Source organism: Triticum urartu, chromosome 3, assembly GCF_003073215.2.
Source record: "Triticum urartu cultivar G1812 chromosome 3, Tu2.1, whole genome shotgun sequence".
Lineage (NCBI taxonomy): Eukaryota > Viridiplantae > Streptophyta > Magnoliopsida > Poales > Poaceae > Triticum > Triticum urartu.
This window is the reverse complement of record NC_053024.1, coordinates 619,243,262-619,315,350: the sequence shown is the minus strand read 5'-3', so window position 1 is coordinate 619,315,350 and position 72,089 is coordinate 619,243,262. Positions and strand designations below refer to the sequence as shown.

General features: G+C 48.1%; 1 protein-coding gene across 1 annotated transcript; it reads left to right on the top strand.

The window, feature by feature from the left end:
• Nucleotides 1-18,999: 18,999 nt before the first annotated feature.
• On the top strand, nt 19,000-62,821 carry LOC125547031. Its single transcript, XM_048711074.1, has 3 exons — nt 19,000-19,221; nt 20,675-20,678; nt 62,475-62,821. The coding sequence occupies exons 1-3, from the start codon at nt 19,000-19,002 to the stop codon at nt 62,819-62,821; spliced, it is 573 nt and encodes a 190-aa protein (XP_048567031.1).
• The last annotated feature ends 9,268 nt before the right edge of the window (nt 62,822-72,089 follow it).

The following is a 72,089-nucleotide window of genomic DNA, read 5'->3' as shown; positions in this document are numbered from 1 at the left end:
TTCAGCTGTAAAGGGTGCAGGAAAACCTAGATACTAAAAATAACAATGGGGACATTAATGCTGATAATGAGGATGATATCTTAGTAACCAATGGGTTAGGCAAATATGTTCCTGTTAACCTGACTTGGCTTGACCAAGATGAAATTGCATATGAACAAATATCCTCTGGTAAACAGAAGAAAAAGAGAGCCAAGAAGAAATCTACTGTAAAGCTCCCTAGTCCTGTGACTAGGAGCCAGAAAAAGCAGTATCTCTAGAGGGTTTATGTTGTAGCCCTGCATTGCCTCCTAGCAGGGCTACTAGATCCCAGTTTCATAAGAAATGTTCCAAATGAGAGGCCTCATTTGGAACTGTAGAGGGGTAGGCAAGAAAGGAATGGCCACCTGCCTCTCAGACATGATTAGTGACCATTCCCTTGACTTCATTGGTCTGCAAGAAACTATGAAGAAAAACTTTACTCCTAAATGCATTAGCAGAATTGATCCCTTTGGCTTATTCCATTGGGAGTGGATACCATCTATAGGGAAATCTGGTGGCATATTCAGGGGTGTGAGACAGGATACGATGGATGTCATCTCCTGCACCAAAGGGAAATATGTTCTGCAGTTAACCTTGCATGACAAGAAGAAGAAAACCGACCAGGGCTTGCTGGTGGTATATGGAGCATCCCATGAAGAGTCTAAGGAGGAATTTTTGATAGAGCTCGCTGCTAGCTGTAGTAGCATGAATATTCCCTACATTTTAGGGGGTGACTTCAATATCTTGCGACATGGAGATGAGAAAAATAAGAAGATGCAAAATAATAGAGCAACTGATGTCTTTAATTCCATTATCAATGCTTTTGCCCTTAGAGAGATTTACACTAGTGGGGGGAAATACACCTGGACCAATAATCAAGCCCATCCTACCCTAGAAAAATTAGATCGCATCCTAATGTCTGAAGGGTGGGAGGACATTTTTCCTATGGTGTCTGTCAGAAAGTTGGTACATGAAATCTCAGACCACAACCCCTTGCTTCTCTCTGGAGGGGAAGAGGGGCGCGAAGCTCCTAAACCTCATGAGATTTGTTTCAATTTACCCTGGATTAAGGATCAATACTTTATTCCTATGATCAGTAGGAGCTGGTCGAGGAAGGTTCACTCCTCTGACCCTATTGACATCCTAAATATCAAACTAAAAAGATTCAAGAATTATTTCAAAGGGTGGGGGTGAATAAATATGGTCATGACAAGAGAAGGAAAGAAGAGCTCAGATTAGAGGTAGCTATGTTGGAGGAACTAGAAGAGAGTGGCCCCCTGTCCCCTAAGTTGTATAGTATCAAAATTGATGTAAGTGTGGAGCTGCATGAACTCCTGGTAAATGAGGAGATTTTTTGGTTACAACAATCCCATGAAAGATGGCTGCTGAAAGGTGATCTTAATACAGACTACTATCATAAGATTGCAAACGGGCGCAAGAGGAAGAGAACACAATTCGTTCCCTTAAGGTTGGTGATGTGGAGATTGAAGGTACTGATAACCTGATTACACATGCAACAGATTTCTACAAAAACTTGTTTGGCCCCGCGCCCAGCAAACCTGATACATGGTCTACTTCTGAAAAACTTGATGAAAATGACAATGCTGATCTGTGCCGGGCTTTTACGGAGGCAGAAGTCAAAGAAGCGCTGTTTGCTATGGAACATAATAGAGCCCCAGGTCCGGACAACATTCCTATAGATTTTTATCAGGTGTGTTGGGATATTGTGAAAGATGATATTATGTCACTCTTTGAACATTTTCATAAAGGGGATCTAGATGTTCAGCGGCTTAATTACGGTGTGATTACCCTTCTCTTTAAGACCGCGGGGGCAAACAAGATCCAACAATTCCGACCCATTTGCCTTTTGAGATGTCCTTACAAGCTAATCACAAAGGTGCTTGATAGGTGTAGCGACCTGACCCGAATGGATCAAGTATCTGTGCTTAAGTGTCATCCCTAGATCGGTATATTGACACACACAGTACTCGAGGATTTATAACAGAGGTAAATCACATGTATAAGTAATGTAAGATACTATTACCTCAATCCAAAATAGCGGAAGTAACAAGGTTGTGGATTCCCATCAACACCAACGGCAAAGTTGAGTGTAGAAATCGTAACCCTAACGTATCACTTACTCGTCGTAAGATAAACCTGCAACATGAGACGTTGCAGCCACAAAGGGTCAGTACATTGAATGTACTGGCAAATTCACACCATAGAGAATGATGAACAAAGGCTATCACTACATGCATATTTGGCTAGTGGGAAAGCTCTATGGTTATAGTTTTTGCGAAAAGCCAATTTTTCCCTACTGCAAAGAAATAAATTTTATTTAACTATCATGGTGGTTGTTGAACATTGAGAATGGTTGACAGCATTCTTAATCCCAATTAAGTAACATCATTAAAACCCAACAATATTAATTAAAGTAACATGATGAGATCAACAGGATAATCCAAGAACTAGATACTCAAGATGTCCATAACCCGGGACACAGCTAATCATGATTAGTTTATACACTCTGCAGAGGTTTGGGCACTTTTCCCCACAAGACTCGATCGCCTCCGTTTGGTTTCTCGCACTACATGGTGTTTGAGAAGATGGATGACCGAGACATAGTCTTTCAGAAGCGTTTGCACCTTACGATGGGTAGACCGTACCACCTACAACCCCTACATCTGCTAGTCTACCACTGTAAGAATTCACACGACTTAATCAACTATGCTAGAGCCCATAATAGCTTGTGGCTGCACAAGGAAGTTTCTAGCATGAATAATCGTATGATCCCTTTGAGCCTGGGTGGCGGACCGTAGGATGATCTCACGGTATATCCCCGGGATCTCCTAGGACAACACTGGTATTTCCCCTGGTGTCCGGGCAAGTCCACTGGTATATCCCCAGGGTGCCCCTAGCAATCCACCCAGATGTGTATTAAAGTTGCCACCTTAAGTTGAACCATTAATTAACAATCTCACATCTGTCATGAAATACTCTCAAACCCAATCCACGTCTACGAGCATAGCATGGAAACGTAAGCATAACGTAATAGTAACTCCCAAGGTTTGAATGCAGGGCAATAGGTTCCTACCTCATCAACTACTTCCCAATACCCACATGTTATCAATCCTACTCATGCAATGTTTGGGGGTGAAGCTAATGCATAAAAACTGGGTATGAAAGGGGATATGATCAAAGTGCAAACTTGCTTGCAATGTTGATGAAGATGATTCGCACTCAAAACTCTTGATAGTTCTACTCATCACACTTCAGTCAATCTATCGTAAGCAAGCAGTAGTAACCACACATAAGCAATGACTCAAAAGATCAGAAAGAACAGAGAAGACAATTCGGAGAACACCAAAACCAAGCAAATAACTCTTGTAACATAAAACGATTTCTAATAGTACCAAAATTATATGAATTTGGCCTTATCAGAAGGTTTAGGTCAAGAGCTTCGATTTGCAACAAGAATCAACTGAAACGGAGCTACGAAACTCAAGTTATGATCAAACAAAGTTTGAATTCAAATCTGATCTAATTCAAATTTTAAAATTTTCAAAAACATGTTTAAGTTGTTTATCCGGATAGAGGGGATCATAACGAAGACGTGGGCATTGGTTTCGTTGGATTTGGACTAACAAGCAAAAAGATGTGGTCATTTGAAGTACACGGACTAATCTATAAATAAACTATTCACAAATGGGTCCCTAGCCGAAAAATAAAAAGAAAAAGAAAAAAAACTAAATAACAAACGTTTGCTACCGAACGCTAATGAACGGACCTGTTCACTGCAGAAGCTAACATAGCGAACGTTTACTAATTAAAGAAAACGTTTCGTGGAAAAAACAAAGCAATCTGGATCGTTGGATCCAGATCCGACGACGAGGGAGGCAGCGGTTACCGCGGCGATCGCCAGAGTTCGGGAAGACGGTGGCGGCGGCTTCGGATGGGGACGGGGCGGTGGCTCCGGGGCTCGGTGGCAACGGCGGAGTAGCGGGGAAGGGGCAGCGCACCGAGGCGAGTCCAACAACGGCGTCGACGTCGGTCGAGGGCGGCGGTGGAGCACGGGACGAGGCGACGGATCTCCGGCGAAACTCGCAACTCCGGCGGCGGAGTGCGGCCGCTAGGGAGAAGGAGAGAAAAGGGGGTTAGGGTCCCGGGGCTCCGGATTTATAGGGGGGGAGGGGCAGCGAGAAGCTTGGAGGAGGGGGCAGGAGGAGGCCGGGCGAAGCACGGCGGCGGCGATGCGTGCTCGCTCGGGACTGTGTCCCGAGCTGGAAGACAGGCGAGGCGCGGCGTCGGGCCGGCTGGGCCGGCCCGGTCCGGTCGGTCCAGAAGTCTTTTTTTTAAACATTTTTTTGACGCAAAAAAACAAAAATAAAGACAACATAAATATTAATATTATATAGGCATATAATATATCAAAATTTTCAGAAAAAGATTTTCTACAAGTTGAACATTTTTATAATGCCAAATAAAATCCACACAAATTTAGATAATTCAAAGAGTGCTACTGGTCTAATAAAATCCAATAAAAATCATTTTAAAAAAATCAAAATGATTTCAAATTTATTTCTCTCCAATTTTCTGTTGTAGGGAATCATGTTACCCTAATTTCCATATATTTTATTTTTGGAGAAAAATAATTTGAATAAAACTCAAATAACTCCAAATTGAAAATAAATTCAAAAGAACTTTGAATTTAATTCTTTGAAACTCCCAACTCATATTTCATATAATTTGAAGAAGTCATTTCATCTTCTCTCATGAAAATCATTGAGCTGCATGAAGTTTATGAATTGAAATATTTCCAAATGAAATTCAATTATTTTCAAATACCCTTTCATTTAATTTAAATGGAAGAAGTCATATCATCTTCGCTCAAGGGTTTTGTATTTGAAAAGAATTTGAATTCATGGAGATCAGAAAGCAAATATGAAAGTTTGGGAAAGTCCTTTTATTCCCTCTCATTTAACTTTCAAAAAGTTTCGAATTCACTCACTTTCAGTCAATCAATCAAACAATCAATCAAATCTATCTATTTAATATAACATTCCAAAATTTAGAATTTTGGGATGTTACAATAGGCGAGCTAAAAAATATGCTGATAAGCTTATCTGCAGAACCCATAATGCCTTTGTGAAGGGGAGGAACATCATGGACGGTGTGGTGTCTCTGCATGAGATTCTTAATTACACCCATGTGAAAAAGAGGGTGGGGGTAGTTCTGAAACTTGACTTTGAAAAGGCTTACAATAAAGTGAATTGGGACTTTCTTCTAGAATGCCACAAGTTACGAGGCTTTAATGATACCTGGTGTGGGTGGATTAAAAATATTCTGCATAATGGGACTGTGAGCATCAAGTTAAACAATCAGGTGGGCCCATACTTTCAAAGTGCGAAAGGGGTCCGCCAAGGCGATCCCCATTCTCCATTCCTTTTCAATTTAGTTGTGGATTGCCTGGCAAAAATGATCAATGATGCCCAAAAGTGTGGAATGATAGTAGGCTTGGCTACTGATCTGATACCTAATGGGGTAGCTTTGCTCTAGTATGCTGACGATACTATTATCTTCCTTGAACATGACTATGACAAAGCAGTTAACTTGAAAATGTTGTTGTACATCGTTGAGCTTATGTCAAGGCTTAAGGTGAATTTCCAAAAGAGTGAGATTCTTATTGGGGGGATGAAAATGTGGCGAGCATGTATACGGACTTCTTTAACTATGATGTAGGCAGCTTCCCTATTAAATATCTAGGGATGCGTGTCAGCTACACCACCCTCAGGAACTCAGATTGGGAATTCATTGTGAGCAAGTATCTGAAAAGATTTGAAGCCTGGATTGGTAATGCAGCCTCAATGGGAGGGAGAGTGACTTTGTTGGATTCGGTGGTCACCCAAATTTCTTTATACCATATGTCCATCTGGCTTATGAATAAAACCTTCATTGAGCGCCTTGACAAACACAGAAGAAAGTTTTTTTGGCAAGGGTGCAATACGAAGAGGAGGTATCATCTTGTCAGATGGAATAGAATCTGCAGATCCAAAGACCGAGGTGGTTTGGGGGTTAAAGACCTTCGCAAACAGAACATCAGTTTAATGGTCAAGTGGTGGTGGAAACTCGAGACCCAAACTGGTATGTGGCAAGACATTGTTCGTGCGCGCTACCTGACAAACAAAACTGTGGTTGTGGTTAAACCCAGGTTCTCTGATTCCGCCTGTTGGAAGGCTTTGTTGAAAGTCAAAGATCTTTATATGGCTGGTGGGAAAATTCATCTGGAATCTGGAGATCTTGTCAGAATCTGGAAAGACTCCATCAATGGGCTGAGTCCTTTCCAGACTTAGTATCCCTTGCTGTTTGACATATGTAATGAGCAGGATTGCATTGTTGATAAATTCAAATACATTGACATCCACACCTTCTTCAGAAGGAGGCTCACTACTGTGCTATCTAGTTAGTGGGGGGAAATGAGCAAAACTATCAATAGCATTCACCTAAGCCAGGAGGGAGATCGGGTTTATTGGGGACGCAACAGTGGTGGGAAATTCTCTACTAAATCCGTGTATAAGTGGTTAGAGAGTCCTCTTAGTGGATGCCACTACAAGTGGGTTTGGAAAGCTAAAATCCCACTCAAAATAAAGATCTTGTGGCAGTTATCCCAGGATGCAGTGCTTACTAGACAGGTCGTGAGAACAAGGAAGTGGCCTGGGAATCCCACCTGCTCTTTCTGTAATGAGTTGGAAACCTCCCAACATCTGTTCTTCACCTGTCCTGTGGCCATGGTGATCTAGAGATGTGTTGGGGTGGTACTAGGTACGAAGATGTGTCCGAATAGCTACTGGCAGTATTTTGCATGGTGTCATGCGTTTTTTCCTGCTGGACAAAGTATTATACTGTTGGCTTGGCTGCTGCCTGCTGGGCCATTTGGCTTGCCAGGAATCGTGCTACTTTTGAAAAGAAGCATATCAAAACTCCCTTTGAGATAGTTTTCTCCATGTGTTCTATTTTGCTATATTGGGCAGGTCTACAGCAGGAGGAAGGCCCCAAGGAGCTGCGAAGCGGTGCTGAGATGATCAGGTCGTGCACGATGCGTTTGATGGGGATGTGCAATGCTGCGAGGGTGCCGATCGGAGGAGACTGAGGCTACCCAAGCATACTCTGATGGTGCTGGGGAGTTTCTACGATGGTGGCATGTTCCAGTGTGTGGGATGGGATTGTGTTGTCTTATTCTGTAATGCTTTTGGTGTACGTTGTGAATTAGGTGTTGTCAGGTTTTCGCCCCATCGCGTTCGTTTCGATTGCGGGCGCATGCAATGGGTTTCCTGGCAGTGCCCGGACTCGCTCTACCTCTTTCCCCTTCTCCTGACATGTTTCTAGAACTCTGTATTTTCGTTCATTTGCAATGGAAAGGGGTATAGCCCAGTTCAAAAAAAAGATATGCAAGAGGCAAAGAAATCTATGAAAGAAAAAAGGTATTAAAGTTGAAGATGTTAAGAATTTACCGCCTATTGAAGAAATACATGGTCTTGATAACCCGACACATGTAGTAGAGGTAAACTCTCTCCATAGATTTGATGAAGGTGATATTCCTCATAATAAGTCTGCTAGTTAGTGCTTGGATGAGTTTGATAATTTTATTGTTAAACAAGAAAACTTCAATGCTTATGTTAGTTGACAATTGAAACATAATGCTTACATGCTTGACCACTTGGGTGATTATATGAGTAGAACTGTTAATGATCTTAAGCTTATTAGTAAACATGCTTCCATGGTTACAAATCAAGTAGAACAAGTACTTAAGGCACATGATGATTTTCTTAATGAGTTGAATAGTAAGAACAATGATAATGCTGTTAGGGTTATGACTAGAGGTGGTAAGATGACCCATGAACCTCTGTATCCTGAGGGTCATCCTAAGAGAGTGGAGCAAGATTCTCAGAGAGTTAATACTGATGCACCTAGTCCTTCTAATAAAAAGAGAAGGAAAACTGATAGGACTTTGCATGCTTCTAGTGAACCTGTTATAGATACAACTGAGAATCCTAATGATATTTCTATTTCTAATGCTGAGACACAATCTGGTGGTGAACAAGAATCTAGTGATAATGTTAATAATGGTGTTCATGTTGATGCTCAACCTAGTAATGATAATCATGTAGAGATTGAACCTGCTGTTGATCTTGATAACCCACAATCAAAGAATCAACGTTATGATAGGATAGACTTTGTTGCTAGAAAACATGGTAAAGAAAGAGAACCATGGGTTTAGAAACCCATGCCCTTTCCTCCTAAGCCATCCAAGAAAAAGGATGATGAGGATTTTGAGTGCTTTGCTGAAATGATTAGACCTATCTTTTTGCGTATGCGTTTGACTGATATGCTTAAAATGCCTCCTTATGCTAAGTATATGAAATATATTGTTACTAATAAAAGAAAGATACCGAAGGCTGAAATTTCCACCATGGTTGCTAATTATACTTTTAAGGGTGGAATACCAAAGAAACTAGGAGATCCAGGAGTACCAACTATACCATGCTCCATTAAAAGAAACTATGTTAAAACTGCTTTATGTGATCTTGGAGCCGGTGTTAGTGTTATGCTTTTCTCATTATATCATAGACTTGATTTGAATAAGTTGACACCTACTAAGATCTCTTTGCAAATGGCTGATAAATCAACTGTTATACCCATCGGTATTTGTGAGGATGTGCCTGTTGTGGTTGCAAACATTACTATCTTAACTAACTTCATTATTCTTGATATTCCAGAGGACGACGGTATGTTGATCATCCTTGGTAGACCCTTTTTGAATACTGTAGGGGCTGTTATTGATTGCAACAAAGGCAATGTCACTTTTCATGTTAATGGTAATGAGCATATGGTACACTTTCCGAACAAACAACCTCAAGTTCATAGTATCAATTCTATAAAAAAAATCAACTATTACTATTGGAGGTTTTAATTTCCTCTTCCTACTATCAAAAAGAAATATGATATTCTTATTATTGGGGACATGCATATCCCCATTGAGGTAACCTAGTGTTATTCGAAAGTTCTTCGGTTTCATGTCATTCGAAAGAAGTTTGTTAACAAGACTTGATCAACCTTGTTAATGGATTCCTTTTGATGAGCATGAGATGGATGAATTTAGAAGAAACAACTCTCTGTACCTACCTTTTTACTTTCTTTTATTTAGATTAAATAAAGCAAAAATAGTATTTTCTGTCTATTTTCTGAATTATCCGTGCAATAAAAAATTTCTCGAAAATAAAAGTTCTCCAAATGCTCTGAAAATTTAGTATGATTTTTTATAGAATATTTGAGAATTTCTGGCACTGAACATGCACCAGGGGGGTGCACTAGTGGTCCACAAGGGTGGAGGGCGCGCCCTACCCCCTGGGCGCACCCCCTATCTTGTGGGTCCCACGTGGGTCCCCTCCACTTATTCCAGCACCCATCCACTTCATCTTCCTCCAGAAAAAATCATCACGTAGCTCAAACCCGTGTTCTTGCTCATTTTGCTACCATTTTTTATCTCCTTGCTCAAAGCTCCATTTGCAAAACTACTTTGGGGGATTGTTCTTTGGTATGTGACTCTTCCAATGGTCCAATTAGTTTTTGTTATAATGCTTCATTTATTGCAATTTTTGCTGCTATGGTGACCCTGTTCTTGAGCTAGCATGTCAAATTTTTATGGTCCAAAGTAGTTTTGATGCATGATTTAGCCTCTAGACACTTGTAGGAGTAGTTGCTGTCAATATTGTTGAGTTTGGTTCACTTTTATTTTGAGTCACTAAAAATTTCAGAAATTTTCAGAGGAGGAAAATGTCGGATTTCGGGTTCCGGCAGACCCTTGAGGTTTGAACACTGGGGTGCGCGCGGAGATTTCGCCTCCTACCTACCTGCACTCCTCCGCCTTGTTAGGATCTAAACTAAGGAAAGAACAGCACAAGAGGCGCAAGGTTTATACTGGTTCGGGCCACCGTTGTGGTGTAATACCCTACTCCAGTGTGTGGTGTGGTGGATTGCCTCTTGGGCTGATGATGATGAACAATACAAGGAAGAACAGCCTCGCGAGGGTCTGTTCTTGGCTGGGGCGGTGAACTGCTGGGAGGAGTTCGGCCGCCTTTCTCTCTCTCTCTCTCTCTCTCTCTCTCTCTCTCTCTCTCTTTCTGATCGAAACCCCTCTCTTCCCCTCTCTTTCCTTCCAACCTCTCAGCACCCTTTGCTCTATGGGTGGCTGGTCCTATTTATAGAGGCCCTGGTCCTCTTCCCAAATATCGAGCGGGAAGGGAGCCAACAATGGCGGGCTAATGTGAAGGGGGACAGCTAGTATCAGCTATCCTGACAAAAGTAGTCTTCGCCTGCGCAAAGCTCTGGTGATGACGTCGTCTTGGGCTCCACAGTGACCTCCATCTCGTAGTCCTCCTGGTCTTGGTCTCGTTGCACCGAAACGGCAACCTTTGCCTGATGCCTCGGTACTCCGCGGCTGCGCTTGCCCCCTTTGCACCAAAGAGGAAGGGAGGACACTGTGCGGGCTGGCACCCGCCTGGCGCCCCCGGTCGTCATGGCTTGCATCACGGGCACCTCGTGAGGTACCCCGCCTTGATCTCTCCGCCTCCTTGTGAGCCAGCCTAATGAGGCCGCGCCTGAGGAAGCTCCGCGTCATCCGCCCCGCGAGGCTTGGCCTCTCGCGAGGGTCTTGGGTTTGTGTTGGTGAATATGGGCCGCACTGGGCCCCCCTTTGAGCCACGCCGCAGGCCACAGGCCGCAGGCAGGCAGGTCTGGGGACCCCCGTTCCCAGAACGCCGACAGTAGCCCCCGGGCCCAAGGCGCGCCCGGACTTGGCCGTGCAGGGAGGCGGAAGGGCAAGAGAGAAGCACCGCGGGCCCTAACAGCCTGCGGCCTTGGGCGCCGCGTGGCGGTTGATTGGACGTGGGCGCCTCCACTTCCCCATGGTGCCTCCGCAACTGCATGGATTGGACAAGTCCCTGCATGCAAAGTGGGTCATGATTACCTGCAATCGTGGAGGTAGGCGGTTGGCCTTCGCCGGCCAAAAGTACGGAACAGCGCGCGCCCTTCCAGTCCATCCCTCCTTGCTTCTCCTTCTTCCTGATCCTTGCTCTGTCTTGCCGCGATGGCTCCGATCCGCCGGTTCTCGACGGCAGAGAAGGGAAAGGCTCCCCAAGGGGAACCAGACCCACTCCCGCCGAAGAAACGGCTCGCCCCCCCGTGGCCCGGACGAGGGGGCCCTTCAGGTGGTATCGAGGCCTTGGTGCGAGCGGGTGCCGCCGGGATTCCCGCTTCCATTTTATGCCCACGTCGAGGGCCCCGAAGGAGCTGATGCTGACCGCCATGGGCGGCGCCGCCGTCGGCGCCGACGGGTCACGAAGGTGTGGGTCGTCCCCCCTGGGGTCCACACCGAGGGCTCCTCCCAAGAGTTCGTGCTCCATGTCGCCATTCCTATTCAGTCTTGGATCCGCCTTCCTCCCGTCTTCGCCTCCATCATCCCGCAGGGGGAGCCCCTGGAGCTCTGGCTGCAGCACCCTCGCGACCGAGGCAGAGGTCGCGGTCGTTTCCCCGGGCGAGGTCTTCATGACTCGGGGCTGGAGAGAGATCGCCCGGGTTTGCAGGGTAAGGGGCGTCTTCGCGGTCCACTTGGATTACGACGGTGCTTCGGTGATGCTCTTCAAGCTCTTCGATGCGAGCGGGCGCCGACTGGAGTGCTGCCCCGGGGAAGGTGGCCAGGACCATGCCGCGACGAGGACTGGGCCCGCCAACCGCTCCCTTGGCGGCTCCTCAGGCGGTGGAGGCGTCGGAGGCTCCAGAGACTCCGGCGAGCTCTTCGCGACTCCGGAGACGAGCGACGACAGCTACGAGCCCCCGAGCCGGCGCCGCTCTTGGAGCAGGGCGGGCTCGTCAGGCCGCCACCGACTCTGATCTGGATGGGGTTGGCGTCGGTGCTTGACGGCCCACTGTTGATGATGGCGTCTTTTGCAGGGTCGCGCGTAGTTTGTGTCCCTTTAGGATCTGTTCCCTGCGAGGAATCAAAAACGCGCCCCATGGGGGCTTGTAAGGTGCCTGTGATCCTGTTTGTTAATATAACCCTTGTCGTAGAATTGCGCGAGTTGTTCATTCCGTCTTAGCTCAGTCCTCCCTTTCGAGCCTCACGAGGGCTTGGTGCTCTGCGCCGACAGGTCCCAGTCCCAAGGCGGCTTCAGCTGTCGCTGGTATGCCAGGTCATGATGCCGTGGTCAAGGCCAGGAGGTGAGTGACCCGGAGTCCGGTAAGAGCCCCTGAGTCGCGATGCTCAGGAGGTCCCCTTTGGCGCCCAAGCATCCGTCGTTCGGTGAGAAAGGAGAGCGGCGTCGCTAACACGGGATAGCATTAGGTGCAGGGATGGTGCCACGGCAGCTGGTGCTTCCGGGTGATGACTTATCTCGAGGATCAGGGGCCGCTCTCTGGTGTGTCGCCGGGTCCTTGCATCAGCACGCGCGAGGTTGCTCGGCGAGGTCCTCGTGTGTCTCTCCCCTCTTGCCTTTGCTCCCCTTTCTGCTCTACGTCCTCGGGTCCCGGCCCTCGAGTGAGTCTCAACCGTCGCTGGTATGCCAGGTCGCGATGCCGTGGTCAAGGCCAGAGGGTGAGGGCTGGAGAGCCAGTAGGAGCCCTGAGTCGCGATGCTCAGGCACCCCCCCTTTAACGTGCAAGCGGTTCGCGCGGACGAGAGCGAAGGAGACACCGCAAGGGCCTCGCCTAACGCAGCTCCTTCAGGAGGTCCTGCAGGTCCATCATAGAAAAAACAAGGGGTTGCCATGACAATTGACAGTCAGTCGTTGGTTGCTTCCAAGGGGTAGTGAGGCACTGAAGGCTTGACGAGGTGATGCTATGTGGGGCTGCCGCGGCCAGAGCTCAACCATCCAGGTTTGTCGGCGTTGCAGGGACGGACCCATGCGCAAGTGTCGTGCCGTTTGGGAGCAGCTCCGTTAGTTGGCGTCAGCTGAGCAGGCAACTAGGTAAAACACATTAGCCGCGAGGGAGTGGATTCGTTCAAATAGATGCTGGGAATGCGGACATCACTGGGTCAGGCCCGAGCGACTTGGGGGGTCATGCAGCCCGAGGGGCGCCCCCAACAAGGTGAGCTAACAACATGGAATAAAAAGGGGATACACGCCGCAGGGATGGACCCACGCGGCCTGGGAATAATGCAGCCCTGGGGGGGCGCTCCCAGCTGGAAATAAAACTCGAAAGATGTCACCTGATGATGTTGAGGACGAAGGAGCGTTGATGTAGCAAGCTCGGTGGGCTGCGGGAGCCGATCCTCATGAGCCCCCAGGCCCAGGGGCCTCGGGAGGCTCCGGAGGCGCTGACGGCTCCTCACGGGCCATCTCCATCCCTGCCAGGGCTGCAGAACGCCTGGCCTCTCGTGCCTCCGTGATGCCCCTCATGAGGCGCCGGTACGTGTCAGCCGCGTTCGGCAAGCCGTAAGGCATGCAAACGTAGCTGTGGGGTGGGCCTCCGCAGCGCCCCACTCGCGAGGGCCAGAAGCGCTCCAGAGAGGCGACTCGGATGAGCCCTGGTATGTCGATGCAGACGCGCAGCCCACCATCCTCGCCTGGATGGGGAGCCACTGCTGGTAGGCAGCGGCCGCCTTTCAGGACTCTTGACTCCTGTAGCTCCTGAATGGCCTTGCTGACGAACTCCTGAGGGTCTGGGTCTCCTTGCCTTGCTCCTTCTTGAGGGAAACGTGCTTCGAAACACGCCTCCATGTGGTGCCCAAGCGCCTCCCTCGTGACCCTGGCTAGGTCGGTGGCCCTCCAGGGGAGAGCCCCCGAGCCCTGCCTGAGGAGGGCGCCGGGCGCGCTTTCCTATGCGATGGAAGGAGGTTCCCCCTGGGCAAGCGTGGGCCCAGAGGGGCCTGCCTCCTGAGTGGTCGGGACGGACAATGTCTTCTTCTTCTTAGGGGCGGTCTCGGGAGGCCTCCTGCTTCCACGATCCGGGTCTTCCAGTGACCCGGCCTGAAAGGCTCGTTCCAGGGAACACACCACGTCCTTCTCTTCACATGGCACCGTGATGACTCCGCCGCTTCCTGGCATCTTGTGGACGTTGTAGCCGTGGTGAGTTGCGGCCATGAACTTGGCCAGCGCTGGGTACCCAAGGATGGCGTTGTACGGCAGGCGAATATGAGCGACGTCGAAGTCGATGAGCTTGGTGCGGTAGTTGTCGCGTGCCCCGAAGGTGACAGAGAGGCGGACCTGCCCAATCGGGACCGTGGAGCCGTCGGTGACACCGGAGAAAGGCTTGGTTGGCTGAAGCTGGCTGTAGGGCACTTGGAGGTCGTTGAATGTTTCCATGGATAGGACGTTGAGCCCTGCACCGCCATCGATGAGGGTTTTGGTGACCACCACGTTGCTGATGATTGGGGAACAAAGCATCGGGAGAACTCCGACTGTAGCCGTACACTTGAGCTGATCTGCTGAGCTGAACATGATGGCACACGCCGACCACCTGAGAGGGTGCGTGGCTTCGAGCCTGGGGAGGACTGCGTTCACTTCGCGGGCGAACTGCTTGAAGATGCGCTGAGAGGCTGGGGCTTGTGCCCCGCCCAGGATGCAGGCGATCGCACGCGGCTCCTGGAAGCCCCCAGCCCCCTTGTCCTGGTGGCGGTCCTCGTTTCTCCTTGGTTGCGGCGGCAGCGGTGGGAGGCCTGCGTTGCCTTGCGGGCGATCCTCGCGAGGCTGATCCCTCCAGTCTCCCTCGCGAGGCTGATCCCTCCAGCCTCCCTCGCGAGGTGGGTCTTGCCAGCGATCCTCGCGAGGTTGATTTCGCCACCCTTGGCGCGGGCCACGGTCTTCCCAGCGTCCTGCGTTCCTTCCTCCAACTCGGCCGTAGCCCCGGTCACTACGGTCAGGGCGACGGACGATCCTTCCTTCTCGCACGGCTCGGAGCTCTTGACATTCGTTGGTGTTGTGGGTGTGGAGGTCGTGGTACACACAGTACCGGCTGCCCTTGGAAGGTTCGGGCTGATCTCTGCCCCGCTTGGTGTCTAGTTCTACCACGAGCACGGCAGCCCCCTTGCGCTTCACATCCTTGGCCTTGGGCTTCTTCTCTTCTGGGTCTGCGGCACGCAGCTCGAGGAGGGAGAGACGCCCTTCCTCGGCCCTGGCGCACTTGGTTGCCAGGTTGAACAGTTCCAAGGAAGTGCATAGGTCTTCATGCATCGCCAGCTCCTCCTTCATCTTGACGTCGTGCACGCCGTCGGAGAAGGCCGAGATGATGGCCTCCTCAGTCACCTTGGGAATCTTGAGGCGCGCGTTGTTGAAGCGCTGGATGTACTTCTGCAAGGTCTCCCCGGGCTGTTGCTTGATGCGGCGCATGTCGCTCACGGCGGGTGGCCGGTCGCGAGTGCCTTGGAAGTTGGCGATGAAGCGGGTGCGCATCTCGTCCCAGGAGGAGATTGTGCCTGTAGCCAGGTTCAGGAGCCAGGTGCGGGCCCCGTCCTTGAGTGTCATGGGGAACCAGTTCGCCATGACCTTCTCGTCTCCGTTGGCAGCTTCGATGCCCAGCTCGTAGAGCTAGAGGAAATCCGCAGGGTCAGCTGTGCCGTCGTAGCAAGGAGGCAAGTCTGGCTTGAACTTGCCGGGCCACGTGACGTTGCGCAGCTCGGCGGTGAAGGCGTGGCAGCCTGCTGTGGCCACGGGAGGCCTTGGATGACGGGGAACTTGGTCTTGCATGTCCCCACGTGCTGCAGCTGGGAGCAGCGCGGGGTCTTGACGCGCGGGAGCAGGAGCATGGTCGCGACGTGCTGGAGCAGGGAGCGCCCGGGCAGCTTCCAGCGGGCGAGGGACTTCTTGACAGCTCTGCTCTTGTTGCGCTGGCGCCTGACGGAGCGGGTTCCGCCCAGGGGCCACGCGCCTTGGAGCCATGGCGCCTTCCTAAGGAGGAGGCGGCCGGGGCGCCGCCGGAGCTTCATTGCCCGCGCGGGGCGAGGTGCGGTGCAGCGGAACGGATGGCGCAGGAGAGCCCCCTGTGGCACGGACGAGCTCGGCGACGCGGTCGAGCCATTCTTCGTAGACGTCGTCGACGGGACAGTAGCGCAGGAGCTCGTTCGCCGCGATGAGTGCAGCCCGAGCCTCCATGGGCGCACGGAGCGCGCGGGACGAAGAACCAGCTGGGGTGAGCGAGGGAGTTGCGGTGAGGCCGTCTTGCCGCATGGACGGATGCTGGGACGATGCTTGCTGCTCGTCCCCCGCCGGGCCGGTGGCGGCGTTGACGGCAGGTGACGGGGAACGGTGAGGACGCACGCCGATAGGGGCCGTCTGGGCGACGCGAGAAGCGAGCGCGGCCCGGCGCTCAGCGAGGGCCCGACGAGCGTCAGACATGGGCGTGATGGTCGGAGGAGAACGGGGTGGTGGAAGACGAATCCCGGCGCACCCCTACCCGGCGCGCCAAATGTCGGATTTTGGGTTCCGGCATACCCTTGAGGTTCGAACACTGGGGTGCATGCAGAGATTTCGCCTCCTACCTACCTGCACTCCTCCGCCTTGTTAGGATCTAAACTAAGGAAAGAACAGCACAAGAGGCGCAAGGTTTATACTGGTTCGGGCCACCGTTGTGGTGTAATACCCTACTCCAGTGTGTGGTGTGGTGGATTGCCTCTTGGGCTGATGATGATGAACAATACAAGGAAGAACAGCCTCGCGAGGGTCTGTTCTTGGCTGGGGCGGTGAACTGCTGGGAGGAGTTCGTCCGGCTTTCTCTCTCTCTTTCTGATCGAAACCCCTCTCTTCCCCTCTCTTTCCTTCCAACCTCTCAGCCCCCTTTGCTCTGTCGGTGGCTGGTCCTATTTGTAGAGGCCCTGATCCTCTTCCCAAATATCGAGCGGGAAGGGAGCCAACAATGGCGGGCTAATTTGAAGGGGGACAGCTAGTATCAGCTATCCTGACAAAAGTAGTCTTCGCCTGCGCAAAGCTCTGGTGATGACGCCGTCTTGGGCTCCACGGTGACCTCCGTCTCGTAGTCCTCCTGGTCTTGGTCTCGTTGCACTGAAACGGCAACCTTTGCCTGATGCCTCGGTACTCCGCGGCTCCGCTTGCCCCCTTTGCACCACAGAGGAAGGGAGGACACTGCGCGGGCTGGCACCCGCCTGGCGCCCCCGGTCGTCATGGCTTGCGTCACGGGCACCTCATGAGGTACCCCACCTTGATCTCTCCGCCTCCTCGTGAGCCAGCCTGACGAGGCCGCGCCTGAGGAAGCTCCACGTTGTCCGCCCCGCGAGGCTTGGCCCCTCGCGAGGGTCTTGGGTTTGTGTTGGTGAAGATGGGCCGCGCTGGGCCCCCCTTTGAGCCATGCCGCAGGCCGCAGGCAGGCAAGTCTGGGGACCCCCGTTCCCAGAACGCCGACAGAAAATGATAAGGATATTGTTGGGAGGCTCTTCGAGCCAGGGTTCAAAGGAAAAAGAAAATGAGGAGAAGGAGAAGCCCAACTACAATCTTCCTCGCACCGCGGAGGTTCGGCCGTGTGAATGGCCATGTGATGCATTCTTGGAGGCGGCCGGAATTTATGAGGATTTCTATTATTTGGCAGGGAATGCGGGCATCACCGACTTTCTCCATGATAAGTGTGATCAGTACCTCCTACTCACTAATACTTTCATGCAAAATTTTCACTTTGATGTTAGGAGATCACCACCCACGATGGAGTTTCACTTATATGATGAGCATAAAGAGATGACGCTTTATGACTTTTGTGAGGTTCGTAGATTACCTTTTGAGGGTAGTGTCGAGGAACCACGTCCTAGAGATGTGGAAGATTTTATTGACGAAGTTACCGTAGGGGAAGGGAGAGAGGTGTCGAAAGCGAGAGTGTCTTGTTTACATTTTCCTATTCTACACTACTACTCATTATTTGCTGGGAGATGTTGAATTGGTCGTGGGGACAGTGGAGGCCTTAGTGCTCCCGGCCTTGCCATTTTGTGCCATGCTTTATTTCGTGATAGAACTTTTAGTTTAGGCGTTATGGTTGCTAGACAGTTCAGTTTAAAACATACAAAGGGTTCTATTTTCGGAGGTATCTTTGCCTCTCGTCTTGCTAGACGCTTTGAGATAACCATTAGGCATGATGAAAAGGAGGAGAAGCTGCTACCCACTATATACTTAGATTATGAAAGCATGGTAGCACATAATTTTATTCGCTGTGATAAGGAAAAGAGACTCATTTATAACTTGGTATTTAGCGAGGATACTTTTCAGATTATTACCTTGCCTTCACCTACTTTGTTCGATATTCATTCAGGAAGGTACTTCATTTTGCCTGCGGACATTCATGCATACTGGGAAGGGACGCGATCCCCAGTTCCTGAGCCAGAACCATCACCTGATCCATATCAACAGTCTATTTATCAGTGGGAGCCACAGGAGCTCACGAACCAGTGGAACCCCCAGGATCCTCCTCAGTACACCGGAGAGGGCTACTTTGATCCATGGGCGTAGACCAACTTAGTTCAAAAGCCTAAGCTTGGGGGAGTATATATTTCTCACCGATATTACATTCATGTTCACACACTCATTCCAGTTGTCGGTGTTCATACTTTTTCACTGTATTATCCATGCTAGTTTATTTCTTTTTCCCGCTTTCTTCTTGCGTGTTTGAAAAACCCTTAGAGCATCTCCAACAGCCGTGCTAAAAGACACGTGCGTGCAGTAAAACACCCATTTAGCGTGCGGGGGAAGTTTTCGCGCGCTCCAGCGGAGGCGGGAAACAAGCGCACGTGGTAAACATTTGCGTGCAGGGGGGGAGAGAAAGTTGTCGGTCGCGCGGTAGATTTGGCGCCCCGCTTTCGGCGCGCCTATAAATTGCGGTGCTTGCCACATGGCGCTCCACACTGCCACACACGCATTTCCCATGCCTCCTCGCCGCTTCCATTGCTTTCTCGCCGCTTCTGCTGCTTCCTCACCGCTTCAGCGCCCCGCCACCACGATGCCGCCGCGCCGCCGAGCAACTTCGGGCTACTGCGGCATCTGCGAGCGCCCCTCCGGCGCGTACCATGCCGAGATCCGGCCTGGCAATGTTCGGCTCGGCCTCGGCACATTCGAGACCGCGCACGAGGCCGCCCACGCGTATGGCGCAGCGGCGTGGCGCCTAGAGAGGCCTCCCTCACAGATGAACTTACACGACGTCTACATGCGCGAGCAGGCACAGGCCGTCGCTGTCGGAGTCAAAACCGGCCGATCTCGGGTAGCGGGTCCTGAACAGTGCGTCTGAGGATCGAGGATAACAAGAGACGAAGGGGACATGATGTTTACCCAGGTTCGGGCCCTCTTAATGGAGGTAAAACCCTACTTCTTGCTTGATTGACTTTGATGAGTATAGGGGTTACAAGAGTTGATCTACCTCGAGATCGTAATAGCTAAACCTAGCTGTCTAGCCTATATGAATTCTGATTGCCTCTATGGACTAAACCCTCCGGTTTATATAGACACCGGAGGGGACTAAGGTTGTACAAAGTTGGCTTACAGAGAAAGGAAGCTATACATCCGGATACCAAACTTTCCATCCACGCAAAGGAGAGTCCCATCCGGACACGGGGGAAGGCCTTCTGCCTTATATCTTCACGACCCATTATCCGACCCATATCACACAACCCGGACACCCGAGGACACCATAATCTAGGACTCCCTCAGTAGCCCCTGAACTGGCCTTCAATGACGACGTAGTATCCGGATTATGTCTTCAGCTTTGCAAGGTGGGTTCTTCCTTATACCTCGGACTAATGATAGTGCGGCCGTGACCTTGATGTTTTTCCTCTTACGCTCCCTCCCTGTTGCCGCTTCAATTTCCACGCGCCAAGTGAATACGAACGGTCCATGCTTTTTTTTGCAAATAAGCCCTTCACCACGCTCGGATGGCATATATATATATATAAGGAGATGTAGATCTCCAAATGCCATCTCACATCGCGAAGAAGGAAAACTGCCAAGTTTAGCCACGAGCAAAGCCTTCCATCGTGGCCAGTGCCCCAGGCTCCTCTTCGCGCCCTCATCGCCCTCAAGAAGGCGATTGGCAGAGTTGCTCCGAGCCTCATCTCCAGCTGAGCCGACTCCAGATGCAGGGTTATCTTCCCCTCGCGGATCTAGTCTCCGTTCGAGCGGGTTTGGCCTCAATCGACAGTGATGTGATGGCTAAGAACTTCCCTAGTCCCAATAAGGATGAGAGGGTGTGCTTTGTCCCATTCCTGTTGCGGGGTCTAGGATTTCCAATCCATCCCTTTCTCAGGGGGTTATTGGAATTTTACAGCAACCAACTACACAACCTCACCCCAGGTTCGATTCTGCACATCTCGGTTTAGTTGCCCTCTGTGAGCTATTCTTAGGCATCGAGGCCCATTCTGAATCATGGAGGAAGTTCTTTTGCCTCGTTCCCCGCCACCGAGGAGGTTCCATATTTGAAGTGGGCGGTGTCGAAGTATGGCGTATAGCTGGATCCGGATACCTCGTAGGAACACCTAAAGAGGTATACCCACAGTGGTCTTCAGAATGGTTCTATATGGATGATGTTCCGCTGCCGGATCCAGTTCGGAGTGGCCTCCCTGAATTTTCCAGTGCTCCTTTAAAGAAGCGCCTCAACTGGCGTCCCCCGAAGCCCCAAGGAAGAGGACAGTGCGGAGATAAAGAGGTTGATTAGCAAGGTCAGGTTGCTAGCCCATACCGAACTCTCTCTAGTTGAGGTCATGGCGATTGCAATAAAGAGGTGCGTTCAGCCTCTCCAATCCAGAGCTACTCCCCTATGGTGTTACAATGGAGAAGACGACGCTCCCCGTTACAGACGGAAGGGCCCAGATACCCCTGCCGAACTGGCCACAATGTTGGCCGAGCTGTACAAGGGCGAGAAAGAAGATTCTCTCTGGTTAAACTGTCGGGAGGGTTATTCCATGTACACTCCTATCGAATGGGTAATATTTAAATCGCCCGTGTTTATTTTATTTCCATTACAGACACTAACCAAACTTGCCCTTTGTTGCCACAAACAGTCATGGAGGAAGATGACCAAGGACGTCCACTGTCCTGCTCCCCAACCAGAGGATTATAACCGTGAAAAAGACCCCGGCTTTTGCGAGGACCTAGACATATATATATATATATATAGAGAGAGAGAGTTCGACGACGGGGTATTTTATCAAGCGAGCCTTGATGGCTCAGAAGTGGCTACCACCGCCGACTACACCCGCCTCTATCCCTTCTGTATCGTGAGTATTTGGAGGGTCTTAAAAGGAAATCCTTATATGCATTTTTATCTGTTTATACTGATCCTGATTTAATAGGATCGGCGCTCTAGGGACCGTACCTCCTCAAGGGCAGCCCCTACGCAAGGTCGTCGTTCAAAATGGAAAGGGTCCGGGAGTGCCGCAGAGGCCTCACAGACTTCCAGGAGGTAAGCTCGTTTAAGACATGCCTAGGCGTAAGTCTGGATTGTTAAAAGTATCCTTCCATCCTTGATGTCAGGAGGAGTACGCGGCAGATGGTGGGAAAATGCCCAGTTAGCCGAATGTCCACTAATCCGGTGCCAGACTCGCCAACTAGGACGAGAGCCGATGCAACGCCAGTTCCGCCTCCTCAAGAGGATTCGAACGATGTATCAGTCATGAATTCCAAAGTGGAGAGCGTGATGAATCACCGTCGATTAAAGGAGGCTATGCGCACTCCGGCCTTTTCCGAGCAAGAGTTTACCGCACTTAGCTCGGTGGATGCACATATCCGAGCCGCTCGAGGCGGACTCGCCGGAGTCATTCATCTGTTCTCGAAGGATATACAGGTAAAGTTACGCAATTTTTAATAGCCACGTGCCAGTAGCCCCCGAGACTTGAAGTGGTAAGCCAAACCGATTTAAGGATCGATATGACCCACAGGTTCTTAAAGAGAAGAATACCGCGCTATCTCAGGAGCTAGAAGAGAATCAAGCACAACTTAATGATGTCACCGCCGAATTGGCGGAAACGAAAAAGGCCGCAACAAGTGCATCCGGGAAGAATGAACATGAGGGGGAAAAGACAAACAATCCGAAGAGATAGAGAGCTTAAGGGCTCAGTTATCGGCCGCTCAGAAGGAAAATGAGAAGCTGAAAGGCGGCATGTTCAGTATGTCTTCCTCTCTTATTGAAAACCACCCTACGTACCCATATGTAGTCCATAGTTCGGAATGTCATGACTTTGTTGCTGCAGGTCTGTTAACTGGCCGGCCGGAATAGGAAGTATCTGGATTTCAAGGTGATGTGCTGAAGGAACTGTCCGTGGTACATGCTCGGGCCCGGAAAGCCATGAAGAGTATGGTGAAGGCATTATGGCCCTCTGATACCCCTCCAGAAAGTATGGAGGGCTTGGCAAACTTATTCAAGGGTGCCCAGTACCGGTTTGAGCTATGGAAGACATCTGTCGTGGATTTGTCACGGCAGATGTTCTTAGTGTCAGGACTTAGTCGCGAGGCCAACGCATCTATGTGGTAGCTTGAGAGGGGTTGAGTGGGATGAGAGACGCATGGCGGATCAACACGCAAGACAAGGATTTAGACAGCTTCGGGCCCCGGGAAACATCATCCGGTAATAGCCCTACATGCTGTTTGAGGCTAGGTCTCATTATCATCACGAGGGAGTCGCCGTAAACCGGCTCTCCTCTCTGTGTCTAGTCCTAAGATTGTTTCTTCTTTTTTCCTCCCTCTTTGGGGAGCCCTGCCCCTCCTTATATATGTTGAAGGGGCGGTTTACATGTGGAGTCCTATTAGGATTAGGACTAGTCTATCTCTAATACAAACCGGATACAAGTCCTGGTCTTAACTCCTTGTAAGGTAAATATTCCTCATGCCTTTCCTCTTAAACCGGCCCACCATAGTATGAACCGGCCTTCTGGGCCATGGGCCTCGTCATCCATCTGACCTGCCCGCCGGGTTACTAATGAACCGCCAAGACCGAGCGGGTAGCCGGTGAACCGCCAAGACCGGGCGGGTAGCCGGTGAACCGCCAAGCTCCGGGCGGGTTACCAGTGAGTCATCCAGTCCGGCCGGTTTATACTTCCAGCCGGTTTACGCCACGGGGTATATCCCCGACATTAGCCCCCAGTTTAATTTGGATTTATCTATGTTAAACTGATCCTGTAAAACAAATACAAGAACAAATTTGATAGATTATGCTCCGGGTTAAGAATTCTTGTAAACCGGCATCTGATTATCCTTAATTCCTTGCCATTTCCTTCTTCTAGAAAATCCAGGTCAATAAGCCAACTTCATAATCAATTTTGCCGACATTGGTTTGTCACCGATAAATATTGTGAAGAATAACTCCTTTGACTCAGCTCCCAAAGCGCCGATTTAAGAAATATGGGTCTGAAAATACTTATCTGATATTCAGCCGGTTTGAAGATGTAAAACTTGCCGGTTTAATATTACCAAAAATGGCCGGTTTATAAATATTGATGGTGCCGGGTCATAATTGTTGTCGACACCGGGTCATGTAATTGATCTTCCTGATTTGCTCAAAACTAATAAAATGAAGATATTCCTCCTTTATACGCATAATACCTGTAGCCCCCAAGTCTTAAGAGGAGAACATAGTGATAACTTAAGACTTGCTCCAATAAGTGTTTCAACCTTGAAGAAATCCGGTTTGTTCATCTCAATCATATAAACTGAATACTCCATATATGTAGCCCCCAAGTGTCGGGTTGTCATGCTTGCAGCAACCTGGGACTTGTAATTGCTTATAAAAACTTCCATCAGTGTAGCCCCCAAGGGCCGGGTCATTATGCAATAATGAGCAGGGACTTTGTAAATATAATCTTGTAAACTTTGAACAGCAACGTGTAGCCCCCAAGGGTCGGCTTAGTAAGATAATACTGAACCGGGACTTGATATATACTTCAATGAAAATAACATATTATAATGTAGCTTCCATCGCAGGGCTTGAACCCACGTCCACAAGGTTAAGAGCTTTGTGCTTTACCAACTGAGCAATGGATCCTTCAATATTATGGACGAAAACTTGTGTACCTTGAATTGTTGACAGGAGCAATTGGTAGCCCCCAAGGGCCGGCTCATTATAATATGATGAGTCGGGTCTTCAATAAGACTAAAAATGACTTGGCATTAGCCCCCAAATGTCATGATGCATGCTTGCAGCAACATGAGACTTGCATGTAATCTCGATTTGAATAATGTAGCCCCCAAGTTCCGAGTCGTAAGCCTGCAGCGACTCGGGACTATTCCTTCCATTGTAGAATAAATCATATCCTTTGATAAAATAATAGCCATTGCGCTAAAGCGACTTTGAAGACCTCAATAATACCGGTTATTAATAACCATAATAATATCCAGCCATGTTGGCTATTCAAGATAATATAATCCGGTGAAAACCTTATTCATTCAATATCATAATGAAAATTCAGCCAAGTTTGGCTATTTGAATAATATAACCCAATGATTTATAAGCGCATGATTCCAATGGCGCAATCCAAATATATATACTGGCGACTTATAGTCCAAAAAACCAGGCCGGTTTAACAAACCTGTTTCTGCATACAACAAGTTTAAAGTGTCCTGGCGGTTTACCGCCGGACGGGTCATAATGCTCAACATATAACCCGGGTTTATAACCAAGGCTGCCCTTAAGAATAATCAAATATGAAATATATCATACCTGTGACATTGAATCACATTGTTGGTTTTACCAACTTTTTGTAGTAAGGGTGATAACCCAAATCTTGAGTACTGATAACTCCTTCCATATTGTGCCGGTTTATGATAAAACCGTGCCGGGTTGTGAAATACACCGGATTAACATATATAATACTGGCGACTTGTAGTCAAACCAGACCGGGCTGATAGTCTCCTGATTATAACTTGATCATGTACTGACAACTTGTAGTTGAAAGCCGAGCCGGGTTGATAAACACCGGTTTACTCCATAATAGGATGGTAACAGAAAATCAAACCGGGCAGATAGTCTCCGGATTAAGATTTGACCGTGTCCCGTCCATTTGTAATTGACAGTCGAACCGGTTTAAGAAATGTCAGTTTAAAAACACAACAAAAAGAAAGAAATATCTATCAAAGAAAATTGTGAAGCAAAGGCAATGATAAAACCGTTTGCCAAAAAGTAGCTTATTTGAGCTGATCAGATGGCGTTACCATGGTCGGACACGACCAAGCTCCCGATAGGTGTAGCTATGGTTCAAGTCAGCTAGGTCCCCAAATGAAACCGTGGCATTTATGCCGATCAAGTGGCATGGCGATGGTTCGGGTTCGACCAAGCCCCCAAGTGATTTTGTGGCCTTAGGCCGATCAAGAGGCATGACTGGTTCAGACGTGACCAAGTCCCCAAGTGATCTGGTGGCTCTCGCCGATCAAGAGGCGTGGCAATGGTTCGGGTTCGACCAATCCCCCAAGTGATTTTGTGGCCTTAGGCCGATCAAGAGGCATGACTGGTTCAGACGTGACCAAGTCCCCAAGTGATCTGCTGGCTCTCGCCGATCAAGAGGCGTGGCAATGGTTCGGGTTCGACCAATCCCCCTAGTGATTCTATGGCCTTAGGCCGATCAAGAGGCGTGACTATGGTTCAGACGTGACCACAAGTCCCCAAGTGATGCATTGGCATTACGCCGATCAAGAGGTGTAGCGATGGTTCGGGTTCGACCAAAGCCCCCAAGTGATGCTGTGGCACTAGGCCGATCAAGAGGCGTGACTATGGTTCAGACATGACCACAAGTCCCCAAGTGATGTTGTGGCTTTCCGCCTACCAAGTGGCGTTGCTATGGTTCGGACGCGACCAAGCCCCCAAGTGATATTGTGGCATTGCGCCGATCAAGAGGTGTGACTATGGTTCGAAAACGACCAAAGCCCCCAAGTGATCAAGAATATGATAAGCCAATAAGGCATGATACCCATGTTTGAACCGCGCATCATGGCAGCAGGTCCTCTTTCGCACCCTTTAACTTTTTGCAAGAGATAAATCCTTCTTGAACCGGATGTTAAACCGGATATTGAGAGCTTCAAAGCTTCGTGGAAGACATCTTTCCCTTGAACCGGATTGTAAACCAGAATACTTTCTGATGACCCGGAAATTTTCTGACGGCTTCTTAAACTCGAACTTGCGAGAAGTTAATTCCTTTTTGAACCAGAAATTCTTAAACCGGATTTGAGAGCTTCAGAGCTTTGTGATTTAATTTGTCCTACATTGAAGAACTTTGCAAGACAAAGTAATGGCTCCTCTTTTTTAAAAGCAAGCAATATATAATATAAAAATATACCGGATGGATTTCACCTGATGCGTCAGGTTAGAGATTATCACCACGGAGTTGATGATCACCGTGGTGAAACTGAAAACAATCGCGTCCGAGTCGGCCGCGGGTGCTGACAGATTTTTCGGCCACGACGTTTTTTAAACCGGTGTGGACGGGAGAGTCGACCGCGACGTTGTAAACTGACGTGGATGGTTGAGTCGGCCACAGTGCTGTAAACCGGCATGGACGGTTGAGTCGGCCACGGGTGTTATAAACCGGCGCAGACGGTTGAGTTAATCGCGGGCGCGGTCCCGGCAAGCTGATGTAAACCGGACCACAGGGACGGTGACTTGCTCACGCTCATTCATCAGGTGGCATGACACGGACGAAACCCGTGGTATAAACACAGTTATCCTGTCATACAAAACATACAACAGGGCAAAGTAGTTGTTTGACCAAAAAAATCAACATGTACTTAGCAATAAATATATAGGACAAATATCACCTGATTTATTTAGACGAAAGCTTCGTACGCAGACCCTCTTTCCAAGTTCCCTTGGCCAGTTAAAATATTCGGCCCTTGTTTTTAAAACACTGGCAAAGCGCAGCAGCAGTAGAAGCGCTCGTGGCAAAGGTGGAGGCCACAGCAGCGGCTCTGCCACGGCTGAGACGGAGCAAGGCCACGGCTGTGGAGGTGAAGGCGAAGGCAGCGATGAGGCGGGGCCCGGGCGGCGGTCCACAGGCTGCCCTCGGCCGGGGTGGCTCGCAGCAGCAAGGAGGAGGCGAACTCGGAGGCGACTCGGGAACGGGCGGTTTTAGCGCGAGGTCAAGCACCCGTCGATCGAAACGGCGCGAAGCGAGCCATGGCGCAGGGGCGCGGTGATTCCAGCGAGGCCCGAGTTCGCGCACATATCTCCCTTTGGGTCGTTGTTTGTTTGACTATCCCCGATCCGTGTCCGCCAGGTCGTGGCCCTCCGCCGACTGATTTGCTGGCTTCACGTGCATGTACGCGGTAGTACTACTTAAACTCCAGAGCAATTAGACCTCAATCCTTGTGCAAACATTAGTGGCCCTCTGGGATTTCACGTGGAGTAGTCTTCAAATAGCATTATGGAGTGCTAGTGAATCGTACCAAAAAGCAACCAGACTGGATAAGTTGCGTTGCAGTTTGTCGTACAACTCCGATTTGATGTCTGACGTCAATAGTTCCAGCGGCCCTGCCTCAGGATTTGCTTGATATATACGGCGGTTTGCACGATCCGTGCGTACGGCGGCTGCAGCACAACTCTTGTCAGTCTCAGCGACACGCGATTGCAGCCAAAAATCTTGATCTTTGATTCGGTTTAGACGGATCGTTGTTGCCTCCGCGATACATAGAAGAACGCAAAAGCCCTAAATTCCCTTGAACTCAATATCCATCGCCACTGAATACTTTTTCAATCTCCCTTGATGAACTCATACTTGATCAACTGCGAGCTTCTCGATCCCTGAGAGATATCCCTTCAAGAACCCAACACCACTGTGCGCGAGCCCCACGGTGGGCGCCAACTGTCGTGGATTTGTCACGGCAGATGTCCTTAGTGCCAGGACTTAGTCGCGAGGCCAACGCATCTATGTGGTAGCTTGAGAGGGGTTGAGTGGGATGAGAGACGCAGGGCGGATCAACAAGCAAGACAAGGATTTAGACAGCTTCGGACCCCGGGAAACATCATCCGGTAATAGCCCTACATGCTGTTTGAGGCTAGGTCTCATTATCATCACGAGGGAGTCGCCGTAAACCGGCTCTCCTCTTTGTGTCTAGTCCTAAGATTGTTTCTTATTTTTTCCTCCCTCTTTGGGGAGCCCTGCCCCTCCTTATATATGTTGAAGGGGCGGTTTACATGTGGAGTCCTATTAGGATTAGGACTAGTCTATCTCTAATACAAACCGGATACAAGTCCTGGTCTTAACTCCTTGTAAGGTAAATATTCCTAATGCCTTTCCTCTTAAACCGGCCCACCATAGTATGAACCGGCCTTCTGGGCCATGGGCCTCGTCATCCATCTGACCCGCCCGCCGGGTTACTAATCAACCGCCAAGACCGCGCGGGTAGCCGGTGAACCGCCAAGACCGGGCGGGTAGCCGGTGAACCGCCAAGCTCCGGGCGGGTTACCAGTGAGTCATCCAGTCCGGCCGGTTTATACTTCCGGCCGGTTTACGCCACGGGGTATATCCCCGACAACATCCGTCTGTCAGGAAGGCGCACGAGAAGCTTGGGCCATGGTAAAAAACACGCTTCACCAAGCAAGATCCGAATCACATGGCCCGAGTGGGACCACGGGCACCAGACGGGGAAGAAATTCCAGTGAAGTTGGTTTATGACCAAGTAATGGTAGCTGCGAAGTACTCGCAGGAGGGCTGTAAGTTAGACAGTCTTATAGATGGAGTAGATAAGGAATAGGTGTTTGTATTAGTCAACATGTACCTTTATCTGAACATGTGAAAATTTTGTCTTCAAATGCCTTTGGATTTTAACCTCCAAACAAAAAATTGGTGGAGTGTTTCCGAATATTTTTCAAAATGAAAGAAGTATGTATTATGTCCGAAACCAAGCAACCCGGTCATTGTGCTCGAACAGACAAAAAATTTAGTTCATAATGTATGTTATATTACATATGTAAGAAACATCTTCCAAGGAAAATAGGTTTGTTAAGGGTCCCTTTCCTTAGGTTGGCATGCTAGAATTATGCATGGCGCGGCATTGGTCCGTAGTACGGGAGAGAAGTGTCCCACCATGTTAGAGGGGTCACCATAATGTAACAATATGTCGCTTGATTGCCGACCACTTATTTTCTTAAGAACGCTAGCTTTCGGCTTCACCCGTCTGACGTACATATCCGGAGGACCCGGTTGTAACAATCGTAGAGGTGATCCCTTTACGCCCTAGCCGAACAATCGGGAACGTAGGGCATAAACACAGGAGCAAGGCAACCCAGCTTGGCAAAAACTTAAGTCATAGAGGTGCATATGATGGCAAAAAAGGATGTATATCAGCAAACGACACTTATATTGTGAGCTCCAGGCTCGAAATAATAGTAAGCTTTGGTTAAGAAGCCCCCAGTCATGGTGGGATATATACATTTAAGGATGTGTACCCCTCAACTGTTCGGCTTATCCGAACACATCATGGAAATCGTGCCGAAACGAGAAAACGAAGAATAGATGAAGAGGAGAAAAATGAACAAAAAAGAAGTATAGCCGAACTTCTGCGTAGAATCTTCGGAGCCGAGCAGCGTTCCATGGATTTCGCTGGAGGCGATTATCCGATGCATTACGAAGGCGGTAGGCTCCTCCTGTGAGAATGATAACCCACAAGTATGGGGGATCGCAACAGTTTTCGAGGGTAGAGTATTCAACCCAAATTTATTGATTCGACACAAGGGGAGTCAAAGAATATTCTCAAGTATTAGCAGCTGAGTTGTCAATTCAACCACACCTAGGAAACTTAATATTTGCAGCAAAGTATTTAGTAACAAAGTAATATGATAGTAGCGGTAACGGTAGCAAAAGTAATAGTTTTGGTTTTGTAGTGATTGTAACAGTAGCAACAGAAAAGTAAATAAGCGAAGATAAATATATGAAAGCTCGTAGGCAATGGATCAGTGATGGATAATTATGTCGGATGCGATTCCTCATGCAATAGTTATAACATAGGGTGACACAGAACTAGCTCCATTTCATCAATGTAATGTAGGCATGTATTCCGAATATAGTCACACGTGCTTATGGAAAAGAACTCGCATGCCATCTTTTGTCCTACCCTCCCGTGGCAGCGGGGTCCTATTGGAAACTAAGGGATATTGAGGCCTCCTTTTAATAGAGTACTGGACCAAAGCATTAACATATAGTGAATACATGAACTCCTCAAACTACGGTCAGCACCGGTAAGTATCCCGATTATTGTCACTTCGAGGTTAACGGATCATAACACATAATAGGTGACTATAGACTTGTAAGATAGGATCAAGAACTCACATATATTCATAAAAACATAATAGGTTTAGATCTGAAATCATGGCACTCGGGCCCTAGTGACAAGCATTAAGCATAACAAAGTCATAGCAACATCAATCTCAGAACATAGTGGATACTAGGGATCAAACCCTAACAAAACTAACTCGATTACATGATAAATCTCATCCAATCCATCACCGTCCAGCAAGCCTACGATGGAATTACTCACGCACGGTGGTGAGCATCATGAAATTGGTGATGGAGGAAGATTGATGATGACGATGGCGACGGATTCCCCTCTCCGGAGCCCCGAACGGACTCCAGATCAGCCCTCCCAACAAAGATTAGGGCTCGGCAGTGGCTCCGTATCGTAAAATGGGATGAATCCTTCTCTCTGATTTTTTTTCTCCCCGAACGTGAATATATAGAGTTGGAGTTGAGGTCGGTGGAGCACCAGGGGGCCCATGAGGCAGGGGGCGCTCCAAGGGGGTAGGCGCGCCCCCACCCTCGTGGACATGGTGTCGCCCCCTGGCCTTGATTCTTTTGCTAGTATTTTTTATATATTCCAAAAATATTCTCCGTTGATTTTCAGGTCATTCCGAGAACTTTTATTTCTGCACAAAAATAACACCATGGCAATTCTGCTGAAAACTGCGTCAGTCCAGGTTAGTTCCATTCAAATCATGCAAGTTAGAGTCCAAAACAAGGGGAAAAGTGTTTGGAAAAGTAGATATGATGGAGACATATCATAGAACTTTATCGATAATGAAGGGACCCTCCATTTTGGTTTGAGTTTGTCCTTTTTCTTCTCCGGAGACGTAAAACGAGTTCAGCGACATTATAAGTCTTGGCCTGCACTTCTCTGCTTTGGTATCTCCGAGCCTGTTGTTGATAGAATGCGGAATGGGCTTTTGCAACATCGCGCTCCTCCTCCAGGCCATCTAGGTCGTCCTGCCAATCAAGCTCAGCTTCTCTCTCTTCATACATGCGCACTCGAGGTGAGTCATGAATAATGTCACAGGGCAAGACAACCTCTGCGCCGTACACCATGAAGAAGGGTGTGTATCCGGTCGTGCGATTGGGCATTGTCCGCAGTCCCCAGAGTATAGAATCAAGTTCCTCGACCCAGTGTTTATCTGACTCCCGTAGGGATCGCACTAGTCTAGGTTTAATGCCGCTCATTATCAGACCATTAGCCCGTTTAACCTGACCATTTGTTTGAGGGTGATATACGGAGGCGTAATCAAGCTTAATGCCCAGGTTAGCACACCAGTTTTTCACCTCATCGGCTGTGAAGTTGGAGCCATTATCAGTAATAATGTTGTGCAGGACACCGTAACAGTGTACAACACCAGATATAAAGTCGATCATCAGCCCATCTTCAGCTATTTTGACTGGTTTGGCCTCTATCCACTTAGTGAATTTATCCACCATAACCAGCAAATATTTCTTCTTGTGGCTTCCCCCTTTAAGGGGTCCGACCATATCGAGCCCCCAGGCCGTGAAAGGCCAAGTAATGGGGATTTTTTTAGGGCAGTGGGTGGCATATGACTTTGATTGGCGAACAACTGGTACCCGACATAGCGTTGTATAAGGGCATGTGCATCTGCTCGGGCCGTGGGCCAAAAGAAACATGTACGGAAGGCCTTACTTACGAGGGCCCAAGCTGCAGCGTGGTGTCCACCGAGAGCAGCATGTATTTCGGCCAAGAGCTACCGCCCCTCCTCTTCAGAGATACATCTTTGAAGAATTCCAATAGTACTTTTCTTGTAGAGTTCTCCTTCATGAACTTTGTAGGCTTTCGGGCGTGGGACTATGCGACGGACCTCATTCTGGTCATCAGGGAGCTCCCGCCTATTAAGGTAGGCTAGGAAGGGTTCGGTCCATGGAGAAATGACAGCCATGATTTCATGGGTGGAAGGTGTCATTTCAGTGTCCGACCCCCCAATGATATCAGGATTGTGTTCGGCATCTGAGGGTATGATCGGCTCCGGACTGGTATTACCGCTCCCGTCCTGCCATACCACTGATGGCTTGAAGAGCCTTTCCACGAAGGTGTTAGGTGGGACGGGGTCGCGTTTAGCACACATTCGAGCAAGGATGTCCACTGCCTGATTATTGTCTCGAGTAACATGATGAAACTCGAGTCCCTCGAACCGAGCTGATATTTTGAGTACGGCGTAGCAGTATGCTGCCATCTTTGGATCTTTTGCATCGAAATCTCCATCTATTTGGGATATTGCGAGGTTTGAGTCCCCACGCACCTCGAGGCGTTTTATACCCATAGAAACAACCATTCAGAGACCATGCAATAGTGCCTCATATCCGGCTACATTGTTGGAGTCCGTATACATGATTTGTAACACATAACAGATTGTGTCCCCTGTAGGGAATGTTAGGATGATACCCAATCCAGCGAACATTTTAGAGCCATCGAAGTACATCATTGATGACCCACAAGTATAGGGGATCAATTGTAGCTCTTTTCGATAAGTAAGAGTGTCGAACCCAACGAGGAGCAGAAGGAAATGACAAGTAGTTTTCGGTAAGGTATTGTCTGCAAGTGCTGAAATTGTAAGCAGCGAGTAGTTTGATAGCAAGAAAACATGTAACGAGCAAGTAACGATAATAGTAACAAGTATGCAGCAAGGTATCCCAATCCTTTTGAGGCAAAGGACAGGCCAAAATGGTCTCTTATAATAAGCAAAGCGCTCTTGAGGGTACATGGGAATTTCATCTAGTCACTTTCATCATGTTGGTTTGATTTGTGTTCGCTACTTTGATAATTTGATATGTGGGTGGACCGGTGCTTAGGTTCTGCTCTTACTTGAACAAACCCCCTACTTATGATTAACCGTCCCGCAAGCATCCACAACTACGAGAGAAGTATTAAGAACAAATTCTAACCATAGCATTAAACTATTGGATCCAATCGGTCCCTTACGGAATAGCGCATAAACTGGGGTTTAAGCTTCTGTCACTCTCACAACCCACCATCTAATTGCTACTCCACAATGCATTCCCTTAGGCACAAATATGGTGAAGTGTCATGTAGTCGACGTTCACATGACACCACTAAGGGAATAAAAACATACATACTATCAAAATATCAAACACATATCAAGTTCACATGATTACTTGCAACACGTTTTCTCCCGTGACCTCAAGAACAAAAGTAACTACTCACAAATGATAAACATGTTCATGATCAGAGGAGTATTAAATATCATAATGGATCTCAACATATAATCTTCCACCAAATAAACCATATAGTAATCAACTACAAGATGTAATCGACACTACTAGTCACCCACAAGTACCAATCTATAGTTCCGGTAACAAGATTGAACACAGGAGATGAACTAGGGTTTGAGAGGAGATGGTGCTGTTGAAGATGTTGATGGAGATTGCCCTCCCCAAGATGGGAGAGTTGTTGGTGATGATGATGACGATGATTTCCCCCTCCGAGAGGGAAGTTCCCCTGGCGGAATCACTCCACCGAAGGGCTCCTGCCCAAGTTCCGCCTCGAGGTGGCGACGCTTCGTCCCGAAAGTCCTGTCCTGATTTTTTTGTAGGTAAAAATGACTTATATACCAGAAGATGGGTGTCGGTGTCAAAACCGGCGGATCTTGGGTAGGGGGTCCCGAACTGTGCGTCTAAGGCGGATGGTAACAAGAGGCAGGGGACATGATGTTTACCCAGGTTCGGGCCCTCTTGATGGAGGTAATACCCTACGTCCTGCTTGATTGTTCTTGATGATATGAGTATTACAAGAGTTGATCTACCACGAGATCAGAGAGGCTAAACCCTAAAAGCTAGCCTATGGTATGATTGTTTGTTGTCCTACAGACTAAAACCCTCCGGTTTATATAGACACCGGAGGGGGCTAGGGTTACACAAGGTCGGTTACAAAGGAGGAGATATACATATCCGTATTGCCTAGCTTGCCTTCCACACCAAGTAGAGTCCCATCCGGACACGGGACAAAGTCTTCAATCTCGTATCTTCATAGTCCAACAATCCGGCTAAAGGATATAGTCCGGCTGTCCGGAGACCCCCTAATCCAGGACTCCCTCAGTAGACCCTGAACCAGGCTTCAATGACGATGAGTCCGGCGCGCAGTATTGTCTTCAGCATTGCAAGGCGGGTTCCTCCTCCAAATACACCATGGAAGAGTTTGAATATGAGGATAGTGTACGACCCTGCAAAATAAGTTCCACATACCACCGTGGAGAGAATAATATTTCCACAAATCTAACCTGCTGACACGTTTTGACAGCATGACATCACACCATGGCCTAGTTATTATTCGAACCACTTTTCTCAACCAGCTCTGCACATATCGCGAGGCGGTTTTCTTGATACGTCTTGTCAAAGCAGAGATCGTGTTCCCCTTATCATGGGATTCTCATCAATACGGGCATGGGTAACCCAACCGCGCCATCAATTACGGCGCCTGGGGAATAAGCGGTTTTTGCCACGCAAGTGGGGAGACTCATCGCCTCCTCCGCCCTTATAAAGGGACAAATATTTACTTTTTTCACCCACGCCTTCTTCCTTCTCGCTTACCCATTCCCGCACACTCGAGCTCTAGCGCCCAAGCTCGCGTTCTTCTTCTCGAACCACTCCAATATGTCCAGAGTAGGAGGCAAGTGGATGGTCTCCCCCGTCATGGAGGAGAACATCAAAAAGTTACGGGAAGCTGGATATTTGGTCGCGGATATCGCGCACCGGCTGCCAAATGCGGGGCAGATCGTCCCCACGCCCGAACCCCATGAGAGGGTAGTTTTTCTTACCCATTTCGTCCATGGACTGGGATTTCCTCTCCACCCATTTGTCCGCGGGCTCATGTTCTACTACGGGCTGGATCTTCATGATCTAGCCCCCAATTTCATCCTCAACATCTCGGTGTTTATCGTCGTGTGCAAGGCCTTTCTCCGCATCAGGCCCCACTTCGGCCTATGGCTGAAAACCTTCAATGTCAAACCGAAGGTGGTGGGTGGCCAGCAAGCAGAGTGCAGAGGCGCTATGGTGGGCAAGATGCCTAATGTCACCTGGCTCGAGGGCACCTACGTGGATACCATAAAGGGGTGGAAATCGGGGTGGTCCTACATCACCGAGCCGCGCGACTCCAATTGGGTGGCGGCCCCCAAATTTCGATCCGGAATCCCCACGCGGCTCACCTCCTGGAAAAAGAAGGGCCTGTCCTGGGGTTCTACGGTAGAGCTGACCAGACTCCATACCTGCATCCAGAACATGACGAACAAGAAAATCAAGCTCGTCAACAAGGTCCAGGTTATGCTCTTCCGCCGGATCCTTCCGTGCCAACGACGGGCATTTGTTTTGTGGGAGTTCGACTCAGCCAAGCACCAGATGCTGCGAGAGCTCTACGAGATGCACGAGGACGTCTAGAGGGTCCTGTTCAAGGGCGCCGAGATGCCTCCCTCCCTTACCGAGGACCGAGGACTCAGCACAAAGCGCCGTGCCCATCCGGTAGGCTTTTATATCTCTCAGGGTATTTATTCCCCCTGGTTTAGTTACATGCTGGATCTAAGCTTTCATGTCATTAATAGGACTGGATAGAGACATCGGAGCAGCTTGATTGCCCAGCCCCCTTGCCCGAAGATCCTGCAGACGCTCTTCTAACGAAGATGCTGACTCTGGCACCTTACGAGGTGCCGGAAAAGAAGGCCACGGGGACCCAAAAGGGTCTCCGGCGCAAGGTTACATCGGGCTCATCGTCCGATGACTCCGATGCGCACTCCTCCCACGGAAACGAGGAGGAGGAGAAAAGCCCCCCCCCCCCCCCCCGCCGGGGGAGACAAGAAAAGGAAGGCCGACCCATCCGGGGAGGCCGAAGGGTCCAAGAAGGGAAAGACCCTCCCTCTGGACTGTGCCACGACGGCCGCCGACAGCGGTGACGAGTGGCTACCAAGGGACAAGCCCCTGGCGAAGTCGTAAGTGTCCGGACACCATAGTGCTTCATGGTATGTTTTATTGTACTGCCTTTCCTCATGTCGAACATGATTATGCAGTCCGTCCCGAGCTCATCTCGACGTACCCTCATCAAGCGGCTCTTTGGACTCGTCTGATATGAACAACGATTCTCCTCCGACGGCTTCCACCCCTCGCCCTACGGACAAAGCCGAGGTGTTGTCTCAAAAGGCACCGAGCCAAGGGGAGGTGATCCTGGGGGTGCCTCACGGCGACCTCCTGGACCCTGGGTACCAAGGGAGCGAGGCTCCTACGGGCTTCGAGTTCGGGCCCCAGCCGGACACTGCGCCGGAACCTTCGGTGGTTCCGGACTCCGGCAGGTGGTCCCCCATTAAGGAGGTACAACCATCCGTGCCGGTGTCCTCTGTCCAACCAGAGGCACCGGACACCCTGCTGGAAGCGCATCGCAGCGCTTCCATCGCAGAAGAGCACCGCACTATCATGAGTGCGGTGGTTGAGAAGGTTCAGTCCGCCAAAAACAGACTAACCGAAGCTTGCGCCAGCCTCCTAATAGGCTTTGAGGTAAGCATTCAAAATATAAGAAAATGTTACCGCATAGATAGTAGCCCCTGATGCTCTGTTCGGAGTTCGTGAAGAAAAAGCCGAATAGAGGATCAAATGATAACTCAGGAGTCTAATTAGAGTATGTCTATGTGTATGTGCAGGCTTCACTGCTGGCCGCTGCCGCACATACTGCGGAGGTCTCTGCACTGAAGCAGGCCCTGAAGTGGTCCGAGGACGAGCTCAGCCTCACCAAGGGGCAGCTCGAAGAGAGCAAAGGTAAGATATACCCCCGTCTATATAGTTAAAAAGAAGTTCGGGTATAAAGTAATAGGATCATCATGAATTTTTCAGGGGCCACGACCGAGGTGGAGACCCTGAGGAAGGCGGTGTCCGAGGCCGAAGACAAAGCGGCCAAAGAACGCCTGGAACGGGAGAAACAAGAAGCCCGAGTAGGCGAGGTGCAGCAAGAGCTTGAGGCTCTCGCCAAAAAGCACGAGTCCTTGGAGCTTGACTCCAAGACGCGAGAGTCCGAGCTCGCGCAGGAGCTTGAAAGCGTCCGGAGTGCCAAGGCCGAAGCCCACAAGGCCCTCCAGGAGATTGACACGGTGAAGAAGATAGCAGCGGGTAAGGCATTCAATATGCAAAGCAAGCATGTGAAGGAGACTTTCCTTTTTCTTACCCGAGTTCGGAGATCTCCAGGAGCATTTGCAGATCTTCCCCGCAGTGTACTGGATGCCGCGGAGTTTTACCGGGCTGAGGAAGGGAGCTCAATGGAGAAGTTGTTCTGGTCTCAGTATACTGGGACCGAACACCCCGTGTCCTTGAGCGACCAGCTGAAGCAGTTGGTCGAACTTCACAAGGAGGCCGAACAGGCCATGAGGGGCCTTATAGTCCGGATGTGGCCTGGCGAGCCCCTGTCCGGCAGCTACTTCGGTCTGGTGAGGCGGCTTGTGGAAGCCTGCCCACAGCTTGAAGTCATCAAGCGGTCCATCTGCATCGAAGGTGCACGCAGGGCTTTTGCCTGGGCGAAGGTGCACTGGGCGAAGCTAAACACCGTGAAGCTGGTGAAGGAGGGGCCACCGGAGGGCAAGGAGCATCGCTGCCTCGAGAATTACTATGAGAGCGTCTTGAAGGGTTCCCGCTTAGTGGCATATGAGTGTGCCAAGGATGTAATTTTTGAATGAACATGCCCATGTGATCCTGTAATATGAAACGAGTTCTTTTGCGCCATGCGACACTTTCTTAATTTAAAATATTACCTTCTGGGTGGCCGTTTTTATAAAATCTGAGAGTTGGCTAGTCGTCGGCTTCTACCCCCATGTAACTAGTACTGGGGTGTTTGGCGTAAATCTGAACACTCTTTACCCCAATTTTGGGTCCTTCAAGGGAGGTGTTCAGCGCAACGAACTAGGCAATCGGACTATAATGCTTTATCACTCTCACTTAGCCATAGAAATCTATGATTTTAAATTTTTGGCGAAGCCCCTGGTATTCGGAGGGCCGAATTTGGGGCGCTATACACGCCTAAGCCGGACAAGGCCGACTCCTCGCCCGAAGCGGAAAAAGTCTTTAAGGACTTGAGACCTCTCGAACAGCGACCAGTCTCTCGCCTTATCATGACAGTCAGTTTTTGGCTTTCTGTACCGAGGTGCTCGTCCAGAAGAACCGAGACACAATCGCAGTAGTTATCCCACCGCTACCTTAGCCGATATAGCGGAACGTAAGGTACCAAAGCATGGGAGCCGGGCAACCCAACATTTGACCAAAGACATGATTCGGAGCTGATGCATATAATGTTATAAGTTCGGGGTGCCGCACTGTCGAAAGTGTTCGGACTTCCTACGCCGTATTGTGGGGTAAACGAGAGCCCCTGGCGTACTGACCGTACCCGAACGTGCGGGTGCGGATTGTCGTAAATGGACGTATAGGAGAAAAGAGAAAAACTTAAATAATGCAATGACAGATTAATGATATGCATTGTTATTTGAATAATATGTTGAAGCGTACTGGTACAAGTAGTGCAATAAGCATAAAGTAGGACAATTCGAAATGTCCTATCCCAGGGCAAGCTATGCATAAATAGCGAAAAACGGGTATATCAAGTATTACTAGAGACCACCTGGCGGTTCCCGTTTTCATCTTAGCTTCTTGCCGCCTTGGTTGTTGCTTTCGGAATGTGTCCGGCAATCGTACTGCCGGAAAGGGCTTCCGAAGAGTTAGGCCCTGAAAGAGAAAAGGAATATCACAAGTGTACAGCCCCTAGTGTGGTTAAGCCACAATGCGGGGCGTGTCCTGATTGTGCCCCCGCCTATGTCCATGGTATTTTCAATGCGTAGTTATGTACGCGCGGCGCGGATTTCGTCGCTTCATTGGGACTGGGACGGGGGCCGGATTGCTAGGCGAGCTCTGATCGTGCCAGGCGATCCTGTTGCAGCTTGTTCCGGACTCGCTTGAAGGTGTCCGGGGGCTGTGACACTGAATGAGTGGTCTTCCTGAATAGGCTGCTTTGTGCCTCTGCTGCAAGGGCCGCACTGTGCTCTTCCGTACGGAGCGAGCGTTCTATGTTTCCATTTACTGTTATAACCCCGCGAGGTCCTGGCATCTTGAGCTTGAGGTATGCGTAATGCGGCACTGCATTGAATTTTGCAAATGTTGTCCGTCCGAGCAGTGCATGATAGCCACTGCGATACGGGACGATGTCGAAGATTAACTCTTCGCTTCGGAAGTTATCCGGTGATCTGAAGACCACTTCCAGTGTGATCGAGCATGTGCAATGGGCCTCTACAACTGGGATGACGCCTTTAAAGGTGGTTTTGCTGGGTTTGATTCTCGAGGGATCGATACCCATTTTTTGCACTGTATCCTGATAAAGCAGGTTTAGGCTGCTGCCGCCATCCATAAGGACTCGAGTGAGGTGAAATCTGTCAATGATGGGGTCTAGGACCAGTGCGGCGGATCTGCCATGACGGATGGTAGTGGGGTGGTCCCTGCGATCGAAGGTGATCAGACAGGCAGACCATGGGTTGAACTTTGGGGCGACGGGCTCCATCATGTAGACGTCCCTTAGTGCACGCTTCCGCTCCCTCTTGGGAATGTGGGTTGCGTATATCATGTTCACCGTCTTCACTTGTGGGGGAAACCCCTTATGTCCTCCTGTGTTCGGCGGCTGGGGCTCCTCCTCGTCATCGCTGTGCGGCCCCTTGTCCTTATTCTCGCCATTTAACTTGCCGACCTGCTTGAACACCCAACATTCTCTGTTGGTGTGATTGGCTGGCTTGTCGAGGGTGCCGTGGATTTGACACGAGGGATCCAGTATGCGATCCAGACTGGACGAAGCCGGAGTATTTCTTTTAAATGGCTTTTTCCACTGACCGGATCTAGAGCCTCTGAATCCGGCATTAACTGCCGTATCTTCGATGTTATCGCCGTTATTGCGATGCTTTGGTCTATTACGATGCTGCCTACCGTTAGCATCTTTGGTATCCGAGGTATCCGGATTCCTCGATGTGTTGTTTCTGCGAGCCAGCCAGCTGTCCTCGCTCGCGCAAAAGCGGGTCATGAGTGTCGTGAGGGCTGCCATAGATTTCAGTTTCTCCTGGCCGAGGTGGCGGGCGAGCCACTCGTCGTGGATGTTATGCTTGAAGCCGCTAGGTCCTCTGCATCCGAACAGTCTACAATTTGATTTTTCTTAGTTAGGAACCGTGTCCAGAATTGTCTGGCCGATTCCCCTGGCTGCTGGGTTATGTGGCTCAAGTCATCAGCATCCGGCGGCCGCACATAAGTGCCTTGGAAGTTGTCAAGAAATGCATCTTCCAGATCATCCCAACTTCCAACGGAATTTGCTGGCAAGCTATTCAGCCAATGCTGAGCTGGTCCTTTGAGTTTTAGTGGGAGGTACTTGATGGCATGTAGATCATCACCGCGAGCCATGTGGATGTGAAGGAGGAAATCTTCAATCCATACAGCGGGATCTTTTGTGCCATCGTATGATTCGATATTTACGGGTTTGAAACCCTCCGGGAATTCATGATTCATAACTTCATCAGTGAAGCATAGGGGGTGTGCAGCACCTCTGTGCCGGGCTATATCCCGACGTAGTTCGTATGAGTCTTGTCTGATGTATTCGGCCCGGCCGGATTTACTCTTGGTGTATCCGACGCGACGATCATCGTCCCGTGTGGGTGCACGTGCCCGTGTCCCTTATATTGACCTTGTGATTTTTGCCTTACTGTCCAAGATGTCTCGCAGGTCCTCTGTGTTGCCCCGGGCCTTAGTATTTTTGATTGAGTGGCGACGGGGTGCGGTCTGATGTTTAGGCTGAAACGCCTCCCTGGCTCGGCTGCGTAGTGTCCGGTCAGCGGCATCGTACACTGGTGAATGAGGTTTCAATGCTTCCTCCTCGAGGTGAGGTAGTAACATGCGTTTTGGGTAACTCTTGGACGGGCGCTCGAGTTCATGCTCCTTGGCCGCAAGGACTTCGGTCCACCTGTCTGCTAGCAAGTCTTGATCAGCTTGAAGCTGTTGTTGTTTCTTCTTTAGGCTATTTGCCGTGGCCATAAGCCGGCGTTTGAAGCGCTCTTGCTCGACGGGGTCATCAGGCATGATAAACTCGTCATCACCGAGGCTCGCCTCATCTTCGGAGAGAGGCATGTAATTGTCCTCCTCCGGTTCTCCATCTTCTGCCTGCTCTGGAGGGATAGTTTGTACGTCCTCTAGCTCTGCACCGTGCTGGAGGGGATTGTTGTTGTTGTCTTCGGCGCTATCCGGAGTGTTATTATATCCTATGTCGGTATCACTGCTCTTGCTGTGGCGGGACTTAGAGCGGCGCCGTTGACGTCAGCGCTTGGGTTGCTTCTTGGAGGGGTCATCCTCCGTTGTATCGTCGCCATTGGCTTCTTTGGGGGTGTCCACCATGTATATATCATATGATGAGGTGGCGGTCCAGTGCCATGAGGGCGGTGGATCCTGTTCGTCTCCGGCTTCATCGTCCATACCGTCGAAGTCTTCGGAGCCGAAGTCGAGCATGTCGGTTAAGTCGTCGACAGTGGCTACTAAGTGGGTGGTGGGTGGGCAGTGAATTTCTTCGTCGTCCGCATCCCATTCTAGCCGGACATAGTTCGGCCAAGGTTCTCCTGACAGGGAGAGAGACCTTAATGAATTTAGCACATCTCCGAAAGGTGAGTGCTGAAAGATATCCGCGGAGGTGAACTCCATGATCGGCGCCCACTCGGATTCGACGGGCACGGATATGAGCGGCTCGGAATCCGTGGCCGGAGATGAATCCAGTGGTTCGGCGACACGGCTCTCGTAAGGAGTGAAGTCAGTATCCGGCTCTAACGCCACTGAGAGTGCGGCCTCCATGGCGGGGTCCATCCCTCCGCTCTCGGATGGAGCGACTTGCTCCGGATTGATGGATGGAGTAGTTGCGGATGCGATCTCCCGAACATTGTCCGACGGCAGAGTTATGTCATGCTCGTCACGACTGTACGGCACGTCCGACATGGGCCCGAATCCGTCGAAGATCAAGTCTCCGCGGATGCCGGCCGTGTAGTTCAAGTTTCCGAATCTGACCTGATGGTCAGGGGCGTAGCTCTCAATCTGCTCCAGAAGGCCAAGAGAATTGGCCCGCAGTGCAAAGCCGCCGAATATGAAGATCTGTCCGGGGAGGAAAGCCTCGCCCTGGACCGCATCGCTAGCGATGATCGAAGGAGCCATCAAGCCTTATGGTGATGACAAAGTGGAACTCTCAATGAAAGCACCAATGTCGACGTCAAAACCGGCGGATCTCGGGTAGGGGGTCCTGAACTGTGCGTCTAAGGCGGATGGTAACAGGAGGCAGGGGACATGATGTTTACCCAGGTTCGGGCCCTTTGATGGAGGTAATACCCTACGTCCTGCTTGATTGTTCTTGATGATATGAGTATTACAAGAGTTGATCTACCATGAGATTAGAGAGGCTAAACCCTAAAAGCTAGCCTATGGTATGATTGTCTATTGTCCTATGGACTAAAACCCTCCGGTTTATATAGACACTGGAGTGGGCTAGGGTTACACAAGGTCGGTTACAAAGGAGGAGATATACATATCCGTATTGCCTAGCTTGCCTTCCACGCCAAGTAGAGTCCCCTCCGGACACGGGACGAAGTCTTCAATCTCGTATCTTCATAGTCCAACAGTCCGGCCAAAGGATATAGTCCGGCTATCCGGAGACCCCCTAATCCAGGACTCCCTCAATGGGCACCGGAGGTGGGCTGAGGAGGCCACAACCAACCAGGGCGCGCCAGGCGGGCCTGGCGTGCCCAGGTGGGTTGTGCCCACCTGGTGGCCCCCCTCTGGTGTTTATTGGCTCTAGTATTTCTTAAATAATCCATAAAAATTCTCCGTAAAGTTTTAGCTCATTTGGAGTTGTGCAGAATAGGTGGCTTGATGTAGCTTTTCCAGGTCCAGATTTCCAGCTGTCGGAATTCTCCCTCTTGGTGTGTTCCTTCCAAATTATGAGAGAAAAGGCATTATTACTCCAAAAAGCATTATTATGGATAAAAACATTATAAATAACAGTAAGAAAACATGATGCAAAATGGACGTATGAACTCCCCCAAGCTTAGACCTCGCTTGTCCTCAAGCGAAAACCGAAATCGAAAAACATGTCCACATGCTTTTAGAGAGAAGTGTCGATAAAAACAAAATACAGACATAGAAGCATCATGTTGACTATTATAACAACAACAAAATTAAACATAGGACTTTTATCATAGAACTTTTATCATATACTTCTCATGAATAAGTAATAGTTCATCACACAATCGAAGTATAAAGCAAAAACTCTATTAGAAACCGAAAAACTATGTTCTCAGTCAACTTTGCAACTACAATTCATCATCTTTTCAGGAAGGGTCACATGTCGGAGCCTTTAGGCAAGTCCACATACTCAACCATCATATAGTCTTCTATGATTGCTAACACTCACCTCGTACCCATGAACAAAATGTCTCAATCGAACACATAGAAAGATAGGGGCTTATTGTTTCACCTCCCAACATACTCACCTCAAGGGTGATGTCAACAATAATAACTCATGCTATCTATATTCAACTGGACATATGTGCCTAGATCTTTCCTCACCACATGATGCTTGCCAAAAGAGAAAAATAAAAGGAATAGAGAGAGAAAAATCGACTCTTTGCATAAAAGTAAAACATAGGCCCTTCGCAGAGGGAAGCAGAGGTTGCCATGCGCTTATTTGTTTGTATGCTCAATCCCTTAGTGCAAGAGAACGTCACATTGTATTGCCCCTTAAGATGACAGCCTTTATTATCCAGTCTGTCGCTTTTATTATTTGTCATCCAAGTTCGTACAACGCTCAATCTTCTCTTACACTAAATGATCTCACACTTTTAGAAGAAATTTTTATTGCCTTTTTGCATCGATGACAACTTACTTGAGGGATCTTGCTCAATCCCTAGGTAGGTATGGTGGACACTTGAAAAACATTTGGGTTTATGGGTTTTTGGATGCACAAGTAGTATCTCTACTTAGTACGGAATTTTTGGCTAGCAAAGATAGGGGCAAATACCACATGTTAAAGGATCTATGACAATATGACTTCTATGTAAATATACACAAACATAAATCATTAAGTTGTCTTTCTTGTCTAGCGTCAACAATTTTGGCATATAATATTTTGATGAGGGCTCACAAGCACAAAATATTTCTAGGATAGTATATCTATATGTGAATCTTCTCTTCCCTTATTAATTCTTTCATGAGTTGCATCATTTACTAATGCTATGTTTGTCAATCTCTAATAAAATTTTCTACTTATACTTTTCCTTATGTGGTGTCATCACCTACCATAGGATTAGTATATAATCTTTTCATTATTTATGTCCTTTCTCTATTTCTTTATTTCTTTTCTTTATTTGCAACATGAAAGTAGAGAAAGCAAAAACTCAAACTAACATTATTATATAACTTGCACACGATTACAAGGATAGATCACTAAGCAAACTCTTAAAGAAGAAAGGATCGAACTAAACTTTATTTCATCTAAAAGCAAATGATCAAACTAAAATAAGTAAAAGCAAAAGGATAGTGGGATGATACGATACCTGGGCACCTCCCCCAAGCTTAGCGGGAGCCAAGGGGAGTGACCATACCCGATACTCAATTCTCCTTTGGTAGTGGAGAAGATGGTGGTGGTAATGAAGGAGAGATTTTGTCCTCGGATTTCCATGGCAGTGGCCCACCATCATAAGAGGAGGAGTGAGTCTCACAAGTCCTGCAACCAGCAGCCAAACTCATACCTTTAAACCTCGCCTCATATTCAAAGACTTGGTTTTGAAGATCATAGATCTGGCTTTGGAGAAAGTTGATTTGCTCATTGAGGGTGAAGATGATGTCCTTCATGGGCTTGCCATCCACCTTGAGATCACGGGAAAGGTCCGTGATCATGAGGTGATTGGCATTGAGCCCACACTCCACCATCCCCTTGCACCGAAAGACATCTTGCTCCACAGCTTCAAGCCTGGCCTCCACGGTTCCCGTCCCCTTGGGGCAGGACACATCGCAGAGGTGAAGCACCCCCTCATGCATCTGGATGACCTGAGGGTGTTGCACTACTTCCCGCAAATATGGGTTGATGACGTTCTTGAAGAACTTGTCCTTCGAGGAGCTTTAAGAGGCCATGATAGATGGGATCTGACAGAAAACAGCAAGCAAAAAGAGAACACATGATTTCTCCGCGATACGGTGATCAAAAGGTTCGGGAAGTATATATAGATTTTTTATCTTGGAGGACAAGCATACAGTAGAAAAACGGAGTACGAAAGGTGTCCCAGGTGGGCACAATCCACCTAGGCGCCAGGCTTGTCTTGTGCCCACCAGGAGATGCTTTCTTGAAGTCTCTTTATTTCCAAAATTTTGAAATATTTCAAAACTGATAAAAAAATATTTTTGCGGATTTTTCGGAGTCTGTTTACATACCGTTTCACGTACCTCTTTATTTTCACAATTCTAGAGTGTTTCATAAGGACACTTTTATGTGCTCTTCCGATGTCAAAGTTTGGATAATATTACTTTCAACATTAATAGGCATACCTGAGATATAATGCTTTATTCATTGTCCATTGACAACCTTCGGGTTAGTACCTTTGGAATTATTTATTTTGATGGCACCAGACCGGTAAACCTCCTCAATGACATATGGGCCTTCCCATTTTGAGAGGAGCTTTCCTGCAAAAAATCTAAGACGAGAGTTGTACAAAAGAACATATTCTTCGACTTTAAACTCACGCTTTTGGATTCTTTTGTCATGCCATCTTTTAACTTTCTCTTTGAATAACTTTGCATTTTCCTAAGCTTGGGTTCTCCATTCATCTAAGGAGCTTATATCAAATAACCTATTTTCACCAGCATGTTTGAAATCATAGTTGATTTCTTTAACTGCCCAATATGCTTTATGTTCTAACTCAAGAGGCAAATGACAAGCTTTTCCATAAACCATTTTATAAGGAGACATACCCATAGGATTTTTATAAGCTCTTCTATAAGCCCAAAGTGCATCATCTAATTTCTTAGACCAATTCTTCCTGGACCTATTGACAGTCTTTTGCAAAACTAATTTTATTTCTCTATTGCTAAGCTCAACTTGACCACTAGACTGAGGATGATAGGGTGATGCAATTCTATGGTTAACATCATACTTAGCAAGCATCTTACTGAAAGCACCATGAATAAAGTGTGAACCACCATCAATCATTAAATATCTAGGGACTCCAAACCTTGGGAAAATAACTTCCTTAAGCATTTTAATAGAGGTGGTGTCATCAACACTACTGGTTGGAATGGCTTCTACCCATTTAGTAACATATATCCCTAATAATAAAGCACGGATTGACTCCGTGGGTTCACCGTCACAATACGCTTTCTTTCTGTGAATTTACATTTTCAGTTTAAATTTAAAACATATATCCAAGGTGGTACTAATCTATCGCGGGAGCCAAGGATCGATCGCTAGCTCCCCACGCATGATTGACAACCAGATGGGCCTTTGCTACTAGATGGGCCGGCCATACTGTGTCCAACTTTACGTTTCACTTGTGTCCATGCCCAAAATATGCCGCCGGCCCCGACTCCTCCAACGCTCTCCGCCATGGCCGAGGATACCGTACACGAGCAAGGAGGCGGGTGTGATAGTGCGGTAATTGGCGCCTCCCAGCAGCAGAGAGCGAGAGAGATTTAGTAGCTGACCATCACGCTAAGGGATGCAAGCAGCAACGGCACCCAGGTGCCCATGATGGTGAGTGGGATGAGAAAGGGGCTACAAAAGCGTCGGAGTTGGAGGCGCGGTGGCTAGGAAAAGAGCCAGCAGGAGACGGCGAGGCTCGCCGGAGGACGTGCGCGGCGGCGCGGTCGCGTGTGAGGCGGCCGGCTGCAGGGGCGTGCAGGCGGCGCTCGGGCACTGGCGACGCCATGGTCTACTGGCGAGGCAGGCCGCGGGCGAGCACATACATGAAGGCCGCGGGGGCACGCTGTCCGGGCTAGAGGGGAGGCGCGAAGGAGGCGGTCGTCGCCGGTGGCGGGGCCGGATGCATCAGGTGCGCCCGCTTGCCTGCAGTCAACGCAGATAGACATAGCGGCCATCCATGGCAACGAGCGGCTCCGGGGGCGGCGACGGGGTTGGGTGGTTCAAGCGGCCGCTTCTACAACTACATGGGAGACGTCCAGGAGTGATTTAGTAGGATGTGGACCCTAAAATATGGAAAACAAGCATCCGATGGAGAAGTGTTGTTCTGAAAAATGGGTTCATAACTTCATATGCTAAACTGAAACCATGCATATTTGAATAGCAGGATTAGAGGTTTTTTTATTCAGAATCTAGAGTTTGTCCGACATTGCATCATCAAGTAAAAGATTGTAGTTTGTATCCCTCATGTCTGCTGCACTTGCAGGGTCAGAGTTGGTAGCCATCCCCTGGACAAGGCGCTTTAGGGCGTGTTGGCGTGCTTGAGTAGACGAAACACTGATGTTAGCTGCAAGGTGGAGAAGGAATACGCCATGGATGGATTTTGGTAGCTCTGATGACAACAGTTTCAACTTAGTAAGTCATATGCTGATATTCATATGACTGTGATCTCGGAAATAAAAGTTCACAGGAAAGGAACAGAAACCTTCACTGAACATAGAGCTGCGTTGTATCTGTACCGAGAAAAGTTTGTAGAGTATGAAAATATGTTTTGAGACAAAAGAAAATTATGATTATTAGTCATAGCAGTTGTAGGAACAGATGAAAATTGTATTGCCGGTTTTAGCAGGCATCCTGGTGCTCACATGCTTATCCATTGTGATATGGGTTCGCAGGTCCAAAGGCACAACATACTATGATCATGCATATGTGACATAAACCAATTCTACATTATGCAGCTCACAAACACTGCAAAATTACTAGGGCCAGGAGATTTGTGCACTTATGAAGGTTTTTGGACACGAAGCCCCACTCAAGGTTTTGAATTTTCACTATTAAGCTTCAAAGATGGTACATCTATTAACCTGTACTCATATTAGGCCAACGTTATCCAATATTGCTCGGGGATTTGCCCTTTTTTTACAAATCATAATCAGTCTGTAACCTGGGCGTGTACGAAATTTGTCTGCAGTTTTTTCTGTTTAATTTGGGCGTCCAATCTTTGTAAGCTGGGTGTTAGTTGTACTTTATATTAGGCATTACCTGTACTTTATCATACGGAAACCAATATTAAATGAAAACTATTTGATTCAATGTTTGCCAGTCCGTGTTTAATTCTCTGTTTGCTCCGTTTGATTCAAATCCATGAATAAGTAAGTTCTTTTTCTCCCTGTTTGATTCAAGTATGAAATATTCATAGATGCTACACTTCAGTCAGTAAATGAACAAAAAACTAGGACTGATCTTTTAGTTGGTTTTGTGTCAACGAGTAAATCTGTGCTCGAGATTACAATTACTTTGAATAGAGAAATTAAGAAAGACATGTGGAATCATCACCACCCCTTAACCGATCTGGTGGCGGGATGTAGAAATTCAATCTACTTGGTGGAGAGGTTCTGGCATGTGATGTCGTCCAACTAATAGCCGTTATATGCCTTCCATTGTGTTTTAATTTTTTCTCTTGCATTGCCTGGACTACCTGATAGAAGCTCCTATCAGCTAATATTACAACCAGAGCGGCAGACATGTCCATGTTCGGTGCTGCCAGCAGCAAGAAATACAGGGTACGTTTTGTAAGTGCTAACATAGTAAATTAATAGGATTTATTAAAAAAAATTGTATTAAGGAGTTCTATTCTTTTGCTTCATGCAAAGATCATTGTACTATTAATTAGTCTATAGTGGAAAAGTCAAAGAGTATCATACTCAGGGTCAGTTAAGTAGTTGAAATATTTGTAACCACACACTAACCTGAAAGTTAGGCATACTGATTAAGCTTGATTGGTTTTTAAGGCAGTTCAAAGGGATATCTTCCTAGGTAGTCAAATGTACAATGCACAATATAAAAATGTTGTTATGTTTCTCATCTCCTCCCAATTGCACAATCATTCTTTGTTATTAATTTCACCACAACAGAATTATTATAATAGTTTGCATCTTCATGATTTTATATATTTACTTGTGTGGTTACTATGGTTAACAAAGTAATTTGCTAGATGCGCTTAGAAATATTAGTGTTATATATGGTGTGTGACTTGCATGGTTTAATTTGCTACATTTTCGTTACTACCAAACTTAGACATATGTACATGTTCATTGAGGTATGGTCATTATCGAATTTGAAATTATCAAATACGCGGAAGGTATGGTTCAACCGCTGAGGTGTATCCCTAGCAGGATCTTCCTAGGTAGTCAAATGTACAACGTATAAAAAATTGAAGGGCGAAATTAAAGGAAAGTGGCATGAACCACAAACCTTGGTAAGATCGGAAGGTGAAGATTTTGTTGGAGAAACGAAAGGGAGGGGCTGAAATTAAAGGACTATGGCATATTAAACCACAAACCTCGATAAGATTGGAAGGAGAAGATGGAAGATGGAAGTGGCAACATGAATGAGTCGCTTGATGCATAAGAAGATTTTGTTCTCCCGTTGCAACGCACGGGCTTTTTTGCTAGTAATAAAAACAACCAAAATATGTGTATACCCATTAGAGGAAGGAGAAGGTCCCATGTAATCAAATCCCCAAACATCAAATGGTTCAACAGCAAGTGAATAATTCATAGACATTTCTTGACGCTTATCGATATTACCAATTCTTTGACATTCATCAAAAGATAAGACGAACTTACAGGCATCCTTGAAGAGAGTAGGCCAATAAAATCCAGATTGCAATACCTTATGAGCAGTTCTATCTCCAGCATGATACCCTCCGTAAGCCTCGGAGTGACATTTCCATAGGATTTTTCCCTATTCATGCTCAGGTAAATAACGTTTAATAATACCATCTACTCCTTCTTTATAAAGATGTGGGTCATCCCAAAAGTAATGTCTTAAATCATAGAAGAATTTTTTCTTTTGCTGGTATGTAAAGCTAGGTGGTAAATATTTTGCAACAATGTAATTAGCATAGTCAGCATACCAAGGAGTACCATTAGCAACATTTATTGCAGCTCACTGCTCATCAGGAAAACCATCATCAATACGTAGTGGGTCATCAAGCACATTTTCAAGCCTAGAAAAATTATCAGCTACGGGGTTCTCAGCTCCTTTTCTATCAATGATATGTAAATCAAATTCTTGTAACAAGAGAACCCAATGAATAAGTCTAGGTTTAGCATCTTTCTTTTCCATAAAATATTTAATAGCAGCATGGTCTGTGTGAACAGTTACTTTGGAATCAACAATATAAGGTCTAAATTTATCACAAGCAAACACTACTACTAAGAATTCTTTTTCAGTAGTAGCATAATTTCTTCGAGCACTGTCTAGATTTTTACTAGCATAATGAATAACATTCAATTTCTTATCAACTCTTTGTCCTAGAACAACACAAACAGCATAATCACTAGCATCACACATAATTTCAAAAGGCAAGTTCCAATCAGGTGGTTGAACAATAGGTGCAGATATTAAGGCTTTCTTGATTGTTTCAAAGCCTTCTAAACAATCATCATAAAAACAAAAGGAATATCCTTTTGCAAAAGATTAGTAAGATGCCTAGAAATTTTAGAAAAGTCTTCAATAAATCTCCTATAGAAACCAGCATGACCTAGGAAACTACGAATACCTTTGATATCCTTAGGACATGCATTTTCTCAATTGCATCAGCCTTAGCTTGGTCCACTTCAATACCTCTTTCAGAAATTTTATGACCCAAGACAATGCCTTCATTAACCATAAAGTGGCACTTCTCCCAATTCAAGACAAGATTTGTTTGTTCACATCTCTGCAAAACTCATTCAAGATTGCTTAAACAATCATCAAAAGACTTCCCATAAACGGAAAAGTCATCCATGAAAACCTCAGAATTTTTTTTCACAAAAGTCGGAGAATATAGTAGTCATACATCTTTGAAAGGTAGCAGGTTGATACATCTCCAGCGTATCTATAATTTTATATTGTTCCATACTATTATATTATCCATCTAGGATGTTTTATATGCATTTATATGCTATTTTATATGATTATTGGGACTAACCTATTAACCTAGAGCCCAGTGTCAGTTTATGTTTTTTCCTTGTTTTTGAGTATTGCAAAAAAGGAAAACCAAACGGAGTCCAATTGACCTGAAAATTCACGGAGATAATTTTTGGACCAGAAGAAGCCCAGGGAGTACCGGAGATGGGCCAGAAGAGTCCTGAGGCACCCACGAGGGTGCGGGGTGCGCCCCCCTACCTCGTGGCTGCCTCGGGGACCCCCCCTCACTTGTTCCTGACTCCAACACCTCTTATATATACCCAAACTTCCAGAAAGAAACCTAGATCGGGAGTTCCGCCGCCGCAAGCCTGCTTAGCCACCGAAAACCAATCTAGACCCGTTCTGGCACCCAGCCGGAGGGGGAAATCCCTCTCCCATGGCCATCTTCGTCATCCCGGCGCTCTCCATGACGAGGAGGGAGTAGTTCACCCTCGGGGCTGAGGGTATGTACCAGTAGCTATGTGTTTGATCTCCCTCTCTCTCGTGTTCTTGATTCGCACGATCTTGATGTATCGCGAGCTTTGCTATTATAGTTGGATCATATGATGTTTCTCCCCCTCTACTCTCTTGTAATGGATTGAGTTTTCCCTTTGAACTTATCTTATTGGATTGAGTCTTTAAGGATTTGAGAACACTTGATGTATGTCTTGCATGTGCTTATATGTGGTGACAATGGGATATTCACGTGATCTACCTGATGTATGTTTTGGTGATCAACCCGCGGGTTCCGTGACCTCATGAACTTATGCATAGGGGTTGGCACACGTTTTCGTCTTGACTCTCCGGTAGAAACGTTGGGGCACTCTTTGAAGTTCTTTGTGTTGGTTGAATAGATGAATCTGAGATTGTGTGATACATATCGTATAATCATACCCACGGATACTTGAGGTGACATTGGAGTATCTAGGTGACATTAGGGTTTTGGTTAATTTGTATCTTAAGGTGTTATTCTAGTACGAACTCTAGGATAGATTGAACAGAAAGAATAGCTTCGTGTTATTTTACTACGGACTCTTGAATAGATCGATCAGAAAGGATAACTTTGAGGTGGTTTCATACCCTACAATAATCTCTTCGTTTGTTCTCTGTTATTAGTGACTTTGGAGTGACTCTTTGTTGCATGTTGAGGGATAGTTATATGATCCAATTATGTTATTATTGTTGAGAGAACTTGCACTAGTGAAAGTATGAATGCTAGGCCTTGTTTCCTAGCATTGCAATACCGTTTACGCTCACTTTTACCACTTGCTATCTTTCTGTTTTTATAATTTCAGATTACAAAAACTTTTATCTACTATCCATATTGCACTTGTATCACCATCTCTTCACCGAACTAGTGCACCTATACAATTTACCATTGTATTGGGTGTGTTGGGGATACAAGAGACTCTTTGTTATTTGGTTGCAGGGTTGTTTGAGAGAGAACATCTTCATCCTACGCCTCCCACGGATTGATAAACCTTAGGTCATCCACTTGAGGGAAATTTGCTACTGTCCTACAAACCTCTACACTTGGAGGCCCAACAATGTCTACAAGAAGATGGTTGTGTAGTAGAGTAGACATCACAAGTGCATTGCATAAACCAAAAGGCATACGTCTATAAGCATAAGTTCCAAAGGGACAAGTAAAAGTAGTCTTTTCCTGATCAGGTTGAGAAACAGGTATTTGTGAAAAGCTAGAATATCCATCTAGGAAACAAAAGTGTGTGTTCTTAGATAATCTTTCAAGCATTTGATCAATAAAAGGCAAAGGGTAATGATCTTTTCTAGTAGCTTTATTTAATTTTATAAAATTAATTACCATTCTATGGCCTGTAACAATTCTTTGTGGAGTGAGTTCATTATTATCATTAGGAACAATAGTAATACCTCCTTTCTTAGGGACACAATGAACATGACTTACCCATCTACTATCAGCTATAGGATAGATTATACCTGCTTCTAGAAGTTTTAATATTTCCGTTCTTACCACCTCTTTCATCTTTGGATTTAACCAACGTTGGTGATCAACAACAGGTTTAGCATCAGCCTCCATATTAATCTTGTGCTGACATATAGTGGGACTAATGCCCTTTAAATCATCAAGAGTATATCCAATAGCAGCTCAGTGCTTCCTTAGAACTTTCAATAATCTTTCTTCTTCATGTTCTGAAAGGTTAGCACTAACAATAACATGGTATATTTTCTTTTCATCAAGATAAGCATATTTCAAAGTGTCTGGCAATTGTTTTAATTCAAACACAGGATCACCTTTAGGTGGAGGAGGACCTCCCAGAGTTTCAATAGGCAAATTGTGTTTAAGCAGAGGACATTGTTCAAAGAAAACCTTATCTATTTCATTTCTTTCATGCATATGTAAATCATTTTCATGGTCTAGCAAATATTGTTCTAAAGGATCAGTAGGTGGAACAACAGTAGAAGCAAGACCCATTAATTCATCCTTACTAGGAAATTCTTTTTCATGATGATTTCTACTAAACTTGGAAAAATTAAACTCATGAGCCTCATCACCAAAGCTAACACCCACAGTCTATTTCTCGCAATCTATGTTAGCATTAACTGTGTTCAAAAAGGTCTACCAAAGATAATGGGACAGAAGTCATCTTGCGGGGTACCAAGAACAAGAAAATCAGTAGGATATTTTATTTTCCCACACAAGACTTCAAGATCTCTAATAATCCCACAAGGTGAGATGGTGTCTCTATTAGCAAGTTTAATAGTAACATCTATGTCTTCTAACTCAGTAGGTGCTATGTCTTTCATGATTTCTTCATATAAAGTGTTAGGAATAGCACTCACACTAGCACCCATGTCACATAAACCATGATAACAATGATCTCCTATTTTAACTGAAATAACAGGCATGCCAACAACATGTCTATGTTTATCTCTGTTATCAGGTTTAGCAATTCTAGCAGCTTCTTCACAGAAGTAAATAACATGCCCATCCATATATTCTTCCAAGAGATCTTTAACCATAGCAATGCTAGGTTCTACTTTAATTTGTTCATCAGGTTTAGGTGTTCTAACATAGCTTTTATTAACCACAGTTAAAACTTTAGCGTGCTCCTTTATTCTAACAGGAAAAGGAGGTTTCTCAATATAAGCAGAAGGAACAACTGGATCAACATTATAAAGTAGAGTTTCTTCTTTAACTGGTACTGGTTCTTTAATTTCTTCTTAAATAGGTGGGTGATATTTAAGCCACTTCTCCATGGGGAGTTCAACATGAGTAGCAAATGATTTACAAAAGGAGGCTACTATCTCAGAGTCAAGTCCATATTTAGTGCTAAACTTTTGAAAAGCATCGGTATCTATAAAAGATTTAACACAATCATACTTAAGTTTAATACCTAACTCTTTACATTCGTCGAGTTCCCAATCTTCAGACTTGGGTTTAATTCTTCCCAAAAGATCCCACCGGAATTCAATAGTCTTCTTCATAAATGAACCAGCACAAGAAGTATCAAGCATGGTTTGATCATTACGAGAAAGCCGAGCATAAAAATTCTGGATAATAATTTCTCTTTAGAGCTCATTATTGGGGCATGAATATAACATTTACTTAAGCCTCCCCCAAGCTAGAGCGATACTTTATCCTTCACGAGGCCAAAAATTTTATATATAATTCCGATCACGATGAACTAGATGCATAGGATAATTTTTTTGGTGAAACTCCAATTTCAAATGATTCCAAATCCATGATACAATATCATCACATAGCCTATACCATGCCAATGCTTTTCCCTTCAAAGAAAAAGGGAAAACATTTCTCATAACTTCATCCCTGGGTAAACATGCAAGCTTAAACAATCCACAAATTTGTTCCACATATATCAAGTGCATATCAGGATGTTCGGTTCCATCTCCCGCATAAGGATTAGCTAGCAGTTGTTTTATCATACCCGAAGGAATTTCATATTCAATATTTTCAATAGGTCCAGTAGGTTGAGGGGTAGCTAATTGTGGTTCCGGACGAGGTGAAGATACCCCGAGCAAACTCCTCAAAGGATTGTTTTCCATAGTAACAGGTGACGATAAATTTCAGCACACTATATAAATGTTTTCTTACCAAATTCCACTTACCAAAGGCGCTTCACTCCCCGGCAACGGCGCCAGGAAATAGCCTTGATGACCCACAAGTATAGGGGATCAATTGTAGCTCTTTTTGATAAGTAAGAGTGTCGAACCCAACAAGGAGCAGAAGGAAATGACAAGTAGTTTCCGGTAAGGTATTATCTGCAAGTGTTGAAATTGTAAGTAGTGAGTAGTTTGATAGCAAGATAATTTGTAACGAGCAAGAATGATAATAGTAACAAGTATGCAGCAAGGTAGCCCAATCCTTTTGAGGCAAAGGACAGCCAAAATGGTCTCTTATAATAAGCAAAGTGTTCTTGAGGGTACACGGGAATTTCATCTAGTCACTTTCATCATGTTGGTTTGATTTGTGTTCGCCACTTTGATAATTTGATATGTGGGTGGACCGGTGCTTAGGTGCCGCTCTTAATTGAACAAACCTCCTATTTATGATTAACCCTCCCACAAGCATCCGCAACTATGAGAAAAGTATTAAGAATAATTTCTAACCATAGCATTAAACTTTTGGATCCAATCGGTCCCTTACGGAATAGCGCATAAACTGGGGTTTAAGCTTCTGTCACTCTCGCAACCCACCATATAATTGCTACTCCACAATGCATTCCCTTAGGCCCAAATATGGTGAAGTGTCATGTAGTCGACGTTCACATGAGACCACTAAGGGAATAACAACATACATACTATCAAAATATCAAACACATATCAAGTTCACATGATTACTTGCAACATGATTTCTTCCGTGACCTCAAGAACAAAAGTAACTACTCACAAATGATAAACATGTTCATGATCAGAGGAGTATTAAATAGCATAATGGATCTGAACATATAATCTTCCACCAAATAAACCATATAGTAATCAACTAGAAGATGTAATCAACACTACTAGTCACCCACAAGTACCAATCTATAGTTCCGGTAACAAGATTGAACACAAGAGATGAACTAGGGTTTGAGAGGAGATGGTGCTGTTGAAGATGTTGATGGAGATTTCCCTCCCCAAGAAGGGAGAGTTGTTGGTGACGATGATGACGATGAGTTCCCCCTCCGGGAGGGAAGTTCCCCCGGCGGAATCGCTCCGCCGGAGGGCAAAAGTGCTCCTGCCCAAGTTCCACCTCGAGGCAGCGACGCTTTGTCCCGAAAGTCCTCTCCTGATTTTTTTCTAGGGCAAAATGACTTATATACTAGAAGATGGGCACCGGAGGTGGGTCGAGGAGGCCACAACCCACCAGGGCGCGCCTGGGGGGCCTGGCGCGCCCAGGTGGGTTGTGCCCACCTGGTGGCCCCCCTCTGGTGTTTATTGGCTCTGGTATTTCTTAAATAATCCATAAAAATTCTCCGTAAAGTTTCAACTCATTTGGAGTTGTGCAGAATAGGTGGCCTGGCATAGCTTTTCTAGGACCAGATTTCTTGCTGCCGGAATTCTCCCTCTTGGTGTTCCTTCCAAATTATGAGAGAAAAGGCATTAGAATTACTCCAAAAAGCATTATTATGGATAAAACATTATAAATAACAGCAAGAAAATATGATGCAAAATGGACGTATCAATTACCCAGTTAGAGTATGTGTTGTACTCTTTAGGGAGCTCAACTTCTATCCATTCGGCGATAAAGTCGGCCAACACCTGAGATTTAATTGATCGGCGTGGCTTGTGTGTTATTTCAAATGGCAAGAGCTCGATTGCCTATTTGGCAATGCGGCCGGTGGCATCCCGATTGTTTATGATGTCATTGAGTGGAACTTCGGAACCACCGTGATCGAACACTCTTGAAAGTAGGGCCGCAGCTTCCGGGATGCCATGAAGACCGCATACGCTATCTTTTGATAGTGTGGGTATCGAGATTTGCATGGTGTTAGAACCGTCGATACATAGTACACTAGTTTCTGGAGAGGGAATTTATGTCCCTCCTCCCATGGTTCGACGACGAGTACCGCACTTACTACCTGGTGAGTCATAGATATGTAGAGCAACATGGGTTCACCAACACTTAGTGCGGCGAGGATTGGGTTGCTTGCTAACAAAGCTTTTATTTCTTCCAATCCGTTTGTATCCGCGTTCGTCCACTCGAAGTGGCCGGTGTGTCGGAGTAGTCGATAAAGCGGTAGCGCCTTTTCTCCCAACCTGGAGATAAAGCGACTCAGGGGTGCCATGCACCCCGCTAATTTTTGGACTTGCTTTAAGTCTGTTGGCATTGCCAATTGTGACAAGGCTCAGATTTTTGTTGGTTCTCTTCAATTCCTCTATTGGAAACGATGAACCCAAGTAGTTTTCCGGCTAGGACGCCGAAGACATATTTTTTTGGATTGAGCCGTATGTCATATGTTCGGAGGTTGTCAAATGTGAGTCGTAGATTGTCCACCAATGATTCGACATGTTTAGTCTTGATTACAACATCATCTTCGTATGCCTCCGCTGTTTTGCCAATTTGCTTTTCCAGACATGTTTGAATCATGCATTGGTAAGTGGTACCAGCGTTTTTGAGCCCAAAAGGCATAGTGTTGAAGCAGAAAGGTCCATAGGGGGTAATGAATGCTATTGCAGCCTGGTCGGACTCCTTCGTTTTAATTTGATGGTATCTGGAGTATGCATCGAGGAAACACAATGAGTCGTGTCCTGCACTTGTGTCAATGATTTGGTCAATGCGGGGCAGTGGAAAGGGGTCCTTAGGGCAAGCCTTATTGAGGTCCTTGAAATCGACACAAAGGCGCCAGGATTTATCCTTCTTTGGCACCATGACCAAGTTTGCCAGCCAGTCCGGGTGTTTGATCTCTCTAATGAACCCAGCTTCAACTAGCTTGGCTAGCTCCTCCCCCATAGCTTGCCATTTGGGTTCGGAAAATCATCGTAGCATTTTCTTGACTGGTTTGAACCCCTTTATTATGTTGAGGTTGTGTTTGGTCAGTCTTCATGGGATTCCTGGCATATACAAAGGATGCCAGGCAAAGATGACCCAATTTTCACGTAGGAATGCTCGCAAGGTGGCGACGACCGTCAGATCCAGATGTGCTTTGATGGAGGCTGTTTTGTTAGGATCCGTCAGTTGCACTTGAAATTTAACTATTTCGTCTGTTGGTTTGAAAGAAGTGGACTTGGGCCTCTTATCGAGGATTACATCGTCCTTGTCCACTTTGGACCGCAGAGTGGTTAGCTCCTCGGCCGCGTGGGCCTTAGATAGTGCCTCGAGGGCCAAGGATGCAGTTTTGTTTTCGGCGCGAGTGCTATGTTCGAATCACTGGTAATGGTGATAACTCTGTTGGCCCCTAGCATTTTGAGCTTCATGTACCTGTAATGGGGTATTGCTTGAAAGCGTGTGAAGGCGTCACGCCCCAACAGGGTTTGATATCCGCTGTTGAAAGGTGCTACATGGAAGAGTAACTCTTCGGACCTGTAGTTCCCCGGTGTGCCAAATACTACATCAAGTTTGATTTTCCCCGAGTATCGTGCTTCTCGACTGGGGATAATGCCTTGAAAGGTGGTACTGCATTGCTCGATGCAACTCTTGTCCATTTGCGTTTTATTGAGCGTGTCCTTGTATATGAGGTTTAGTCCGCTGCAGCTGTCCATGAGCACCTTAGTGAGCCTAAAACCATCCACAATTGGGTTTAAGACCAAGGCGGCAGGTGCTCGGACTGATCTGGCCCTTGGTTCGTCGTCAGCAGTAAAAGTTATTATCATATTGTTCCAAGGATTTATTGTGGCTACTTGGTTGACTTCGGCGAGGTCGCGGAGCGCCCTCTTGCACCGATTGTTTGAAGAAAATGTCTCGAAGACCATAAAGACATTGATATCGTCGTCTTCCGAAGAGTGCGTCTCCGGGGTGGTGTTGGTGTGGATGGCCTCGCTGCTCTTAGCCACTTGCCGGAGCACCCAACATGCCCGAAGGTCATGTATGGGTTCGGTATTCGGCGTAATGTGTATCTGATAGGGCTTGTCGAGCAGTTCGTCAAGGACAATTCTATGTCCTGTGAAGGATTTGATTCTCTTGTCAATGAGGTGATGATTGGGTTACCCGTAAGGGTGCATCCTTTTAGCCCGTCCGGTGGGCTGCATAAAGGCAGGAGGATCCCATCGGGTTGTCTGGGCTTTCCAAGCGCTTTCCATTACACGGTACTTCTGTACTATGTGTGCCAAATCTGCAAAGTACAGTATGCGGTGGGGGTTGAGGGCATTGAGGATTCCCTCGACCGTACAGTTGCGGCAAAAAACTGAAACTGCATTGTCGTCGTAGCAATCTTTAATCTTGTTTTTAACAAGAAGGAACCTGGCCCAGAAGTGATGGACCGTTTCCTGAGGCTGCTGTTGTACGTACATTAGGTCACATACGTCTGGAGGACCTTAATTGCTTGGGGAATATTTCTTGTAGTGGGCGGGCGGGTTAAAGTCCGAACCCTGACCCGCCATTGGATCTGGAGCTTGAAGAATCTCCGAGGTCACTAGTCCAGGATCCGGAGGGTCCTGGAGACTTTCGGGCTTGACATCTGATTCCATGTTCGGAGGACATACAATCTCTTCCCGAAGACGGGTATCCGACACATAGGGCTTGGAAATCCGAACATAGCTTGTTCTTAACTTGGGGGAGAAGTATCCTCGGCTTGCTCCTACACGACCGCTACCAGATGGGTGATCGGCGGGGACTTGATTTCCCTACGGCCTGGTTTAAGCCCAATCCGATCATAATCCGTTGCGACTCCCAGGGCAGCGATGCGATCTAGCAGTTCATTCAAGGATGAGACATCTGCCGGATCCATCTTCTCGGATTGTTCGAGGCTGATGCGGAGGTGATGGTTGGCAATCGCGGAGGCTTCCTTTGGCTTAACGTCCAAGCGGGCGCCACTGGTGAAGCCGCCAAGCTGGAGGACCTATCTTGGGCCAGGGCCCTTCCAGAGGTGATGTTGTCTGATAACCCACAAGTATAGGGGATCGTTTGTAGCCTTCTTCGATAAATAAGAGTGTCTAACCCAACAAGGAGCTAAAGGTAGAACAAATATTCCCTCAAGTTCTATCGACCACCGATACAACTCTAGGCACACTTGACATTTGCTTTACCTAAAACAAGTATGAAACTATTTTGTAGGAGTGATGCTAGAACTACTTTGCTAGAATAAAACTAGAAGTACTTTACAAGATAATAAAAGTTAGGTGTTTAGTAAAAGGGTTTGTGTCAACAAGAAAGTTATTTGTCCCTAGCAATCGATAACAAGTACCGGTAATCATTCTTGCAATTCTATATGAGGGAGAGGCATGAGCTAACATACTTTCTCTACTTGGATCATATGCACTTATGATTGGAACTCTAGCAAGCATCCGCGACTACTAAAGATCATTAAGGTCATGAAATCCAACCATAGCATTAAGTATCAAGTCCTCTTTATCCCATACGCCATAGCCCACCTACTCGGGTTTAAGCTTCTGTCACTATCGCAACCCACCATAAGTGAACCATGAACATATTGCAACACACTACAGCGGGGTCCCCTCACGTTTGCGCGAGAATGGAGGGCACCTAGGACAGCACCATAAATAAAATATACAATCATACCAACCAAGATCACGATTAACCCACAGGACAAAACGGATCTACTCAAACATCATTGGATAACCATAGATCATAGGGAAATAATATATGGAGTTGAGCACCATGTTTAAGTAGAGATTACAGTGGGGAGAAGAGGTGTTACACCGCTGCATGGAGGGCAAAGAGTTGGTGTTGACGGTAGCAATATTGTTGATGTAGATCGTCGTCCCGATCGTTGCCCCGGCGGCACTTCGGCGCCACCAAAAGCGAGGGGGAGAGAGCCCCCCTCGTTCTTCTTCTTCCTTGGCCTCCCCCTAGATGGGAGGAGAATTCCGCCTCTGGTCCATGGCCTCCATGGCGGCGGAGGGGTAGGAGCCCCTCCGAGACTGGATCTCCCTCTCTGTTCTCTTCTGTTTCGCGTTCCCCAGATCTGGCCAAAAACCGTTTCTTATATTTCGGGAGATCTGTAACTCCGATTGTGCTGAGATTTTAACATGATTTTTTCTGGATATAAGCTTCCTTGCGCCCGAAGTAGAGCTTCAACCAATGTTCAAGGAGGGCACAACCCACCACCACGCGCCAGGGGCCTCTGGCACGCCCCGGTGTCTTGTGGGCTGTGTGGGACTCCGTTTGCGGTGATTCCAACTCCCAAAAATCACATATATTCCAAAATAATTCTCCGTAAAATCTTATTGCATTTGGACTTCGTTTGATATGGATACTCTGCGATACAAAAAACATGCAGAAAACAGGAACTGGCACTGGGCACTGGATCAATAGGTTAGTCTAATAAATCATATAAAAAGTTGCCAAAAGTATGTAAAAGCTATATAATATTGGCATGAAACAATCAAAAATTATAGATACGACGGAGACGTATCACTGTCATTAATGACAAGGCGATCCATCAATCCTTCCATCGATGATACAGAGGAACTCTCAATGAAAGCACCAATGTCAGTGTCGAAACCGGCCGATCTTGGGTAGGGGGTCTGAACTGTGCGTCTGAGAATCGAGGATAACAGGAGACGAAGGAGACACAATGTTTACCCAGGTTCAGGCCCTCTTAATGGAGGTAAAACCCTACTTCCTGCTTGATTGACTTTGATGAGTATAGGGGTTACAAGAGTTGATCTACCTCGAGATCGTAATAGTTAAACCCTAGCTATCTAGCCTATATGAATTCTGATTGGCTCTATGGACTAAACCCTCCAGTTTATATAGACACCGGAGGGGACTAGGGTTGTACAAATTCGGCTTACAGATAAAGGAAGCTATACATCCGGACACCAAACTTGCCATCCACGCAAAGGAGAGTCCCATCCGGACATGGGGGAAGGCCTTCTACCTTATATATTCACGGCCCATCAGTCCGACCCATATCACACAACCCGGACACCCGAGGACCCCATAATCCAGAACTCCCTCAGTCGCCCCTCCCCCTTGTCTTATCACGGACCTGGACCATGCGGAGCACCGTTGGCGGCAGCGCCGCCTCCTCATCGCCAAGGAGGACGAGCGAGCCATGGCGGAGTGGCGCCGGCACCACCCGGAGGACGTCGCCAACGAGCGCGCCTTCTGGGCGGAGAGGAAGGCAAGGCGCCGCGCGGCGCGGGCGGACCGGCGTCGGCGGAAGGCACTAACCATATCGCAGTGCGATCTCGTCAACGCCGGTGGGAAGTCGTTCTTCACGCCCGACGATGAATGTTGGGAGGACGTGTGGATCTCTACCTCGAACAGCACTAGCGAGGGTGATGATGAGGACGACTCGGAGTAGTTCTAGTTGCACCGTAGTTTAATTTATGTAGTTGCACCGTAGTTCTTTTTATCTATCTATGCTATGAACTATGTAAATTATCTTTGTATCGTCTTTTATCTATGCTATGAACTTTGTAAAATATCTTTGTATCGTTTTTTATCTATGCTATGTGAACTATGTATGGTGAAATATCTATGCACGCGCGTTGCTGAAGCTATGAGCGCGCTGCATTTTACCGCGGCTGCTGGAGCCAGCGCTGCCCGCCGCGCCAAACCAGGCGATCGGCGCGCTGCAAACTAGTTTTTAGCGCGGCGCGCGTTGGGCGGTTGTTGGAGATGCTCTTAAGAAAAACCAAAAAAAATAGTTGTAGTTTAGTTTACTTACCATGTTTACTTAGTGGTACTATTAAAAGAAAACCCAAAAAGATTTATCATTCTTCTTTTGCTTATTGGGAGCTTTCCCGTGTAAATAGTTTTTCTCATTCTTGTTTTACTTTCTTCAGAAAAACAAAAACTCCAAAAACATTTCAATGTGTTTCTTTGAAATTATTTTCTTTTGTTTGGGGGTCGAGAGGAGGAGAACATGATGAAAATGTTGAGTGGCTCTCATATGCATTATTGTTGATCTAACAAAGAGCCCATATTACCTTGTCTTCTCTTTTGAATGAATGTTTGTAGATTCCAGCTTAGTCAAATGCACGTGCACTATTATTATTATCCACACCGTTCAGTCATGCAAGTGAAAGGCAATAATGACGATATATGATGAAGTGATTGAGATGAGGAAAAGCTGGTATGAACTCGACCTATCTTGTTTTTGTAAATATGATTAGCTCATCATTCCTGATTTAGCCTATTATGAATGAAACATGTCTGCAATGACAATTAGAGATTATAGTTACTCGTGCCATGCTTAATTAGCTAGGAGTTTATAATGGTTTACCTTGCGTGCCAACATGCTTTTAAGATGGTTGTGATGTGGTATGATAGGATGGTATCCTCCTTTGAATGATTTAAGTGGCTTGACTTGGCACATGTTCATGCACGTAGTTGAAAAAAATCAACATAGCCTCCACGATATTTATGTTCATGGTGATTTTGTTGGGGAACATAGTAATTTCAAAAAAATCCTATGCACACGCAAGATCATGGTGATGCATAGCAACAAGAGGGGAGAGTATCGTCTACGTACCCTCGTAGACTGTAAGCAGAAGCATTATGACAACGCGGTTGATGTAGTCGTACGTCTTCACGATTGACCGATCCTAGTACCGAACATATGACACCTCCGCGATCTGCACACGTTCAGCTCGGTGACATCCCACGAACTCACGATCCAGTAGAGCTTCGCGGGAGAGTTTCGTCAGCACGACGGCGTGCGGTGTTGATGAAGCTACTGACGCAGGGCTTCGTCTAAGCACCGCTACGATATGACCGAGGTGGATTATGGTGGAGGGGGGCACCGCACATGGCTAAAAGATCAATGATCAACTTGTGTGTCCATGGGGTGCCCCCTGCCCCCGTATATAAAGGATCAAGGGGGAGGCTGGCCGGCCCTAGGAGGGCGCGCCAAGAGGAGTCCTCCTCCTAGTGGGAGTAGGACTCCCCTTTCCTAGTCCCACTAGGAGGGGGAAGGAAGGAGTGGGAGAGGGGAAAGGCAAGGGGGGCGCCCCCCTTCCTTGTCCTATTCGGACTCAACGGGAGGGGGCGCGCTGCTTGCCCTGGCCGGCCCCTCTCTCTCTCCACTAGGGCCCATCAAGGCCCATTAATCCCCCGGGGTGTTCCGGTAACCCCTCCGGCACTCCGGTTTTCTCTGAGATCACCCGAAACCCTTCTGGTGTCCGAATATAGCCGTCCAATATATTAATCTTTATGTCTCGACCATTTCGAGACTTCTCGTCATGTCCGTGATCATATCCGAGACTCCGAACTACCTTCGGTACATCAAAACACATAAACTCATAATACCGATTGTCATCGAACGTTAAGCGTGCGGACCCTATGGGTTCGAGAACTATGTAGACATGATCGAGACTCATCTCTGGTCAATAACCAATAGCAGAACCTGGATGCTCATATTGGTTCCTACATATTCTATGAAGATCTTTATCGGTCAAACCGCATAACAACATACGTTGTTCCCTTTGTCATCGGTATGTTACTTGCCCGAGATTCGATCGTCGGTATCTCAATACCTAGTTCAATCTCGTTACCAGCAAGTCTCTTTACTCGTTCCGCAATACATCATCTCGCAACTAACTCATTAGTTGCATTGCTTGCAAGGCTTATAGTGATGTGTATTGCCGAGAGGGCCCAGAGATACCTCTCCGATAATCGGAGTGACAAATCCTAATCTCGATCTATGCCAACTCAACAAGTACCATAGGAGACACCTATAGAGCACCTTTATAATCACCCAGTTATGTTGTGACATTTGGTAGCACACAAAGTGTTCCTCCGGTATTCAGGAGTTGCATAATCTCATAGTCATAGGAACATGTATAAGTCATGAAGAAAGCAACAACAATATACTAAACGATCAAATGCTAAGCTAACAGAATGGGTCAAGTCAATCACATCATTCTCTAATGATGTGATCCCGTTAATCAAATGACAACTCATGTCTATGGTTAGGAAACTTAACCATCTTTGATTCAACGAGCTAGTCAAGTAGAGGCGTACTAGTGACACTTTGTTTGTCTATGTATTCACACATGTACTAAGTTTACGGTTAATACAATTCTAGCATGAATAATAAACATTTATCATGATATAAGGAAATATAAATAACAACTTTATTATTGCCTCTAGGGCATATTTCCTTCAGATTTATATACTACTCATGCTTGCACTCAATGTTGGTTAATCTCAATGCATGTTTATGACTGTTGCCGCTCTCTAGTTGGTCGCTTCCCAGTCTTTTTCTAGCCTGCACTTGTACTAAGCGGGAATACTACTTGTGCATCCACTTCCATAAACCCAAAGTTTTTCCATATGAGTACACCATACCTTCATATATGCGGTATTTACCTGCCGTTCCAAGTAAATTTGCATGTACCAAACTCTAAACCTTCAAATGATAATTTGTTTTGTATGCCCGAATCGCTCATGTGGCGACTGGGGGCTATCCGTATCTTCCATGCTAGCTGGGTTATTCTCACGATGAGTGTACTCCGCTCATCATTCACGAGAAAATGGCTGGTAACCGGGATGCCCGTTCCCATGCTCAAATCAAATCAAAATTAATTGCAAACAAAACTCCCCTAGGACTATAGTTAGTTGGACGGTACTCGTTGTTTCGGACCAGCCGTGGAATGTGCTTGTTGGTGGTGGGGGAGTATAAACTTTACCATTCTGTTTGGGAGCCACCTATAATGAATCTAGTATGGGAGATACCGAGATCTCTTGGTTGTTATGTTGACAATGAAAGCATACCGCTCAAAATATTATTCATCTCTGTTTCAAAAACTCGATCTCTGGAACCTCTGCAAATCCCTGCTTCCCTCTGCGAAGGGCCCATCTATTTAGTTTTATTGCTGAGTCATCATCCTCTTATAAAAAGCACTAGTTAGAGAGCACCACTATCATTTGTATGCATTTTTATTAATTGATATTGAGTATGACTGTGACTGGATCTCTTTTACCATGAATTAAAATGTCTAGTTAGTCCTTGATCTTCAGGGGTGCTCTGCATTTATGTTTTGCAGTCTCAGAAGGGCTAGCGAGATACCATTTTGTTATATCATATCATGATTGTTTTGGAAAAGTGTTGTCATCCAAGATTTATTATTATTCCTCGCTAGTTGATTATACCATTGATGTGAGTAAATGTGAGACCTAAATGTTATTGTGAATATGGTTAGTTCATAACCTTTGCTAAAAACTTGAATGCTGGCTTTACATATTTGCAACAATAAGATCAAACAGAGTTTGTAAAAGTTTTTCTTTATCACTTCCAGTTTGTCAACTGAATTGCTTGTGGACAAGCAATGGGTTATGTCGGATTTCGGGTTCTGGCAGAACCTTGAGGTTCGAACACTGGGGTGCACGCGGAGATTTCGCCTCCTACCTACCTGCACCCCTCCGCCTTGCTAAGATCTAAACTAAGGAAAGAACAACACAAGAGACACATGGTTTATACTGGTTCGGGCCACCGTTGTGGTGTAATACCCTACTCTAGTGTGTGGTGTGGTGGATTGCCTCTTGGGCTGATGATGATGAACAATACAAGGAAGAATAGCCTCGCGAGGGTCTGTTCTTGGTCGAGGCGATGAACTGCTAGGAGGAGCTCAGTCACCTTTCTCTCTCTCTCTTTCCCTTTTCTCTCTGCCCGCTTGCTCTGTGGGTGGCTGGTCCTATTTATAGAGGCCCTGGTCCTCTTCCCAAATATCGAGCAGGAAGGGAGCCGACAATGGCGGGCTAATTTGAAGGGGGACAGCTAGTATCAACTATCCTGACAAAAGCAGTCTTCGCCTGCGCAAAGCTCTGGTGGTGACGCCGTCTTGGGCTCCACGGTGACCTCCGTCTCGTAGTCCTCCTGGTCTTGGTCTCGTTGCACCGAAATGACAACCTTTGCCTGATGCCTCGGTACTCCGCGGCTGCGCTTGCCCCCTTTGCACCAAAGAGGAAGGGAGGACACTGTGCGGGCTGGCACCCGCCCGGCGCCCCTGGTCGTCATGGCTTGCGTCACGGGCACCTCATGAGGTACCCTGCCTTGATCTCTCCGCCTCCTCGTGAGCCAGCCTGACGAGGCCGTGCCTGAGGAAGCTCTGCGTCGTCCGCCCCGCGAGGCTTGGCCCCTCGCGAGGGTCTTGGGTTTGTGTTGGTGAAGATGGGCCGCGCTGGGCCCCCTTTGAGCCACGCCGCAGGCCGCAGGCAGGCAAGTCTGGGGACCCCCGTTCCCAGAACGCCGACAGTAGCCCCCAGGCCCAAGGCGCGCCCTGACTTGGCCGTGCAGGGAGGCAGAAGGGCAAGAGCGAAGCGCCGCGGGCCCTAACAGCCTGCGGCCTTGGGCGTCGCGTGGCGGTTGATTGGACGTTGGCGTCTCCACTTCCCCATGGCGCCTCGGCAACTGCACGGATTGGACAAGTCCCTGCATGCAAAGCGGGTCATAATTACCTGCGATCGTGGGGGCCGTTGGTTGGCCATCGCCAGTTATAAGTATGGACCGGTGCGCGCCCTTCCAGTTCATCCCTCCTTGCTTCTCCTTTTCTTCATGGCCCCGTCAAGGAGGTTCTCGGCCGCAGAGAAGGGGAAGGCTCACCAGGTTGAGCCTGCCTCTACCCCACCCAAGCGCGGCCGAGGGCGCCCTCGTAAACATCCTGTGGCCACCACGGTGGCTCCCCGCGGCCGTGGAGGCGATCTTCAGCACAGCGACGGGCGGATTGCTGCGGCCGGGGGGCACGCTCCGGTTGCGCGTCCCCCTAGGCCGCGCTTTCGCGCTGCTGAAGTGCTGCCGGAGTTCGTCGTGTGGTCGGCGGGGCCGACCAGCACCCGGCTTCCACTTCCTCGCTTCCTCCTTGGCGAGCTCCCGGGTGGCCTCTGGCTCCAGGCCGACGGCTGCTGCAGCCGGGCCTCATGGGTCTCACTGGAGGTCTCCGCGGCCGGGAGCCTGTTCCTAGCCCGCGGTTGGCAGACGTTTGCCCGCGCGCGTGGCCTGAGCCGTCGGTGCACCCTACACTTCAAGTTCGATGGCAATGCCACCCTCTACGTGAGGGTATTTGGGGAAGATGGTCGCCGTGCAGGGTGTTGCCCCGAGGGTGACGACCGCGGCTGGGAACCTAGCTCCGGCGATGATGGAGAGGGCAGCGCTCGCGCAGCCGGCGGCGCTCAAGGTTCCTCAAGCTTCTCCGGTTCTTCTTCAGGCGGCGACTCTTCTAGCGGTGGCCACGGTCAGCCTCCACGTCGTCGTATCTGCTTGGCGGTGGCAACGTGTCCGCCTGCCGTTGCGCCCTGGTGAAGCGCGAGAGGGAGTCTGCTTGAGCTCCGGAAGCAGCTCGGGCCTTCCCTGCGGGCCGGTGTGAGGCGAGCCGCACCGGATTTGTTCTTTCTTTTCCTTTTTCCTGCGTAACAAAGACAATAGTGTGGAGCCCCGCGGGGGCGTGTTTGGGTTATTGTTGTTAATCATCGTTTTGCTTTCGTCACCGTACCTTCCGGCTACGTGCCCGAGCGTGGATAGTTCCCGGCCTCGGTCGTGGGGGGGGCGACCAACCCAGGCCCTTTGTTTGTGTCGCGGTGCCCGTGGGGCACAGACTGGAGGGGTGCTCCTGTAAGGGGCCCGGGTCGTGAACTCTTTGAATGACTAGGATAGGAACACTCATGAGGGCGCTCAGCTGCCCTCCTCGCGAGGCCTTGCACAAGAGAAGTCGAGGCAGGAGAGTGAAAAGTCGAAGAACCACAAGCCAAAGACGGCAACAACTTCAATAAAATTTTGAATGAGAAGGGACAAGCCAACTGCGGAAAGCAAATGAAAAGCCACGTCCGGCACCTAATCTAGTCTTCGACGTCTTCTCACCAGCACGGAGCTAAGTGCTGCCACTGGGCGTGGGAGGGAGCCCCAGGGCCTGAGGCCAGTGCTCCTGAGACTCCGGGGCGTGTACAGCACCAACTCATTATTACGTGAGAGTGTCACGGGCGGCGAGCTTCACAGGCATTGGCCTTCTTCACAGGCTCCGGGCCTTTTCCAAAACGCGATAGCTTCACAGGCTCCGGGCCTTTTCCAAAACGCGATAGCTTCACAGGCATTCGCCTTCTTCACAGGCTCCGGGCCTTTTCCAAAACGCGATAGCTTCACAGGCATTCGCCTTCTTCACAGGCTCCGGGCCTTTTTAGGGGTAGAACCTCCGGAGGTGCTGGATGTTCCATGCATTCTGGACTGGCACCCCCTCCTGAGTCGCCAAGCGCGCGGAGCCGGGCCTGGAAACATGAACAACTTTGAACGGCCCCTCCCACATCGGAGAGAGCTTGTGCAGCCCCTCCCTGGAGAGAACCCGCCTAAGCACGAGGTCTCCTACCTCGAGAGTTCTGGGGCGGATGTTGCGGCAATGATATCGCCGCAGTGCTTGTTGGTACCTCGCCGCTCGTAGCGCAGCTTCTCGGCGACGTTCCTCCCCCAGCACGAGGCCCATCCCCCGCATGGCGTCCTGCTGCGCCTCCTCAAACGCCAAGACCCACGCGGAGCGACGTCTGACCTCGTGAGGGAGGACCGCTTTGGCTCCGTAGACCAGGAAGAACGGGGTCTCTCCAGTCGGCTTGGTCGCGGTTGTGCGGATGGACCACAACACGGACTGAAGCTCGTCGTACCAACCTCTACCGTAGGCCTCCAGCTTCTTCTTGAACGTCCTGGTCTTGAGGCCCCTCAGGACCTCCGCGTTGGCTCGCTCGGCCTGGCCGTTGCTTCGGGGGTGCGCCACCGAAGCGTAGCATATCTGCGTTCCAAGGTTAGCACAGTATGTTTTGAAGAGGTTACTGGTGAACTGCGAACCGTTGTCCGTGATGATGCGATTCTGCACCCCGAACCGGCTCATGATGCCCTTGATGAACTTGACCGCGGAACCCGCGGGAATGGTGCGGACAGCCTCCACTTCAGCCCACTTGGTGAACTTGTCCACGGCGACATAGAGGTAGCGGTAGCCCCCAGGCGCCCGAGGAAACGGGCCCAAGATATCCAGCCCCCAGACTGCGAATGGCCACGAAAGGGGTATAGTCTGCAAGCCTCCTGCTGGCTGATGGATCTGCTTGGTGTGGAACTGGCAGGCCTCACAAGCTTTCACTAGTTCGACGGCGTCATTGAGCGCGGTGGGCCAATAAAACCCACTACGGAACGCCTTGCCGACGAGGGTCCGTGATGATGAATGATGTCCACAATCTCCGCCGTGTATATCTTCCAGCAGTTCCTTCCCTTGCTCCCTGGAGATGCAGCGCAGGGATACATCATTTGGCCACTTTCGGTAGAGCTCTCCATCCTTGATGCAGTATGCCGTGGCCTGGTGTGCCACTCGCTCCGCTTCCTCCTCCTTCTCCGGCAGGGTCCCTTGCATTAGGTAACTCCGGAGCTCCGTGATCCAACATCCCTCCTGAGGTTCCATCGTCAGGAGCAGACGTGCTCCTGAGGCCGGGCCACAGGCCGGAGCCCCTAAGGCAGGTGGCTGGGGGAGCTCCTCCCGGGGCTGAGCCATGTTCGATAATGACGGCAGGGCTGATGGCTTGAAGAGCCGCTCCTCGAAAACGCCAGGCTCCTGAGGTAACCGCCTGGACGCCCGTTTGGCGATGTCGTCGGCCTCCTGATTGGTGCCACGGGGCACATGCTGCAACTCCAACCCCCAGAACTGCTTCTCCATCTTGCGGACCTCCGCTAGGTAGGCTTCCATGTGCTCATCCTTTGGCTCGTACACCTTGTTGGAGAAATTGACAAGGAGCTGCGAATTGCCCTTGATGGTGAGGCGTTCACCCCCAGGGCAGCCGCGGCCTTCAAGCCCGCTATTAAACCTTCATACTCTGCTATGTTGTTGGAGACCTTTTCACCTTGCTGAAAACAGAGCTGCACGGCGTAATAGAGCTTGTCCTGAGCGGGCGATATAAGCACCGCCCCAGCCCCAGCGCCATGCCTAGAGAATGCCCCATCGAAGTACATGACCCAGCCTTCTGGCGCCTCGCTTCCCGGGGACAGGGACCGATCCTCGTCGGCCTTGAGGCCTGGCGCCTCCGTCCATTCTACCACAAAATCCACCAACGCTGCTCCCTTGATGACTCTGGTCGTGCTGAATTCGAGCTGTTCTATGTTCTATGTTCCACTCAGCGACCCTTCCAACTGAATTAGGGCTCCTGAGTACTCTCTCCAGGGGGTATGACGAGACGACCTTGATGGGGTGACCCTGAAAATAGTGCCGCAGCTTGTGCGAGGCCATCAGTAGCGCGAGGAGGAGCTTCTGAGGCATGGGGTGACGTGCCCTTGCATCCCGCAGCACCGTGCTGACGAAGTACACTGGGTGCTCAACAAGGTGGAGTGCGTCAGTGCTGGTGGCTCCCTTCGGAGACCGTGGCGCCTCTTGAGGCAATGAGGCCTCCTGAGGCTGGCCATCTGGAAGAGGGTCCTCTTCCGCCTCTGGTGCGCCCCTCTACGGCGGCTGATCCTCCTCAGCCGCGGTGGCAGTTTCTGTAGGCCTTCCTTGTCCCTGTTCTGCCTTGTCCCGGGCTGCTGCCGCGGTTTTGATTCGGCGCTCCTCTCTGACTGCCACCAAGGCTGCGCTGGCGGAGTAGGGAGTGGCGGCGAGGTAAAGCACCAGGGG

Coding starts and splice junctions, on each gene's coding strand:
- LOC125547031 (XM_048711074.1), top strand. CDS start 19,000: ATGCCGCCGCGCCGCCGAGCAACTTCGGGCTACTGCGGCATCTGCGAG.